The sequence below is a fragment of the Cyclopterus lumpus genome, chromosome 24, assembly GCF_009769545.1.
Source record: "Cyclopterus lumpus isolate fCycLum1 chromosome 24, fCycLum1.pri, whole genome shotgun sequence".
Taxonomy (NCBI): domain Eukaryota; kingdom Metazoa; phylum Chordata; class Actinopteri; order Perciformes; family Cyclopteridae; genus Cyclopterus; species Cyclopterus lumpus.
In genome coordinates this window covers 14,565,856-14,626,803 of record NC_046989.1, presented here as the reverse complement: position 1 = coordinate 14,626,803, position 60,948 = coordinate 14,565,856, and the positions used below count along the sequence as shown (strand labels likewise).

The window sequence follows — 60,948 nt, the reverse complement described above, 5'->3', positions numbered from 1 at the left end:
CAATACACTTAAAATATGCATGTGATATTCCAACAAGCATTAAAAAGCTATGACTAAGAAGATACTATAACATGTGCGTATGTTTATACCTTGTTATGCCTGTCAATCTTCACTGTGTACTTTACTGTAATATGTATTCCTGAAGACATAACATGTGATCGGATTGCACCATCCAAAACTCAAATAAAGAGATAAACACATGCCAAAGCACTGAAAAACAACATGGCACATGTTAAAGAAGGTAAAATTGCACGCCATCTTGCATTTTCATCACTTGATGTGACGCCTTTCTACACATCTCTGTGTGTGTGTTCAGGGACAAAGCATTCAGTGTTATTTCACCACACTTTTTATTTGAGTGGAAAGTTCCAGAACTGTGTCTTGATGAATTGCGTGGCCCGCTGATGGAAGTGCAAGATACAATGGTGTATTGCAGGTGAGTGAAGTCATTAATATTTCCTCTGTATCAATATCACTGGTGGAATGGTGTGTGCAAAAAAAAAACCTCTGTGTGTGTGTGTGTGTGTGTGTGTGTGCTTCAGATTGACAGGTGGATGATCTCAGTGAGTAGCGCACCCTGGGATCGACTGCATAATCAGGGAGACAAAGGAGCAGAGGAAGAGACTAAGAGAGGAAAAGAGGGAGAGAGAGAGAGAGAGAGAGATGGATGAGAGAAGCAGAGAAGTGCAGAATAGTAAAATTCCCAGAGGGAAGGGGATGTGTGCTCTCGTCTCTGTTTATTTCCCTGCATTCGTTTGAAATGGTTTGTGTGCGTTTGTGTGTGTATATGCATTTCTCAAGGCCCATGTATGTGTGTGTGTGTGTGTATGCTGGTATATGTAAACCATCAGCCTCTGAGTGTGTGTGTGTGTGTGAGTGTGCGTGTGTGTGTGTGTGTTTGGCAGGTGTTTGATGGTTTGCAGCAGTAAATGGGTTCATTGTGAGAACAGCAAAGGTTCCACATCAGGAGAGTTCCTGGTAATTATACAGGAGCAGTCAAGTAACCACACACACACACACACACACACACACACAGGTTCAACTCCCCCTTATATGCTTCTATGGGTGATGTTGCGGTGTGTTTCCTGTGTGTTGCGGTGTGTAATGTGGGTGTTTGTCTTGCCATAAAGCAGCAGGTCTGTGATCTCAGGTGCATGCGTGTACGCTGCGGTTGACATCCACGCTGGTTGTTACACAGTAAACAGGATTTCTCTGGCAGCGGATGACTTAAGAAAACAGCGTATGAGCTTATGGTCGACCAAAGGCTCAAAGCCGGAGGAGTCTGTTATAATTGACCAACTCCACTTTCAACTTTTCCAGCGTCTCTCTCAGTCCTCGCTGCTCGATTTGGGTATTGTTTCAACCGCACTTTTCCGGTTTCAGATCTGCCTCTGATGCGTTTGAGGATAACCAAAAGCATTAAAGGCTAAAAAGACAACACAGTGAGACAGTTGAGTTTGACAGAGGGGGGTGGGGGTGGAAATCGATATGTCTAAGGTTGGCCTGTGAGAGACAAAAGTGGAAATACTTGGTCAAATTAGAAACTGTTCAAAAGTTCTGTTAGTTGAACTATATCTGCTGGCTCTTTTTGACAGAAATATGTTGCATGTTCTGTTTATTGTTCTACCCGATTGGATTTGACAGTAGTGCAAAAGTGTGAAATACTCTAACTTTCATACATTCATACAATGCGTCTATCTGTTATTGTTGTGGCGGTCCACTGGGGCACCTTTTAAAGAACACCTGGGTGCTCCGACCACAGCACTGAAGATGTTGGCCCTAGCATGCAGTTTAAAGGAACAGTGCGACATTTTGGAAAGATCAATCCGATATCTGTACGATAAATATGTATAGCAATAGTTGGCTCTGTGCAAGGGTAACAACATCCACCAACCAGCACCTCTGAAGCCCAGTTATTGGCACGCAGTTTGATTAGTGCAAAAAACAATCTGTAAAAATGTCTATTTGCTGTTTTGGAGAAAACTTTTTGCAAGATCCCCTTTTTGTAGACTATGTGCTAAGCTAACCGGCCTCTAGCTGTGGGTTCATATCAAATACAAACACGAGAGGGCTATAGAAAGCTAAAAGCACACTTCCCAAAAGGTTGAAATATTCCTTTAGGACACGCCCCTGCAGCTTAATGGTTAAGGCGTGTATCATATCTCTCACATGGTTCAATTCCGTCCATATGGAAGGACAGCTACTTGGATTGTGATAGAGAGATAGTTTAGTAAGTTTCTGTGGATGCCTTTATACAATTATTGTGGTAGAATTTGTTGGAATAAATATCTATATTATTGCCTGCTGCATCATCAAGGAATTTAGCCTTTTGCATTGTCGCAATATACAAAATGAAAACAACTCTAAATGTCTCAATGTCATCAGACAAGGCCATACAAAACTGGTTCTTGCAGCAGGAATATGAAGATTGTGTTCAACCATAACCAAAAGAAGTCAGGAACACCAGTGTGTGCTCCTTTCCAGTTCACTGTGTGCATTTGCTTTACATTTTGCATGTTGCAGATGATCTCTGGCGCCAGTTTAGAAACAAGAATTCACACAAGAGAAGTTTAAACACAGCTGCTGATGTGAGCCATAAAGGACAAAACTACTTTTACAGCCACTGTTCGAGTCTAAAAAGAAAAATAAAGATACAAGTGTGATTCATCCTGCCAACAAAATAAATAAGATGGAAGATCACTTGGTTGTGTGTGATGCTGAGTGGTGTCCACTGCATCGTCTGTAGGCCACAAAAGCAACAACTGAACAGAATGTGTTGGCTGGGCGCCAAGGTTGTTGGTCTGGTGACCTTGCTTGAACTCTTGTAAGATTAGTTTGTTCATTAAGCCATTGTTCATTAACATACAATGGCTTGTGTTTCCCGTCACAAAAATGTGGAACAATAAACTGTTGAAGCTTGATTCAAAGCCTTAAACAGTCACAGTCACGTTGCGTTCTGCTTCAAATAAAGAGTTGGGTAAATTAGGACTTTATGGTTTTGCGTGTGGACGCCATAACCCCCAAGATAGAAAGACGACACACAAATCTCAAAGTACTCATGATCATAATTTATTTTGCATTGTTTCCATTTAATCACACGTGTTTATATTGTTGTCATGCAACAAAAAGAAGGAACATCAGTGACTTACATCACATGGAACTTTACAATAATGATGAATAAAAAAAAGGTCAAAGTGTTCTGCCGGGGAGCCTCCAGTTGTCTGTGAAGGCTGCAGACCGTCCGGTCAAACTGCCTATACTGACACTCACGGCCACACTACGGATAAGACACTTTGAATGAACACTTTAAACGTGCTACAACTGGGAATGTCTGTGTGGCATGAACACAGCTTCACCAACACTGGAGGGAACATCTGTGGAATCTTTTGATTCTTAAACATCTTCTTTTAACCGTATGGTCTCGGGCCTCCGCTTTATCTTGTTAATCCAATGAACATGTCATGCACATCGTCACTCACACACGCACATACAACATACATTTAAACAGCTCCGCTTTAAAAGATTACAGAGATTACACAGGAATTACACGATCAAAGTCATTGAACCTGTGTCGCCCCCCTTGCATGTGTATACTTCTTTCAAAGTGAGAGGTTTCCAACGTGTGTGTGTGTGTGTGTGTGTGTGTCCTCCCTTATCCTAGAGACCTGCAGGTTAATCTCCCCTCAGGCTGCACTGCCAACGCGGCGCACTCTGCTGGTCGGGACAGGAACAGCAAAAAGGGGGAAAACACTTTAATGATTGCAAATAATACAAGAGCAGAATAACTTGTTTTGAAAGTTTAACAACACGGAAGAGGAGCTTGGTCCTGCATGCGCTCGAGAAGCAAAGACATATAGATGATGAAACTGAAAGGTTGTTTCATTCTCAGCTGATCTTTTCTCACCCGGTTGCCCATGAAGCAGCTTGTTCGCAGCAGAGTTCATGGTTAAGACAAACCAGCAGCAGCACATGTCGAGTTGTGCCCACACCTGCAATAGAGGGAGAAAAAAGAGGGTTGCAAGTTGGATCAGAGCCCTTAAAGCCGTGGTTCAAGGGGGTCACAAGATAAATCTGAGTGGTCGGAAGATGATTAAGAGGAGGGAGCAGAAAAAAACATTATTATGCGACCCAGGATGATGTTTCTCATGCTTTCCTCATTGTTTTGATCTTGTGAATCACTTTTCCAGGCTTCTAAAAATCATTAAAATAACAAAACACTCTTTGGTGGACAAGAGATGTGCAATAAGTCAGGAAGTGCAGCAAGGAACCAGGTACAGCTTACAGTTTGATTCTTTAGCAAAGTTATTGATACATTCAGCAGGAAGTGAAGAAGAGAGATGGGCTGAATTAATATCCACATGCAATAAAGACAGACTTGTGGGCAGTCCTTGGTTTTGTTGAGGTGGCGTTTGGTATCCCACCAATATTCCCAATAACAGCCAGCCGGTGTGAGTCCAGAGATGCCCAAATAAAAATTAAACAATATTGTTTCTACAACAAGAAAGAAGCTGCAATGACTAAAAAAAATGAATCTAGCTGTGATCATTTCGTATTTTTGTTACCAAACTATTTTTTCTTCTTCTATATGACATAGTCTTCCAAACGTTGACATCAATTGAAACTACAGTGAGAATAAAAGCAAAAGGTCAATACTTTACTCTTGGCATTGAACTCATCACTAAAGCGATCACACATGCAATTTATTTTTATTCTATCAATTTAAACACTGACATATATTTCCATAAAATCTGAAATCCCACAGACTCAACTGAGATGCATCATCTATCTAAACAAACAGCCGAAATACAACCCAATGATAACCGATTCATTTATAAGTTATACAAGTTGTATTTTTTCACTGTCTGTTGCATCTCACGTATCTGTTGGATTGAAGGAAAACAAACATTGAGGAAGAGGAGGAGGAAAAGAAAATGATGAAAATATGAAAGTACATTTGGCTCTTTCCTGCCATCTGTGCATTACAAATAAACTGGATGGGAAATGGTCAAAAGACTTTTTAGCTTCCGTGTGATCTCCAGGAGCACTTCAAAAACTCTTGAAAAGAGAAGTTAATGAACATCGATCGACGCGCGCGTACACACACACACACACACACACACACACACACACACACACACACACACTAGGCAAACTGATCCAACAGCTGCTGAAGTTAAGTTTTGGAGATCAATTTTACAGCATCAGTTATGGCCGAGTGGTGGCTTTAATAGTCTATTTCAAATATTGTTAATCACTCAGCGCAGAAAAGCATTAATTGGTTGTTTGAACTGAGAATACAAATCTCAACAGACTGCGTAACTGCCACTCACTTAACTTGTAGTTGTTGGCTTTTCTTTGTTTGCACTTCTCTTCTCTTTTCTTTTGTTTTGCACTTCAATTAAAGAAAAACTATGTCTATATATATTTAATGTCGTGAATTTAAAACTTTGAACCGAAATATAACATTAAATGTTATAAGTCACAATAACAAGTGCACGTTTTTTTTTAAATTATTATTATCGCCGTGTACAGGCCTCTATGGATTATATGTATCCAATATGTTGGTTGAGTCACTGTCCGTTGACAGCAGATTGGCCTTTTCTTTCGTGCTCTCGCAGCAGCTGACACGTGTCTGCCCTGAGTTGAACTTCTGAATTGACTTCAGGAGTAATTACTGCAACAAAAGAACAACAAGTTACCCGCTAATTGACAACACAAACCGGCAATGATACCCGGTGGCTGCCTCTAGTGACAAGTAGCCGCAGAATCCGTGTTATTCATGCATTTCGTTTTCTCTCTCTCTCTCTAAAAAAAAAAGAGTATTTCCTGGAGATATGACGGCCCCTTGAAGTAGCCTAAACGTCCTGCGGCTCTGTAGGCTATGTGTGTGTGTGTGTGTGTGTGTGTGTGTGTGTGTGTGTGTGTGTGTGTGTGTGTGTGTGTGTGTGCGAGGGGGGGGGGGGGGGGGGGGGGGGGGGGGGGGGGGGGCAGGGGGGGTGTCCCCCCGGGGCGATAATAATTAATATGAGTGCATTTGACTTGGATGCATTTTATATACTTGTTTTAATCCCTGGGTAGGAAAATAAATGTCAGGGGGGAAAATAATAAAAGTAGGGGGGGCGGGGGGGGGGGGGGGGGGGGGGGGGGGGGGGGGGGGGGGGGGGGGGGGGGGGGGGGGGGGGGGGGGGGGGGGGGGGGGGGGGGGGGGGGGGGGGGGGGGGGGGGTCAATAGTAGGGAGGTCGTCTGTAAATCTGGACATACTGTCTCTCCCTGACTGTCCATTTAGCAGCGACCACCTGTTTCCTGCCTCCTCTGCTCTCCTCACCTCACGCACTGCATGGGGAGAAATTAATTTGCTGCAAATCTTGAAGGCTTAAACGAGGCAGTGACGCCCCGGCCCCTCCCCGCCGCAAACCGACAAGTAAATCCCCACAATTAGCAGATCCATATTAGCATATTAACCTGTGCTTCCTTCCGAGGCGCATCCTGTATGTAGGTCAGACACCATTTCCTTAATTGCTTTTCGCTGTTGATGGAGGACAAACATCTTCTGAGCCGTTTGTTATGGTTGCTCTTCATTATGCAAGTCGTTATTTTGGCTGGAAAGGTGCAGACCTACACACACACACACACACACACACACACACACACACACACACACACACACGCACACACAGATAGGCTATGGGCCGAGTTAACCGACGCTCATGGACATATGAGGCCGGTGTCTGACCGGAGCTGATTAAAACCAAAACAGACTCATAAACAAGGCCAACACATGTGCATATAGACTGGAAGCAGACCGTATTGTGAGTTTAAGCTTTTCTTCTAACTGCTCTTACTTGAGACAACATAATTAATGACATATACAAGTGCACACTGTTCATATAAAGCATGTTTACGAGGCATGGAAACAAAACGGTGTAATCCATATCGCTCATTATAACTCAGCATGGGTCCTACACCCACTAAAAGAATCATCACTTACTATAAGTGTTACAATCTGACACAATATACCTAAATAATTGCCTTAAAGCAGTGAGGGGATTACTGTTTACTCTGGTAGCAATAAGCTAAATAACTGCAGGCTATGTAGTGATCTGTTATAAATCAATTGTGGCCCGCTAATAAACCATTTAAACCAATCAGGACTGATAGTAAATCCACCAGAGGGGTGACATCTCGCATCACATGGGAAATGTTTGGTTTTTTTTACATTATGAACTTTGTGTTTCATGGGAAACTGGTTGATTTTAAACATAATATGTTGGATCGGAGGTTCTTTCTTCAAGGCAAAAAACCTTGAGCTGAAAATAAATGCCTTCATGTAATATTATGTGCAATCAAACGTAACAAAAGCTTGAGGAACAGACTATTTTGTTTCCGGAACTAAATGGAACTGGCGACCGAGTTTTAATTTGAATAGGTTTTCTCCTTGATCTCGCCACACTGACGTGACTGTGTAGACATTTCTTTCTTTCTGAAAATATCTCTCGAATTACAATAATAAAGGTCACGATTGCAATAAACAAGATAGCCTATATCTAAAGTGCCACATGACCCCCCATTCGCTCAAATCCTAATCCTTCCGCCTCTCCACGCGGTCTTATTTTCTCCCACTTGCTCAAGAAATATGCCCCCCCGCCCACCCTGCCCCATCCAGGAACCTTGGGGCTGATCTAAATTCTCGCCTCTGGGCTGTACCGTGCGGGGTTCCGGGCCTTTCCCTGCCTCGTCAGGCGGCAGATGGACTGGCTACTGTCCGGAGATCAGTGCGCATCTGGCGCGGCGCTCCAAGCCCCCGGTAAGAGCGGGGCCCTCGTCAGCGTTAAGCCTTATTAGGACCGTCTACCGTGCAACTGGTGCCTCGGGTTGGCGGCTCCGGTGGTTGCACTGCCTGCCTGCACCCTTATAAATGTATAGAGATCTATCTAGATATATATATATCACGGAAAATAGCCAGCTGATTAATAACTAAGTGTGTCAATCTGTGATTTTGGGGTAAACTTTTTTGTAGGAACCTCATTTGAATGGCTTTTAGGAAGCCAATTAGACTTCCAGGCTTCACCTTCTCATTTTGATGAATCGGCTATAGCTCTCTCTCTCTCTCTCTCTTTCTCTCTCTCTCTCTCAGTCTTTTGATTCAACCTACCAGGATGATGATGGTGGTGATGAAGATGGTGGTGATGTGAGAGGAAAGAGGCAAACCACTCCTGGTGTCATTGAGTTTATGCTCTCGATATATCATTTGTGTACGTTTGTCTTGATATGTTTGCCCACAATAAGAAATGAATATCAGAAAAAATAATCCTGATCATATGATCACATTTCGAATCACTTAAGGTGTCTTTAATTGAAACCAAAAGCTCTCTCTTGCGCTCTCCATCTCTCTTTGCCCGGTGGCCTTCTCATTCATCCCTCCTCCTTTCCTTTCCTTTCCTTTTCCTCCCCCTCACCCACCCTCTCTCTCTCTCTCTCTCTCTCTCTCTCTCTCTCTCTCTCTCTCTCTCTCGCTCTCACTTTCGTTTGTTAATACCTGGCATGCGACAGCCGGCCTTCACCGGTCTCGTCGTGCAGAGGTTTCACGTCAAGCCCCGAGGCGAAACAATCGGTAACGGTTAATTAAAATATAAAAGGCCTTGAGAACTTTTAAGGGAGGCTGTTTAAGGCGCCCCTGCACCTCCTGTGTCTCCGCCCGGGCCGTTTGTGTTTGCTCTGAAGACTTTCTGTCTGATGCGAGAGGCTAAATAGTCGTGCTCAAGAAGAAAGAGGAAATCTTTGGGAATATTCCAGTTTGCTTGGGAGGATTTATTAGCTCTCACGTGACCTGTGATGAGGTGGAACATGTATATGAGAAAGAAATCAATAATAACTACTATCAAAAGAACACTTCTAATATATTACAAACAACACAAACAGAGGGGTTATTGAAACGTGTGCCGTTATTATGTGTCATTATTGTAACCGATTCGGACGCATGCAGTAACAGATGGGAGGGGAAATAGTTGCTTAATTAAATTGCCGAGTCAAGGCGTCCCGGCGTCACAGTCTGCACTTTAATAATATCAGGGAGTCGCTTTGGTTTCAGTTACAGGAAAACAACATTCAAAACGAGACTGATTAGGGCTTATCCCCCCCCCCCCCCCCCCCCCCCCCCCCCTCTCTCTGTCTCTCTGTGTTGGCTGGTTTGTTTTGAATGGCAGGAATACTTCTCTCTCTTCCTTAAGTTTCATCTCCTCCCCTCTCCTTTAGTTCCCTTTGCCTCTCTTCAGGCTGTGACCACAAGCTTTTGGGCTTCTGCTTTTACGTTTTGTATCTATGTTGCTTTCCCGGGTGGCCTAAGGGCAAGGCAGCAATAGGCTGCTGTCTGTGAATTCATTCTAATAATATGTGCTGCATGGATTTGTACACCTGTTACTATTCGATGCGCTATTATCATCATTATCATCTACAAAATAATTAACCTCGTTGTGTTGAAGAGGATGGTTCACCTGATTGTATCTTTTAATTGCCCCTAAAGTCGATATAGGCTTTCAAATAAATAGACTATAATACACCAACAAGTAAATGACTCCATCATCTTCCTCTACAACACTACCCCGTTCAGCTGGGTAGGACCACCCCGAGGGCGCGTGCTCAGGTGAGTTACAGCATGAGGAGGAAGGCGGAGAGAGAGAGAAAGAGAGAGAAAAAGAGAGAGAGAGAGAGAGATGGGTCACGAGGATGACCGACTGACCGAGATATAGTCCAAATTCCGATCTGCCATGTCCAAATATAATAATAATAGCAATAATGACCACGGCACTACAAATAGCAATACAAGTAATAACAATAATAAATGCAGTAGCACGTCGTCCATTCTTCCACGCACGCGCCTGTGGTCACACATACACTTACAATGCTGATTTGAAAAAGACAAGGTCTCGTGCTTCGGTCTGTTCTTCACAAAGGCAACACTCGTAGTAACCCCCTCCCCCATCATAAAAAGAAGAAATAAATAATCAAAAGCTGTTTTCCATGCATTAGTAAAAAAGAAAAAATGAGCAGCGTTGTTGATTTAATTGAGCACGTATGCACATACTAAATAATCAGTTTCAGTTATAATAATAAATAACTGTTTTATTTTTATTAACGCTATGTTAATTAATAAATTCCCGGAAATAAAATATTGTATCGATTCCGTTGTGGTTACATCGAGTGAATCTCTCCTGAAAAGAAATGTGTACATATGTTAATGTTTCATTTTGAAATCCGTATAAACCACGGTATAAAAAATGACTAAAAACAGTGATAATGAAAGATTCATCTGAGGCATGCAGAAAGCATCGAAAACATCCCGTTCCCAAATGAAATTCCTTATTCAAGCTGACTGAAGCAATCACGAGATTGCTTCAAGAATCAAACGAAAATCCAGTTTTATCCCAGTGATAATTGTCAGAATTAGCTTTATAATATGTCAAAGCAAACTTACATTTCTGTTGAAAATCCGTACTTATTTTTTTTGTGAAAACGACATAGCCAGAGTGAATAGAAAATAATTATTAAAAAAAAAGAAAAAGAAAAGAAAAACACCACGAAACCGACAAGAAGACCTTGTGAAAATACAAACGGGTCAAAAAGGAAAATGTCCACAAAAAGCGTAGAAAATGTTGAAAGAAGCACTTGGTTCCTTATTAAGGCGAAGATACAATATTTATTCCTTGTCTCCTGGGATGCTCCGCTCCGTCTATTGTCCTCCCATTCCTCAGTGCTGATGCTTAATTTTCAGAACTTCTATATTACCAAGGGACCTACGACATCAGCCGAGAAATACCCTGCAAGTACAAAATCCGTGAGCCAGCCCCGTCCGTGCAGAGGGGAGACGCTCCCGTTCCGCCAGCTTTCTGCCGTTACCGAGCGCGCGCTAGGGGGGACTTTTCCATTTCTCTCGCTTTTTTAAGGATTTTAAGGCATTTTTTTTATTATTATTCGATCGGGCCAAGAGAGCGGAGTAAAAAAAAAAAAAAAAGGAAAAAAAAGAAAAGAACGGGTTACTTTGGAGAAAGCACAATGTCATCGACCTTCCCCGGACTTGTCCACGACGCAGAGGTAGGCTGATTTATTTCAACATCCTTTAATTTATGAAATTATAGTAGAAGCAGAATAAACATACTGTTTGGGGTTTTTTAACGGAGTTAAGGGGGCATTTCGAGACCGCGTCTGCTCTCGAGAAGTCTCTTGCTGGGATGTACTGTATCGCACGGATTATAATTTAAAAAAAAGAATATGCATGGTGGGAGAAATGAGTGGGGCATCTCACTGCAGCTGCACCCCAAAAACGGGTTTTTATTATTATTATTGTTATTATTAGTGTGTGGAACAACGCAAACGAGACTCGTGTGTGTGTGTGTGTGTGTGTGTGTGTGCCGGTAACCGTGTGATTAGAACATTTCAGGGCGGAACACTCCGCTGTGTCTCACTCTGCTTACCTCCCATCCAGAATGAGCGAGAGAGCTGGGACAGTACATTTACCAGCAGCTCGGTAATAATAATAATATATAACAGCACGCCTTTTAAAAAACGCTGCAAGGAGAGTGACAGGCATGCCAAAGGGAGGGAGGGAGACCAAAAAAATACCGAGGGCTCCTGTTGCCGTGCGTTGGTTCCCCTCCCGGGCGTGTGGAAATGACATCTCCTTCAGGTGGTTTAAAGTGGGAAGAAGAAGAAGAAGAAGAAAAAACGCGCTTTGAGTGCGCGAGCTGTGTTTTTTTGAGTGTGTTTGGGAGGCAGAGAGAGGACAATCCGGCTGATGCTAAATGACACGGCTCATATATTTCCCCGTCTCTTTATTATCTTGTAGATACGTCACGACGGATCAAACAGCTACCGGCTCATGCAACTCGGCTGCCTGGAGTCCGTGGCCAACTCCTCGGTCGCGTACTCCTCCTCCTCCCCGCTCAGCTACCCGGCGCCGGCCGGGACGGAGTTCGCCTCGCCCTACTTCTCGGCCAACCACCAGTACACGCCCCTCCACCACCAGTCCTTCCACTACGAGTTCCAGCACTCGCACCCGGCGGTGGCCCCGGAGGCCTACGGGCTCAACTCGCTGCACTCGGGCCAGTACTACCAGCAGATTCACCACGGAGAGCCCGGCGACTTCCTCAACCTGCACAATGCGCGCTCGGCCCTCAAGTCCTCGTGCCTGGACGAGCAGCAGCGGCGCGAGCTGGGCTGCCTCGACGCCTACCGGCGCCATGACCTGTCGCTGATGACGTCACACGGCTCCCAGGCCTATGGCGTCGGTATGCACCACGCGGACCAGAGGCTGCTGCCCGCCGCCGGCCTGGGTCTCCCTTCGTCCGGGTCGGACGACCTGCAGGTACTGGCGGTCCTCCATCACTCTTCCCCCGTTTATTGAGTGTCCCATCGCCTCAAGTCCGGAGATCCAACATCTTATTGCACCCCCTTTATTTTCTTTCACCCCTGGCTTATTTTTGTTCTGGTTTATTAAGATATAATATGATAATAACAGACCAGTATAGCTGCCAGACCCAGTATCCCTGCCCCACTGCCCTACTATTGACCCCCCCCCCCCCCCTTCTTCCCCCTATTGTACCAGCAACACAGCATTTTCAAAATATTGAACAGAAAGACAGCACCAGATGTCTGTCTGCCTGCCTGTCTGCTTCATCTGTCTGTTGTCTATGACACCGACCGGGCTGCACCACACTTGGCCTGTAGGTTATCCCACGCAGCCACTCAGCCTGTATGACTTTGGAGTAAATAATATTGATATCATCTTGAGATGATTTTGTTGCCAAACCAAACGTGACTGTACAACAGGCTGAGTAAATGTCAAGTCCACCCGGCGCCGTGGCCCTGAAAGGCAGGCCTGTTTCTAAAGGTTAATTGACTGGCAGTCTATACAATCCTATTGTGAAGTCCGCCTTTTATTTTCCCAGAAACACACGTGACCCATATTTTACATAATTCTTTTCGATGTAAAGAAATGGTCGAGATGAAAACGGATTTCGCACGGCTCTTGTGTGTGTGTGTGTGTGTGTGTGTGTGTGTGTGTGTGTGTGTGTGTGTGTGTGTGTGTGTGTGTGCGCGTGTGTGTGTGTGTGTGTGTGTGCGTGTGTGTGTGTGTGGAGAGAGTGTGTGTGTGTCCGGCTGTCTGTTGAGGCAAAGAAAAGCCGCTGGTTGCTCTATTCTCCGGTAAAGGGCGGATTAACGGATCGGGGTTCGGGGCACAATGCCCAGCTCGAGCACCATAAAGCACCGTAGTTTATCCAATTACCGACTTAACGTCAATCAACTTTGTTACTTATGCAGCGATATCTGAGCTGCTTAACACACGTCTCTAGTTAAACACAATTTAAACACAGCGACGCATAATATCAGTCGCGTTAAGTGTTTACCAACCCGCTCCACTTCAGGTCGATAAAGAGTCGCTTTTATCGACACTTCTAGTCGTTACGCTGCACTCTGAACGGGTCCTAATGTTTACACTATATGTCTAAATAGCATCGATAATATTAACCACGACTATATCAATGTAATGCAGGTTTTTTATTGTAATATATTACAGTAATTCCGTTTTCTTTTAATTCATTTCTTTTACTTGGTTTAAAGGGTGTGGCAGCAGCCTATAGCCTGAGGTTAAGGATGTGTATTAAATACAAAATAGGCGACGTGAATTGTTCCTAAATATTGCAGTAGTTTAGGAAATTAAATTTGTAATTGTATGATTGTTATTTATTTTTTCATAATCTATATCATCGTGGAGTTGTTAATACAATTTTTGCATGAAATGTATTAATTTGGATTCGGTAATAACAAATACTACCCTACCCATTGTTGTTGCAATACAGTAGTGTAAAACTAATAGTAATTGTATTTGAGTAATTGAGTTATTTAATTTCTTTATTTTATTTAATATTATTTTTGTTTTATTTTATCCTATTTTATTTGTCAAACCTAAAGGCTCATAGTTGATCATTGTTATGGCACATATTTATCTTAAGCTGCTGGCACTTGAAAAGAGCACAGGTTTGACCCTTTTATTGAGAAAAAGAAAGAAGCGGCTCGTGAACCGGAGCTTGCACGCGGCGGATGTATGAACGGAACAGATGCGCCCATGGTCTCGTGCAGCCCGGTCGCATCTTTGAGCGCGTTAAAGAGATTTTCATGCTGAACAAAAGCAGCTGCCACACCTTTCTCCCGTCACTAAGCTAATTCATGCAAGACCTCTGCGTTTTGTATATTGATTTTATAATCACTTTAGCTTCGGCACAGAAGAAAAGAAACGGAGCAGGAGCTGGTTAAGAAAGAACTACAACACGCTCCTTTCTGCGGGTTTATTTTAATCGGGGGTTGCGCGTGGGCCAGGCCTCGAGGCTCGCACGGGGGATTAAGTGTTTTTTCTGAATAAAAAGCGCGTGTTCTCCTTTCTTGATGACATTGTAGATAGCACGCGAGTCTGATCTGGAACCAAAATGGCGGCGGTAACAGGTTTCCATCCATGTAGGTGCCCATATCGGCTGCGTGTGCGCTTGCGTGTGTGCGCGCGATCCACAACAGGTTGGTTGGTGGCTGCAACCAAAACTCTGGCCACTTGTGCTCATTTCTCAGTCTGGACGAGTTGCGCTGTCCTCGCTTATAGCCTGGAGCCTTTCAAATTAAGCTCGTTTCTGGGTGAGCCGTGATCTGCATCCTTTATTTTAATGTGCCCTCAATTTTACTCAAAGCCTGCTAAGTGACGTACACTTTCTAACAAAAAGGCTTCCACCACTAGAATGGTGTTCAAAGGGGCCACTGTTTAGAGGCTACAAGTGGACTGTTTAACTTCTCATTGCAAACACGTGACGGTGACCTATATTATGAAGACCCCCAAAAGAGTCCGCGAGATGCACCTCAGGGGTCAAATAAGATCATATGGGGTGTACTAAATGAGTTTTAAAAATGTACACAGACATACTTTTGCCTCAAGGCCTATACAATCATTTAAGTTAAACCGTATTGGGTAATGAATCATGAAAACAATAAGTCAAAATTACTGTTTTAAGTGGAGTTAAAACATATAAGGGACCACTGATCTGCAGGATGTACCGGATATTGCCTAAAAAAAGAAGCACGGATGCTTCAGACCAACTGACATAACATGTACATTTAAGTGTTTGTTTTGCATTGCATTATTATGGTATTTTTCATTTCTAAGTGTCCAGAGAATGTTTCGTTTTCTGTGTAATGGTAAATGCCCATGAAGCACCACAGCTCCCAGAGAGAGAGAGACCAAAGCAACACAAGAAAGAAGCGTCTTTCCCTGACAGCCGGTAAACTGCGCTGCAGCGGTGTAGACATCCAGGTGAAGCGCGTTCACCTGCCTGCTGGTGCTAATGAGCGCGTGTCTCCGCAGGGCTCCGTGGAAGCGCAGTGTGGGCTCGTGCTGAACGGCCAAGGGGGCGTCATCCGGAGAGGTAAGGCCGCATTCATCCTCTCTCTCTCTCTCTCTGTGTGTGTGTGTGTGTGTGTGTGTGTGTGTACTGTTGCACCGGAGCCCGTGAACACTCGCGGCTCGACACGACACGACAGCGAGCAGACAGACAAACAGGCGGAACAGTGCTCTCTTGTCTGCTGTCAACATGTTACAGCGGCAGCGGCCCCGTCTTGTCGCCTATTTAAACACTAACACACTGTACACGCGCACGAGACGGGGCTCCCCCATTTCCACTATGAAATGGACTGTCACTCAACACCTATACCGGGTCTTTTTCTTTTTCTTTTACCAGTCACACTAAACACTTTGCGAGTTTCCTTCTTTCCACGAAATTAAAATGTCAATAAAGTCACAAATTAATATGGCACCGATTTGATGGTGCACAGACCTTCCAGGTGTATATTTGAAATGTTATAGTTTACAACAGACACCGCGTGTTTGAAGTCAACCCTGTGGGCTACATACATTTTAACATTTGTTTTCATTAAATAAACACCCCGGTTTACTATAATATTCATGCTTATTTTAAGATCATAAATTCATCCTAATTCCCCAACATTGCTATCCTGATTCTTATCTCTCGCCTGTAATAACCCTATATAGCAAAGACTGATTTAAGGAAAATATATGCACTATTTTTATTTTTTAGAACCGGCTATAAATGCATAATATTGCAGACTGTTAAAAAATGGCTCTTAATTAAACAAACTAATCACAAATTAAAGTATAGGTCTGTAATGCCATATATTGTCAATAAATAAATTAATCCGATTCAGTTTGATGTGCTCGCATAAAACCTCGTTATTTTTTTAGAGAATGACTTTGAACTATCTATAATCCAATATTCACGAAGCTGCTCAGTATTACCACGCATTGTAATGCTTCCAGGCAAATTATATTTCCTTTTATTTGTGTGTCTTGTGTTTATCTGTGGGATGTAATGAATGACAGGATTAATTCTATCTCTCTCTCTCTGGTGCAGTGACTTTGTTCTTTGTATGTACCTGTATGTTTAATCAGAGGCAGTCGCATGAATGATAATAACACACACATATATATATATATATATATATATATATATATATATATATATATATATATATATATATATATATAATGTTATTGAATGTTCATGGGTCAAACGTGGAAGTGGACTCTCGGCCTACATACACACACATATGATCAGCCACTTATCTCATGAAGTCTGGGTTTTATACACGCTGTATATCTGCTTCATAGGCTCCATCAAAGGATGTTTATTTATTTATTTATGTTTACTAGTTTTCCATACAGACAGGAAGGCTGTGTCTCGGGTTTAATTTTTCATCAGCTCTGCCTGGTGTTGGGGCTTTTCTCTCGGATTGACTCGGGAATCCCTTCGCTATCACTTTCGGTTAATGGTGCGCCGTCTTTGGCCCTGAGCTCAGCCGCCGCAACCATCACAACCAATAATCTTTGCTTTACCTCCCGCTCCCGTATCGATAGCTTCTCTCGCCTCGGGCGGACGCTTTGATATGCTAATGCCGAGCGGGGCCCCGGATTCAGCCGAGATCATATTAATGTTGTTCTTTCTGACTGCGGCTTTGGCGGCATGAATATTCACATAACCTTTTTTCAAAAAGAAAATCACTCAAGAAAAACGCGGATCCTACTTAGGAGGAGTCGTCTGTGTTTTTAATCACCCTGCGATCCCTTTTCCAGTTCATCTCCAAACAGCATGCTTTCCCAGATCAAGCCTGATCTGTCAGACGCGCGCCCCCGCCACCCGTAGCCCCGTGCGCGCGCGCGCGGCCCCGCTCTCTTCTGTCAAGACATTGGCGGGCTTTTATTTGAGCTATAAACATTGTTGTTGAAATATGAGCAGAATGACATTTGGCCCGTGTCTCTTTTTCTTTTAATTTCCGTGGCAAACTCGTAAAAGGCGCTTGATTCCGCGTGTGATCCCGCCCGCCGCTCGCGCCGCCGCCCGAGGCTACTCTCCGTTGCTTAAATACCGTTATCGCCTCTGGGCCCGCGCGCTCCACTGACTGCACTACCGGCAATAGCTCTTTTCGATTGCCCTTGGCAACATAAAATACAAACTACTTTGAATCAAAACATTTTTAGGGGAATTAATATGATGTGAACCCGCGGCTTTTCAGAGACGCGCGCGCGCGCCCCTGTCAGAGCGCGTGAGTCTGACAGACAGGTCCGCGGTGTTTGTGTCACATGCAGACGCAGACGAGCCGGACTTCACACACACACACACACACACGCACGCGCGCGCACACACGCACAACACACAGGAGTTCCTTAACCAATATAGCATCAATGGATTCCCTCGACCTGCATTCATCCATTTGTGACAGCCCGAGTGAAATACAAGTCCCATACTGCCTCGTACAAAGTGCTGCCCGCCGGAGTAGCCCCGGCTTTTGTTTCCACACCATTATGCTGTGGGCACGAGTCGCTGTCCAGGTGCTGAAAATGAAAGGTGGGAAGCCGCTGTCCATGGTGCTCAAGCTGCAGGTCTAAGTGCCTTCCTGCGGCCAGATGGATGGAAATCATAGGGAACTAGCACATTTCTGCTGACTTTGAATAATGGATTCGGAGAGCAACAAATATATATATATATATAGGCTACAGTGGCTCATGTATTTAAGGCTTATGGTCGGTGGCCACAAATTGTCCACATTGCCCTGAAAAGATTGGCAATTGCAGGGGGAAATCTTCGCCTGCAGCGTTGTTCTACTCGGCCTAAATGGCATCCTTTTCTTCATTCCATCATATCCAGCACAACCTCATAACAAAGCGACACACCCTGCTGTTAGATTTGATAATGAGCCAGATGAATAATAGAATATAGCCTACAGTACATCAGACAGAAACCTTGCGTTTCAGCTGCTTGGGACGTTAGTTCAAGTGAAAGTTTCGTAATAACAGGCCTGCTCAGAGCAGTCAATATATTCCAGGAGGATGCAGCAACACTGATTCAGATGCAATTAATAATGTGAAGGAGCCCTCACTATCACACATCCAGGGGAACACAATGAAATCAGCTTGGTGGAAGGTGATTATGGAAATGTTCATGGAAGATTACAGCAGACTTTTCTTCCATACAGACAAATATTGAGCTGGGATATAAATGTATGTACATAGTGAAACATGTCATATTTAACTAGTGCAAAGGAGGCTGCTGAGCGAAACTCGTTGATCCCACTGGTGATTGGAGATACTTGATCCTATATGTATTTTTCTGAGTGTGTATTTACAATCTATTCTAGTTGAATTTTTGTTTTAAATGATAATATTTGAACATATATTATGTTAGCTGCACTGTGAAACAATATGTACTAGCCAGACTTTCAGGGAACACTATCTTACATTATAATTGTAATAGTTTCAGATAAACAACATTATTATTTGCTCTTTCGGTTAAAAAAATGATCCTACGTCTTAAAATACATACTCCATTACTAATCTGTTGGATTATATGAAAAATCTAGTGTCACAAAGCTGGAGGTTGTTTTCTAAGCTCATGACCTTGTGACAGTCCTAAATGATTTGTATGTTATTAAACATGTAGAAAGTAGTCCGTTCCAGTATGTGGAGCATTTCTCCTGCACAGACCTTGTGACAGTCCTAACCTGTCCATTTACTGTGAATAGTAAATACACTGGCTGCACTGACACATCACACTAATTATACTTTTATGCATTGGTTCCCTGTCGGATGTATTTTCTATGAGTCGAGGCTTTTCAAGGTCTAAATATATTTTCATTGGACACATTTGGTATAGACCTGAAAGGATCCACACTACAAATAAAGTAAAGGTCTTTTGCAGCTCTCGTAAAAAAGGAACTTGCAGAATTCATTACAAAGTTAAAGGAGGCCCAATAATGTTTCAGTGCTTTTGGCTTCGCACTGTGCTTCTTGTTTGGCTCTTGGATGTCACCAGGCTGATTATTATCATTATTGTTAGTGCAGGTAAATATTCATTATCTTTAATGAACTTGAGGATATCCTTGTTTTGTTGACACTTTACTAATCAGTATCTAATCAAATTGGAAAATTAATGTTCCACTGTAAATCTTTAGAGTGTAACCGTTGTGTATTGTACATGTTGAGATAGTTATAAGTGCGCTGAGAGAAGTTTGGGTTAATGTCCGGTGACACTCGCATATTGTTATTATTATATTGCTATTGTTATCATTATTACTAAATAAGCACAGAAGGAGTTTGTGGCATAATGCAATGGAATATTACTAAATATCCAATGATAAACCTGCCTGGACAATTTCCCTGAAATATGTAAGCTTGTGTTGACATAGGGGCTTTCCCTAAATACCACAAACGTTTGTTGTATTATAATCAGTGCACTGATAAAACAAACAAGTATCAGTACACTGTAAAAAAAAAAAGGGGGGGGGGGCCATAATTAGACCCACACAGAAGTACAATAGACACAAAGTGCAGGCGTTTACCAAACTAAAATAGCAAAAGGTTTGAAATGTGCTGGATGTCTCCACAGTTCTTTGTTTCATGGCTCCATTGTTGTGCTGCATTGTTTCTGCGTCATGTTGGTTTGTGTGTTGACACACAGCATCATTAGAGAAATACTTTGCCAATTATGCAGTCACTCCTATATGATTTGAAACACAGTCTGTCTGTTGAAATGACACACAGCTCCATGTGTGCCAATCACCAAAGCAAACTGTGACCGGGAACGAGTTATTTACTGTTGAAACACTTTGCTTAAAGAATATTTGGTTAAAAATGCAGGTGCAGGGATGTTTCTCTTGTTTCAAGAGAAGGTGACATTTGGGGATTTGCGTTTTGTATAGGACTGCGACGGAGATCAGAATACACTTCATCTTGTGTTTGTGTGCAGGGGGGACGTGTGTGGTGAATCCCACCGACCTGTTCTGCTCGGTACCGGGCCGCCTGTCGCTGCTCAGCTCCACCTCCAAGTACAAAGTCACCATCGCCGAGGTGAAAAGAAGACTGTCCCCACCAGAGTGCCTCAACGCCTCCCTACTGGGCGGCATCCTGCGCAGGTCAGTACACACACACACACACACACACACACACACACACACACACACACACACACACACACACACACACACACACACATACACACACCACACACAGGGTGCTGGTGCAGGACAAGGGTTCTTTCATGGACAGTGCACTGATTTGTTGACTTACTCTTTTGGTTGGTTTGGTACCGCTGACATGGTGAATGTTTAAATTTCCTCTCATTGTATTGGCTCATTGTAGAACCAATGCATTTTGTTATTGCAGAGAACCTTAGTTGCTGACAGCTTTGATTATATTATATTATAGTAACTCCATTATTAGTGTTCTCAGTTTCCCAGAAATACATCCACTGATTATTTTGCCCTGATTGTTTTTTGGCGAAAACAATATTTGAGCCATATAGGTCACAAAACCTCAGAGTAATGTAGTCCATCTTGCAGCTGGCGGGTTGTATACAAAGTGTGTACACAACACAACACCTAGCCTCATGAATCAACAACTCGGACTGCGGAGATGTTCTTTTGTTATTAGATTAACAAAAAAACGTTTGTTATTTTGTCCACCCCCTGTATATCCCGTAAAACAAATTCAAATGGAAGTGAAGAGTGTGACGGAGATGGATTTTGAACGTGAGAACACGGTTTTCTAAAGCGTAAATCTGGCTGGTGAACATTGAGCGCGCTGCCTGAGTCTTTGTAGCCTTCAGATGAAACAGAGGATATACAGCAGCGCCCACAAAGACTATTGTAGGCGAGCGAGGGCCGGGGCTGCACGCGCCGCGATGCCCAGGGAGCCAGAGGGAGGCGAGACCCGGGCCAAAGCATGCCAGGATCAGAGGAACCAGAGGAAAGCAAGAGTTGCCAGCGCTGTATTATTGATGAGGCGCAGAGAAAGAGAAGGGAGGAAGAGGAGAGAGAATATGGCCAGTCCTAGAAGATAAGGCATCAACAAAGTCCCAAAAAAACAAAAGAACATGTGCAAATAGAGGTGTTGATCCTCATCTGGAGTAGAATAAATCATATGTGGATATTATTCTCACAGATGAGAACATGAAGTGTGACTCCACATGTGTGTATCGAAGCCAAAATCTTGGCTCAATGTTCAGATGTTTATCTGAATCTGCGCAGGAAACTTTTTTTTTTACAGATTGATGGAAAACCCTCAGTAATTTCAATCAAAAACATCCCAAAAGATTTTGGGATGTTAAATTGGACAGAAAGTAAGCACATGTGTTTTTAAATGTTCACATTAAAAGAAAAATGAAATGACAGGGACCATTGTTCCTCTGCTTTCCAGAAGAGAAAGAGACAAATGCTCAAACAATGACAGACGAAACTCAAGGGGACATGCAACCATATCCATGCGTCAAGAAAGCGTATTTAATATATTACGAGTTGACATGTTTTAATTTTATACCCTTTGATTTTATGCTTAATTTCATGCCTTTGTCAAATCAAAGCAAATCTATATTCTTCCATCCGTACTTTTAAGACTTAATTAAACACGTTCTTTTGTAGAATAAGGAGGCCAGATTGTTTTATTTGTATTTTGATTACATTTAAAAAAGATATATATATATATATATATATATCGGGTGATGAATGATGACATTTTCTGTCTTGTAAAATCCCATCGGGTGATGATGTGGAATATGTGACGTGAACATTTCTTTAACTTTTCCACAGAGCGAAGTCTAAGAACGGAGGCCGGTGTCTTCGTGAGAAATTAGACCGTCTAGGCCTCAACCTGCCGGCAGGACGGAGGAAAGCTGCCAACGTCACACTGCTCACCTCCCTGGTGGAAGGTAAGGGGCCGTTGTCCAAAAGTACATTCCACCATATTTAGATTATATCTTCAGATCTATGCCAGTTTGCATATTTAATCCTCGGAGCGCTCGTTTCATCATGTCTGTTTCCCCTTCGTGCTCAGGTGAGGCGCTCCACCTGGCGAGGGACTTTGGCTACACCTGCGAGACAGAGTTCCCCAGTAAGGCGGTGGGGGAACATCTGGCGAGGCAGCACAGTGAGCCGAAAGAAACCAGTGGGCGCAAGAAAATGGTCCTGGCTACCAAGTGAGACTGCATTCATACGCACACGGATACAAGTGCTTACATTGTGTCAACTCTCTGCAAGACGCAATATGTTTTAGTGGGAAATTCTCTTTTTAAAAGGTCAAATCAATACGGGAGTCACTAAAAAGTCAAGAAAAAGGGGTCGTCTAAGAACCAATCTTCCTCAGATATTAATTTCACTTCCCTCCTTCTTTTCCCATTTACAGCCACTTTATAGTCACGCTACTAACCATCGGTCTTGAGGGGAAACGGTGATAAAAAACGAGAAAACTCGTGAAAATGTCATAAATAAAGGTTTGAGAGAAGGTTTGGTTTGAGAGAAGGAGAGTATATGACAAAATAAGGTGTTGCCATGAGTAAATAATAAAAATAAATAAAAATAAAGCATCTACTTTACTGTATTTCAATTTCAAGATATTGAAATCACAATTGTACGGTATAACTAGCCCTACTGCACATTGAGTACTGGATATGCTGAGGTGGGGAAAGGCTCCTACTCTTTTCCAGCTAAGTTGGATCCTATTTTTCCGCTGAAATCATCCCAGTGCTGAATAAAAAAAACCAAAAGATAGCTGAAAACAAATGTTGACTCCACGCTTGCAGAATCTTTGGTATCATGTTGTGTATCAAGTGTTTGGATTTGGAGTCTCGCTGCTGCATGTAGTGTTCCTTCAATTGTTTCCTGGGAGGGGATTTATGTGCGGGTTGATCCAAAATGAGGGTGGGTGCAACAAAAAAAAAGAAAAACGGTGACGGTTGTGTTGGAGACAGATGGTGATCCCTCATTGCCTCCCTCCGTCTGTCCATCAGGCAAATCTGTAAGGAGTTCCAGGACTTATTGAGCCAAGACCGCTCTCCTCTGGGCTCCTCCAGACCGACCCCCATCCTGGACATGGACATCCAGAGACACCTCACACACTTCAGGTAACACACACAAAGCACGTTTATTTTGAGGTAATGAAGCCGACACTGAGTGCAAACCGTTTCTAACTGAGGTCGGCTTGCCTTCCGTTTTTGGCTCTGACCTCTTTGCCATTTTGGAAAACATGCAGCTGTGCAGTTTGTTATTTGGCACAAATTACAGAGGAGGAGGGGAACGGCGGCTTGTTAGCCGAAATGCCACATCTATGGCGTCAGCCATCGCAGAATATGCAGAGTTTTATCAGACCTCCAAAGGGAGATGTGGTGTAGAGCGCTGGGCAGGAAAGTAAGACGTTGTAGAAATACAGTTATGACAGATTGAAGAGGATCCTTCTGGCAGCTGAGAGGGGGCCTGACATTTAGCTCAGCAAGAACCTGCCTGAGGATCTGACAAGGCGGGCGAACCAGTATCATGCTGGAAAACCAATTTAAGGGCTATTTATCTTTTTATTTTCTGTCCTCATAAATCCTCTATTGTTATTCAGCAGTGGTGCTTTCAAATGTTGTGCTGTCTTTCATTCATGGCACGTGTCTTTTGTTTGCGTTCACTTTGTTTATAATACATATAGAACTGAAGAAGAAAATAGGTTTGTTAGGGTGGATTTTAAATGTTGTTTTAGGAAATAGAAATTAAAATATCGTTTGATTGTGATCGCGTTAAATACCCACAGTGGACACACAAACAGCTACTGTATGTTTTATTGCCATGTATGATATCATCATTAAGGCTGCAACTAAGGAATATTATATGGAGAAATATCCATTACAACATCTAAAAGCCCAAGGAGAGGTCTACAAATGTTTTGTTTTGTCCCATGAACACCTACAATATGCAGCTCACTATCACTTTGAATCAGGGTTGCAAAATTCCGGGAATATTCAAAGTTGGAAACTTTCCACGGGAATTAACGGGAATAAACGGGAATATACAGGAATTAACGGGAATTAACGGGAATTTGGGGGTAATTTAACTGGATTTACCTTGTCATAAGCAGACATGCATGCAAACATTTATAATACAACTTTTAAAAATGTTATTCTTTAATCGAACAACAAAAACATGAACGTTGAATAAAAAAAAGTGTATTCCCTATGATCACCACCCCCCAACCAAATTTTTTTTTTGTGTGTTTTTCCCTGAATCCTTTCAGGTCTAAATGCTTTCTTCCTCATCAACGTCCTCCTCACTGCTGTAAAAAGTTAGTCTACTGTATACAAATAAACTTGGTATTAAAATGAACATGGCTTCAGTTTACCAAGTAATCAATATGCTAGGTAATGACAGTGTTGGGAAAGTTCACTTTCTACATGAACTAGTTCAGTTCATAGTTCACACATTTTAAAATGAACCAGTTTATAGTTCATAATTCAACATTTTGAACTAAGTTCACAGCTCCAAAAAATGAACTAGTTCAGTTATTTTTTTCAATATGTTGCGAGCTATAATTTAAATCTCTATCTGTCTGCAATACCGCTCTTGGCCTCTACACAACTCGGCGCTCTCACACTTGCCAGGCATAGGGCTGAAACGTTCAGATGCAACACTGATGACAAAGACGTTCAAAAACAACAGAAGGTTTTATGTTTACGTTTGTTTCTGGCAGACAATGTTCCCAACCAGCTGCATTCAGGGTCCAGCTGAGCTAGGCGTGCAGAGTCTTGTTCTCAACTACATTTAAGTTCCCTGTTATATGCTTTTGCAAAAAAGCAAAATTCCAAAAATTCCCGAGACAAAATTCCCGTGGAAACTTTCCGAAAACTTTCCGCCCCTTTGCGACCCTACTTTGAACACAGAAAAGCAGCAAATACAACCGAGAAGGGACAACGAGGGAATATTCAGCTTCTTTTCTTAAAGGAAATAATTCAATGAAATATTGATAATGGAAATAGTTGTCAGTTGTTTTCCTGTTAATCAGTTAATCAATGCATCAAAGTGACTGACAGTACTCTGAGTAGAGTGTGCTTGTAGCATTCAGTGTCTCCCTGTCCATTGGAATAGAACCAGGGTGTAAACTGGAGTAGAAGCTCCATAATGCAGAGGAAAGTGAACAAGTTGAGGAGGGACACAGAAAGCTGCTCTACTTCAGTGAACCAGCACGCCTTAAAACCCAAATGACGTAGTCCTTCTTTTGAATGAAACATAGGTGTGTCATTATTCTGACGTTTGCTTCGGCCTCCCCTCCCCGACAGTCTGATCACTCACGGATTCGGCACGCCGGCGGTCTGCGCAGCCCTCAGCACCTTCCAGACGGTGCTGAGTGAGATGCTCAACTACCTGGACAAAACCTCGAGCGGAAAAACCAGCGGACCCACCGACCAACAGATCAACAGCAGCTCAGAAAAGACGCAGCTCCGGAAAACAGCCGAGCCCCAGAGCAAAGACGGGAAAATAGAAAAGACTGAGTAGCCCACTCCCACCCGGTCCCCGTGCCTTGGAGCGCTGCATTTAGGAGAGTGTGTGTTTGTGTGTGTGTGTGTGTGTGTGTGTGTGTGTGTGTGTGTGTAGACTCTCAGAAAGGATTGTTAACTCCCACGCATTACTCTTTTTTGGGACAATTCATATTTATTGTTATTTATTTATCTTATGTTGGAATTTAACTCTAACCTGAAACGTCCCAAACAAGACGTACTGATTTTTGAGTGAACACATCCTGTTTAGGTGTGTGTGCGTGTGTGCGCGTGTGTGTGAATGTCTACGTATGTGTCATGACAAGGAGAAGCCTCGCCATGGAGACGGCTGTGACTCATCCAAGACTTTTATTTGTTTATTTATTCATTCTGAAAACAGGAAGTAAACATGGACACACTGACATCACAGTTTTCCAGGACAGGTGTGGTATCTGCCGATACAACGTAACACACATGACACACACATCACACACACACACACACACACACACACACACACACACACACACACACACACACACACACACACTCACACACACACATTCTAAGTGCTTTGGGCAATTTGATCTCAATCCAGATAGTTCAGGTATATGAAACACCGTTGTCCTCTGAAGGTTCATTGCATCTGTTTAGTCAGAAATTATAAAGAGTATTCTCCGTCATCGCCACCCAAAGTTCTAGTTTTGTTTAAATTCTCAGTCGTCTGAATTCAATTTATTTCAGTTTCCAAACAATCTTCAATTGATCAAATAAAAAAAACGACCCTGACCCAAGTCATTATATAGTCACGCACACACACACACACACACACACACACACACACACACACACACACACACACACAGACCCACACACACACATGTTCCTGTGAGAGCACAGGAACCCCCCCAAGCAGACATATTTTAATATTTACACCGTACAATCAGTCAAAATAGCAACCAGTGTGTTTACCATGTGGGCAACAGAGAAAAAGACACTGTTTCTGGATGAGAGACTGACACCACTGCCTGGGCTGTGGTCTGTGAATGTGTGAGTGTGTGTGTGAAAGAGAGAGAGAGAGAGAGAGAGAGAGAGAGAGAGAGAGCGAGAGAGAGAGAGAGAGAGAGAGAGAGAGAGAGAGAGAGAAGGTCCACCTCAGCCATTTTGTAAAAGGTGACTTTGCGGTTGCCGTCGTTACTCATCCCTGTGCATGTCTATCTTTGTACACTCCCCAGATCGCAGGTTTAGCCGACACAAGCTCTCTGAGTTGCCCATGAACATTTGTAAAGATATATATAAATATTTAAATTACTTTTCTTGTAGGCTTTCAACTATATATATGTTAAATCCCTACCTTCTAAAATGCTGTTGTTCAATAAAGACAGTTGCTACGTGTTCTACTATTTACTCTGGTTTTATGGTGTGCTACACACACACACACACACACACACACACACACACACACAACACAACACTCAATGTGTAAACATACAGGAGGTGGCACAAGAGCGAGCAGAGAATAAAAAGAGGCAGTACAGATCAAAGCTAGCGAGTGCGAATTATCCATATGATTTCACAGTGTTCAAATTATAAAAAGTCAGAGTTCCTCTCTAATGTTGTGAGAAAAAAAGACGACACATGCAGAATAGTTCAAACGTCTCCTTTGTGTGCGCGCCGGCATCTGTGTGTTTTCTTCCAGTTTGAGCGACTTCTGTCAGGTTTTTCTGCTTCTAGAAAAAAGAAGAAAAAAAGAAAAGAAAGTGTAATGATAAAACAGAGAGAGCAGCAGCAGCTGCCTGCTGGCGTCTCCATCCGGGCTCTGTGGGTTCTGTTTACTCTTTATTATTCTCGTCATTTAAAAAGAGGTCACGTTCACTGCATAACACCACAATACATAATCAGACAGGATGCATTTACGGTGATGCCTGCGCCGGTTTGTCAGCCTGAATCAATGCAAGTGGAGCCCCGGGTGGAGAAGTAATAGCTGCAGAGACGAGGGTGCAAAGGGAAAAGGGAGGAGGTGGCATGGGCGCAGAATGCCAATGCATTCACAGTCTTGCTGTTATTGTCGGGGCTGGTTTTTGACAGATGGTGTTATCTCACACACACACACACACACACACACACACACACACACACAAACACACACATTCAGTCAATGTTTTACGACGCCGGGACAAAGCTGCACCATTGATAATGCATTTCCCAATTGGCAAAAAAGAATGCATGATGGCAAAATGGAAAATAACAGGTTTGCATTATTGCGCAAGAGCAACCCTGTGCTGAGTGCAACCACCTGCAGTGGTTTTTAAAAAAAAAATAATCCTATAAAATAGTGCTTCAATTAATGTAATTAAATAACAAAAGAAACGTAAGGGATCAAAGCAAATCTGCAACGGTTAAAACTTGACTTTCCAACTCGGTGTTTCTTCATCACATTCAGGTTCTCTTAGGAGAAGAGCTGTTCCTCATTGGAGCATCTTCATCCAAAATCATCTCTTAAAACCAAAAGCGAAGACATGTATTTTGACATCTAACGCCTGCTGCTCCGAACCTAGGTGGCTTGAACAGCTTCAAGAAGCCACATTGAAGAAAATGGAGCCTGAGAGAGATTCACTCCTATCCTCACCACCGGGAATGTGTACGGTCTGGAACGACAGGAAATCCAACATTGACTTTTTTGGGGTTCAGTTTTAAAACTTTTGTCTGTCAGTTGCTAGGCTACTGAATGATATACATATAGGCAGATCCTATTTTGCATTTTTTTTTTCCTTCTAAAATGTTTTAATCACATTAAAGTCTCGGCTGCTGAGAAAAGAACTTCAATCGCTGGCTCATGTGGAAGAATCAGCCTCATATATAATCAAGCTCATGAAGATGTAACAGTGTGATGTGTGTGTGAAGCAAAGCAGCTCTCCAAATTGGCTCTTTGATGGTTGCTGCATCTCACTGGAGGGTACGAGCAACAACAAATAAACATAAACATACATACTGTCTACACACACACACACACACACACACACACACACACACACACACACACACACACACACACACAGAGGGGCTACACACATGCAAACATACCCCTCAGAGAAAGTAACTTAATCGCACTATTGTTTATCATTACTGGATGATAATCTAATCCCTGGGAAAGGCGTCCTTGAATCAGAATAATAAGCAGCTTGATCAAAACCAGCTGGAAAATGAAATCGATACATTGCCTGTGCCCGAGTTTCTGTAAATTGACAAATGGACAAGAATGAATCATAAGTTTGACATCAGCCATGCATAATGTGACGGGGCGGCCGATGCATTATTCACACCGGCTATTGATTGTATTACAATGCGGCGCCCTGTTATCAGCACATTAAGAGTGTAATGTTTCCCATTTGCGATGGATCTAATTAAAGCACGATTTTGATGGTTTTGTTTTGTTTTTCAAAACAGTACACACAATTAGCACACCCACAAACCCAATTAGCAAAACACCTCAGATCCCTTGCAAAATGAAACACTCTTGTAAAAACTATACACTAATTTATCAAAACCATATTTTGTTACCATATGAAACACACACGTTGCATATGACTTCATTTGGTTTGGACCAGTTACACACTGCTGTCGAAGACCTAAAACACTTTTAGCCATTCTACTTGTGAAGTACACACAGAAAGTGCAAAACATCGCCCACATTTGCAACACTATAAGCGCAATGTCTGATCACACTTTTTGCAAAACAGAGTGATTTGCAAAACACTAAACACACTCAAACAGTATACATTAGACACCACATAAGACCAAAGCTGCAGACTGATGAAAATATACTTTTATTTTCTCTATATACTCAAATTAGTCAACATGGAGATTCAAAACAAAACCATGTCCCAGTGTTCATGCATCACCCTCCTTGGTTGAAGATAGAACTCACCTGCTGCATTTCATTGTGCTTATAAACCTGATTGGTGTGTCTACAATTAAGCAATCTTGTGTTTGCGCACCTGACTGCTGTGTTTAATCAATTGGCACAGCGGTGAGGTCATTTGCCATTCAGTGCTTTGGAAAGGAAGTGACATCTTGATATACTTCTGTGTGTAATGGATAGAAGTGTGTTTAGTGTTTCACAAATCCCTGTGTGTATTGTTTTGTGAGGCAGACATTGTGCTTTATAGTGGTGCAAATCTGGGCCGAGTTTTGCTCCTGGACTGTACGGTTTGGATAATTGTGTAATACATTTGATTTTAGTGTATATTCAATCGTAAAAAAACTGCAAATAGGGTTTCAGTGCGGCGTAGATCTTCTCACGTGGAAGTAAACTTCAGCATCCAGAACACACTGGAAGTAGAACATGTACATCTTCCACCCAGAGATGCATGCAACCAAGTCTGCCATTTGTATAGAAGTGAATTAAACAGTGTGAGGTCTCGGAGGGACTCGAACTCCTGCCGACTGAGCCCCACGGTCACGAATAGCAAACTCTGCCCACTTCTAAGCCCCCGTCTCTCCAGTCTCTCTCCTCTGAAGCTGTAACCCTCCTCCTCCTCCTCCCCTGCTTCTCTGCTAAAACCACTTCCTCCTCTGTCCTGATCCCGTTCAGTCCCAGGAACATTCAGGGCCTTTCTCTCCTCAGCTGCCGTCCGGACTGCCCCCGTCAACCCCACAGTAGTAGTCCTGCAGTAGCTCATGTGGATACATGAGCTACTGCAGGACTACAGCTACAGCTACGAGGAACGCCCTGTATTCTCCATTTAGTGAATATCAACTTGTGCTGCTTCCATCCATTAGATCCTGAGAAGGAATTGGATGTTGAAGCAACAGCTATATGTTAAGGCTGTATGAAGGAGTTTGGTTTAGGCATTAGTGTGAATACAAGTCTGGTCTCAGACTTTAATGGTGCCACGCTGCGGTTTTTGAATGCACATCTAAAACTTAGTCATTTTATATTCCCTTCCTCTTAAAACACCTAACAGTCTGCCACTGTTGAGACACTGATAAAAGCCTGTCTGTGGCGTTTCCCTCGGTCTATTGGAGGAAGTCTGTAAATGTTCACGAGTCAGCTCTTTTCACAGCAGGCCTTCTGACGAGGAGTTACTAATTACATTAACGATGGCTCTGTTCTCTTCAAGTCTGCCTGCTTGAAGAGCCAACATGCACAACAGCAGGACCCTGAAACGGAAGCAGCTAAATGTGAGCCAGCCATCTTTCATTTGATTATTTAGTCCTGGGGTTTTCCTGCTTTTTTAAATTATTAACTATTTGATAATTTGGGTTTTACTCAAATGTTCAGCATCAGTCTTCCATATGACCCATTAATCACATATAAAGGTTCAGGTCCAACTATTCCAAACTATGAAATCAACGCTGAACTCGTGTCTCCATGTTCTTGGCCTTCGTCTCTCTTTTTTCGTGGTGTTCTAGTGCGACCTAGTGGCCAACAGCCGAACTGCAGCTGCATAACTCCACACAGTGGAACGATCACCTTTTCGACTGGATAGGGTGAGAAAAGTGAATTCTGATGAACATATTGGAGGAATTAACATGCTGAAATGTTGTGGTAAAAGGCGCATTAATAAATGCAGATTTTCCATAAAACCATACCAAACCTTAAAATACACCACCAACCAAATGCTGCATATAAAATTTCAAACAATAAAAACAAACAGAAAATGTCCAAACATATAGACATTAAGGGAATTATACACAACCTGAATTCCTACAACAATTTGCATAAATCATGGCGAAAGAAGTTGTTTTAATATACTGAAGAAATCAGACTTACTTTTGAAATGAACCCTCCGTTGCTTCCTTTTCCAGGCATTGGAGACAGTAAGGAAACAAACTTAAACATAAGCCGACCAGCCATTCCCATTGTCTCTACACTGAAACGTTGCAGGGTTTTGTGAAGAGATCTTGTTAATAGTACCTACATTTTCATTCTAAAAATACACTGCAGTGCGAAGACAGAAAAGAGCAGTACTGAGGTTGAAGATGTGCACATCAAAATGTATTCAGAATTTATAAAAAATCTAATTCAGTGTGTCTTTGAGTCATTTTCTCATCATGGATTACTCTACTGTTTCCCAGCCTTGCATTCATGCATGTTATTCTCCACACTCATTTGTTCCTGGACAACGAACGCCTGAATTGTGATGCACTGAGTAAGTCGAATGGAAATGCATGAAAGTGAATGTATAGGCATTATGGCATTATGGCATAAGAGCGTCTTATCACACTTGACCCTGAGCAACAGGAAAGGCCTAAACAGAGGACATCAAGAATATAACCTCCCTCCTCCTGACGGAGTGGAAAGTGGAAATAAATAAAAAATGAATGTGTCTTTTTTTGTTGTTGTGATGGTGGCAAACAAAAGGCAGAGAGCAGATAGAGCCGTATTAGTGTGACATGTGTGTGTAATGTATGCTGATACATCGTGTGTCAAAGCCCTGCAGGACAACAACCACAACCACGCCTCCAGACTTCCAGACTGTCAGGACATCTGTCATCGCTGACAGTCATATGCCCTGCCATGTCTGTGTGTGTGTGTGTGTGTGTGTGTGTGTGTGTGTGACAGAGAGAAAGAGAAAAGGGATGGGTGGATCTTTGGCAGCGGGTCATTCCAGAGAACATGGGAACAGCCGTGCTTCTTAAACATTCATGTATCCTCAGTGGCAGTTTTTTTCTTCTCTTCTTCCTTCTTTTGCATCAAACATCAAAGAAGCTGAACCACGGCAGCCATGTCAGATAAAACAAGGAAAGACACAGATACAGACAATATGAGGCCATGGAAACATGTTTGAGACTCTGTCCAGACTTTCAAAACTTATTTTGCCACCTGAACTCAAGCTAGCGCAGATTTTTCATCATTCTCGAGAACTACAAAATCAAATATGTATTTCCTCACTGTTATTTTCTGGTCTAATAGTCCAGTTTGACCCAAGTGCACTAACACACACGCAAATGTGTATTCCCTTCTTAAGAAGTCTATTATTTTTACTGTAAATATCATAATAAACTTTGAATTTAATCCCCTTTCTTTCATTTAGAAATACTACATGAAATAAGAGGATTCTACTTTTTCAATCAACTTTGCTGAGGCCTTTTGAATTAGGAACAATAGGAAAAAATGACAATTATTTCACAGAACTGTTTTGATGGATGTGTGCATGTATGCTCTTATGACACTAGGGGGAGCAGTTTACACACACTTGGATAAAGTCTCACCGGGAAGAATGATGGGGCGGTTGTATGGGTGAACCATATTAAATAGGATATGAATATGATTTGTTGAAGTAAATTTGAACAGAGACACTAAAATCTGCGTTCTGTGTGTTTCCTGTTGTGTGAGACTGAGGAGAGGATACAAGTGTAAACGGTCAAAGGAATTTAGTCTTTAAAGATCCAAAATGGTACTTGTTAATGATGCACTTCATTAGGAATTAGGTCAATCACAGAGGCTGAATTATTACAACAAAAAAATGGGTATGACTCAAATTTGTCCAGCTTCGTTGCCATCGTCTCAGGCCGTTGTTTCTATTTGTGTAAATACATTGAGCGAGATACAAAAAAAAGGATTAAATTCAGGTTGAATGTGCATACTTTAAAGCTGATTCTGATTCTGACAATAATACAAATACATCTCATGAAGTAAACTCTCTGAGATATGATGAATGCAAGTGATGTCATATATAACTGGACGATTTCAATCTTGTATTGCCACAAAGATAGTGACAGTATCATTTCCAGTATCATCAAGAGAGCATATTTTGAAATAACAGTAGATTTGTTGTTAATATGTTCATAAATATCATAACATATTAATATTGCCATAACACAATATTCTGTCTACAAATCGCTCACATCTACAGTATATGATGCAATGTGATGTGATGACAAACCAGTGATTTGTTTTAATGCTGCACCCTCACATGTCACCCTCCATCACTGAGCATTGGGTATTGCTGTGGTGGTATCAATATATTGCACAGCTGGCCTGTATAACATAAACAGTGTGGGATGTTTTCGTCAACATAAAGATGATATACTGAAACCCCACCATCCTGTAATATTACTCCAACAATCCAACTTCCAGACTGTTTTGGTTTGTAATTCACCAAGTTGTTAGCATGTAGTGGTGGTGTGATGCAAGATAAGTGAACAATCTGCATGCATTACAGGCCGTATCATAACAAGCAAGCAAATACACACACAGATGACAAATCAAAGGGTAAAATATAAATAGAAGAGCAGAGGAAAAAAACAAGCACATACTTGTACAAAAGGCACAAGGGAGTCATTGCACGCTGTTCATCTCCAGTAAAGATAAACAGAATGAAATATATGAGGAGGATTGAAGCTGTTCTGAAGGCTTCTGAAGGCCCAATACATTATTATTGGTTTGGTTCATGGATAAACATTATTTAGCCCAACAAATACAACAACAAATATCTGACTTTGTGAGAATACTTGTCAAACCGTCGGAATCACAGTGAACTTACGTCCCCCTTCTCGAAATGTTTCCATTTTAGTGCACACTATAGCCTTCATGAAAGGCTGTTGCTCACTGGTTGTGCTTTTATTTTGGAAATTTCCGAGATGCACGATACATAAAACATATGTTCTTTGTATCTATTTGCTGCTGTCAGCCCGCCCTATAGCTCTCCTTAACAGGAGTAGAGTCTTCACAGGGGTTCCCCATTCACAAAGCCCGACTGCCTTCACAGAGGGCGGGGGGAGAGAGAGGGAGAGGGAGAGAGAGAGAGAGAGAGAGAGAGAGGGGGGGGAGGGGGGAGAGAGAGGGAGAGGGAGAGAGAGAGAGAGAGAGAGAGAGAGAGAGAGAGAGAGAGAGAGAGGGAGGGGGGGGAGAGAGAGAGAGAGAGAGTTGAGACATCCCTTCCTCACTTGGCTGCATTCGGTTTACCGACACCGGAGAAGCGACCATGCTGTGGAAACTAGTTGAGAATGTCAAGTATGAAGATATTTACGAGGTAACGTTGCCGTCCATGTGTTTGTGGTCGTCGGGACTTATTGGAGATGCTGCTTTTGGGGAATAATGAAGTGAAGTGGTGTTTTGCAGGAGGCTCGTTGGCCTGTTAATTATTCTGTGATGCGGTGACTGAATATGAATTGGAGGAGCATCCATCACAAGATATTTCACTCATTCACGCTCGAGTGTTTTTAAGTGTTTAAGCGTTATTTTTCATGTAGTGTTTTTGGCTGTGGTGCAGGTCCCACTCGCGCTTTTGGATCATGGGGGGGGGGGGGGGGGGGGGGGGGGCATGACAGTGGATGGAGACGATTTTTGTATTTGACCTTTTTCAGAATTTGTACATATGGGATATTGCTTAAATATGGCACTACATCATTTGTGCAAATTTATGTTCAAAAGTAACATGACACTTTAATTTAAAAAAAAAAAGTATATATATTAGCTCCATACAGAACTCTATGGTGATATTCATAAAAAAAGACCAGTGATGCAGCAAATTATGAATCCAAAAGTAGTCGAAATATTTATGAATGGCTTCTTTAAGATGTGAAAATACAGCAAAGAAAGAAAAAAATAATAAGTGAGAAATGCTGTGTGATAGGAGGTTAATGATGTGTCAGAAGTATGTAAATATTTTGGCTTTGATCCCAGAACAATCTTTTTTTTAATATATATATATATATAAAACGAGCGAGGGGCAGGGGAGAAATTCCGCCGCGCGCGGGGGCGACGCGGTGCTCCGGCTCGCGCTGAAAAGGGGCTCGAGCACAAAGCAAACGAAGAAAGGGCAGCTCGCGAGGCCCCTCGGCTCAGCCGGGTGGGAAACTCTTGTCTCGTGCCGCACATGGCTTTTCTCCCACGGCGCGAGAGGGAGGGGAGGCAATAATGTTGTTAAACAAGTCATCCAAGAGGGCGAAGAGGGGCCGCCGGAGCCTGAGATACAAAGTTTAATCGCTTCTTTTGACTCGTGACACCGTGCACGCGAGCCCCCGTCGCTCCCATGTGGTGTCTCGGGTGTGTTTTTCAGCAGGCCAATAAAAGGCAGCTGCAACACTTCACGCGCCACCGTTTACTCGGTGTGTAATCTTCAGTGTGTGACTGTTATTGGCAGCCTGACGTTTAGCTTAAGTATTTGGTGACAGCCCCAATGTGTTCCATCTCCGTGTCCGTGCGTAAATGTAAACTGGGTTCGACTTTGATGGGAGCCTTCTCCACGTCGTCGTGTGTTTGGTAACAGACCCGTTGACCCCGGTGGTATAAGAGTCACACGACGAGCTTTACAGGAACCCTTGTTTATATTATTATTATGATCCACCATCTTGACTTATGTTTTTTTATAACGTCAAAGTTTGCGCAGAAAACGGTTTTACGCACGAGTGTCTCCAAGGGCAAGGATGAGTGTCTTCCTTGCATCAGATCTGCCTTTACAAAGGCCTCTAAAGTGCTTCTTTTTTGGGAGGGGGGGTGACGGGGAATTCCTCACTGGTCACCCTGTTCTCTTTCTCCTGTGTGAGAGAGAGAGAGAGAGAGGAGAGAGAGAGAGAGAGAGAGAGGAGAGAGAGAGAGAGAGAGAGAGAGAGAGAGAGAGTCCTCTTTCCATCTCCTGCTGTTCGCGCGTCGTTTCGGCTCTCCACGGAATTTAAACGTCACTCACGGTTGCGCGAGAGGCTTCACGCTCCATGTGCCGCCAGTCCCCTGCCTCGCGCACATTAATATTCCTGTAAGTCTCAGTCATGAATAACAATTACACCGTATACCGGGGGTAGAGGCGGGCTCTCGGTGCTCACACTCAGAGCGGCGGCAGCTCCGGGCGGAAGAAGGTTCATCATGGAGCTGTAGACCAGGACCGCGCCTGCAGATACGAACGCGCTGCTTTTACCCGGAATCAGTTTGTCTATCTCGTGCCAACACTACCTTCACTATAGTGCTGAGACCAACAGAGGGTTTACAGATGTTAGTTCACTCCTACTCCACTGCGGTGAGTTTCCTTTCCTCACAATGCATTTCAGATTTAATTTGCGTAAATGGTTAAAAAAGAAGAAGAAAAAAAAACATTTCGATGAGGTTTTCGTTGTGGGACATTTTAAATCAGGTTATAACCTTTTTCCTCCAGGCTCTTCTAAGGCATTGGATCTCCTGAACTAAACAAGCAGTTATGCTACTGTGGCTACATCTCCAGGGACACTAATAAATGCACCGTGGTCCTATAGGCCTCCGTGTGGTTTAATTTCGTTAAAATGTGGTTCCAATAGCAAGGAGTTGATTTGTTCTGTTCTTCTCCGCACCCTCTTCAAGGACCGGCATGACGGTGTCTCGAGCCACAGCTCGCGCCTGTCCCAGCTGGGCTCGGTATCACATGCGGGACCCTACTCCAGCGCGCCGCCGCTGTCTCATGCGCCATCCTCGGACTTCCAGCCTCCGTACTTTCCGCCACCGTACCAGCCGCTCGCTCACTACCAGAGCCAGGACCCGTACTCCCACGTCAGCGACCCGTACTCCCTGAACTCGCTGCACCAGAGCCAGCAGAGCGCATGGGGGGCGCGTCAGCGGCAAGACGCCGCCGGGGAGCGGATGGATAGCTCGGCTTTGCTGGCGCAACCTCGAGCCTCGCTGCCTCAGCTGTCCGGGCTGGACCCCCGGCGGGACTACGGTGTGCGGCGGGATGTGCTGCTTCACTCCGTTCACCCGGGACTGGAGTCCGGGATGGGCGACGGACTGCTGCAGGGGCTGCACGGTATGGAGGACATTCAGGTGAGATGTACACCAGTTAATGTGCATTTAGCACATGTTCCAGCTCCAATAAGTATGTGTTGTTGTTTATTTGTTTTTTTTGTTTTTTTTAATTAAACACTAAACTGCGAGTCAGGGGCACCGGGGGTCTGTTGGACACAATAGGGGAATATGGCACTGCAATTATATTTATATGTATTGTATATTATCTCAATAGCATATTTTAAAAGCGATTACATGTCATTTTAAATGTAACAATTTACAGTCAAGCACGTTTTATGTTTAACTAAAATAAATGTATGTAGTCCAGGTATATAAAACTCTGCATGTTAGTTATGAAATACCGCATAACGACGTTAAAATAAACGAATTAATAAAATGACAAATTGCAGTGTAAGAAACAGATTGGTAATTGTTGACAGTAGTCGTCTTCATTGTCCTCTTGCCTTTTTAGAGATAAGGTCAGTGAACTCAGAGCAGCTCCCTCAGGGCGGGACTCTCACAGCTGTAGCCTGAATACAAATGGCCCACAGCTAAAGAAACTGTCTTCAGAGAGCTCACACATCTTCTTTGATGAGAGGATGCTGATATGTGGAATAATTCACAAATTGCTGCATCTAGAGCTCAAATGTTGCTTCTAAGAATTCAAGTGTTTTCCTTCACTGACATAATGGTGAATACATTTTTAAACAGCAAAGTCTGGAGAAGCTGCACTGCAATATTTGACCAACTTGGATATGGAGAAAAAAAATAGCATTTGTGTAAAAGTGTACAACATATTAAAAAAACATCATTAGGATCCACTCTATTTTATTATTATTATTATTATTATTATTATTATTATTATTACATACGTGCTAATGTTATTGTTGTGATTTAATTAATAAAATGTGAAGCCTGTCATTTTTGTTTTTTCTTGCCATGTACACAAATATACAAAGACTTGGTGAAATAGAGCTTAGTCAGCTGTGTAGGATTTCATATTCCCCTCGGTTCCCCTCGGGCACAACCATCACGAATTGTTAGCCATTTAACCTCCACGTTATATTCTCATTTCTGGCTTTCCTTATTTGTGTCATGCATTTATTAACCCCATATAAATTTTGTTTATCAAGCTCTATTTTTTTCTCATTCTTTCTCTTTTTTTTACGAGCGTGCAGCAGCGATGACAACAGCAGGGTCTTTTCAAAGAGAGATTTATTGAGGTTCATGAATGGGGCTTTTCATTTGTGAGAGCTTCTTAGCCTACATATGAGTCACGACTTTATGGACCCTCCGGCTTTTCCAGACCTGGGGAATTTTGTCAAAAAATCAAATAAAGCTCCTTATGGGTCGTTATTATTATTACTGTATGGATCAGCTTATATGAGACAGACTATAATGATTTGTATTATTTATCTTGCTTCTAACAGACCATTGACGACACCAACGGAACGAGCATCCTGGATCAATCAGTAATTAAGAAAGGTAACGCGCACACAGACACACACACACACACACACACACACACACACACACACACACACACGCACACACAGCACTGCCATCTAATTGTGTCTCTTCACGTGCACGCTCCTATTTTTACTCCTTGTTCTATAACGACTTTTCTAAATTATGATTATATTGAGGTGTAAAAAAAAATAAAAAATACGCATGCCTTGGATCTAAACTGGACCCTACACGCGACATATATCTCCATATCTCCATATCTTCATATCTCCGGCCCATTGTTTTCCGGGCGTCCAGGATAAGGAGCTGGAGGCCGGGTTAACGATCCCGGTATATTGACTAGGAGAGGCAGCGTGTCGCTGACAGGCGGCCATGCTGCCGCCCTGATGATGTGCGGTGATTTAGTTACGGATGTTGAGTGACTGAGCTCCCCGCAGGGCATTTAAGCCGCTGATGTAATAAATGGCACCGCTCACGGAGATCTCGTGAGCTCGTTTAGAGCTAATCTGCGGTATTATCCCCCGCGGAGCCATCAAAAAAAAACTCACACTGGCCCCTACGCAGACATGCACGAGACTGCCTGGCTTCTTCTTCTTCTTCTTCTTCTTTTTTTCTTTTCTTTTTTTTCTTCCTTTACGCCATTAGCGCGAGCATTAACACGCAGGGATGAAGCAGCATCCAGTGCTGCTGGTGGGAGTTAACCCGGCCGTGGAGAAAAGACGGGGAGGTGGTTAATGCGATTTGAGCACGCGAGCCAATCAACAATCGATAATATTGTAACGAGAATGTCGCGCGACATTAAATAACAGCAAATGCCCAGCGCGTGGGCGCTTCATTAGGCCAGGGCCGCCCTCAGAGCGCGGGTGGTGTCACCACGCCGAACAAAGTTTGACAGAGGAGATTTTAAACTCTAGTGGGTACACATCCTTGTATGTATATATATATATATATATATATATATATATATATATATATATATATGTGTGTGTGTGTGTGTGTGTGTGTGTGTGTGTGTGTGTGTTTATTTAAATGGGGAAAAAACCGTGTTACGTAAGAGCAGCACTGACATCGCCTCTGACCTTTCTCTTTCAGTTCCCATGCCACACAAGAACATGGGCTCTCTGATGCTCGGCAAGGACGGGCTGATGGGGGGGATCACCGTGAACATAAACGAGGTGTTCTGCTCGGTACCGGGCCGCCTGTCGCTGCTCAGCTCCACCTCCAAGTACAAAGTGACCGTAGGGGAGGTGCAGAGGAGACTGTCCCCGCCCGAGTGCCTCAACGCCTCCTTGCTGGGGGGCGTGTTGAGAAGGTATACTACTTCATCCTCGGAGCATGCTGACGCAGGAATTACTGTCTGCATGGAGAACAGCCCTGGGATCTATTAATTAAATCCTGAGCTGTATGAAAAGGCCTCGGTGTCTGTGCCATTTACCTCATATAGATTATACTTAACATTAACACCTCTGGAGACGAACTGGAGCACAGGTTGACGCCTGAACTTCAAACTGGGAAGCGAATATTGGCATTTTATTTATTTTTTAAAACTCTGTTAGAGGATTTTTGTAATATAATAAACAATACAAAAAAATCTAAATGTATATGCTTACTTTTTTAAATAGGCAATGTACTGTACATTCATTAGTTTTCTTTTTTTTCCCACAGAGCAAAGTCCAAAAACGGTGGTAAATGTCTGAGAGAAAAACTGGAGAAGATTGGACTCAATTTACCTGCTGGAAGACGCAAAGCAGCCAATGTCACATTACTAACATCTCTTGTAGAAGGTGATTGATGTGCTGTTTTTTGATGTGCTCCATGAATACTGAGACTGCAGAAATATACCCTTTACCCTGAAATTCAATTCAATTTCAATTCAGTTCATTTTATATAGCTCAATATCACAAATTACGAATTTGCCTCAGAGGGCTTTACAATCTGTACACATACGACATCCCTGTCCCGGGACCTCACATCGACACATTGGGGAAAATTGTGGCTCTAAAAACCAAACATGTTATCTGCTAAATATAGCAACAAGTTCAGCATCACTATCTTTATGCACAGCTAACATACTGCAAAGGTCACACCCTTACAGGCTTAACAAATGACAACACCACTGTAATCATAAAGTGTCAATATAGTCAATATTGAAGAGTGGAGAGAGGAGGACTGGGGTTATTAGATTACATTGAATGGTTAATTAATTGATTAAAGGTTGCAGGTTAGGCCGAGCAGGTTGTATGCCAACACTATTTTCAATATAGGCTTTGTACACGTAGTCCATTATAATATTCCTCGTAAATGTGGTCATTTGAATTAAGACAACCAGTGAATATATATTTGGATCATTTATTTCTACATTTTTAAAATAGTTCAAATACCAGGATTTGCTCATCTACTCAGAAAGGCATGGAGCTCTTAAAAAAAGCATGCTAACGTATCAGACATTTTAACACTTTTGGGATTAGTTTTTTTTACTATGTTTTAAATGTGGGCGTGGCCTCAGAAGCGTAATAAAAACCAAACATTTTATTTAGTAATGACGAACACACCTACACTCATTTTCACAATAAAAAAAAAAGGGATACCTTGTCTTTTGACGACAGCGGAGGGAAATGAGTGCGTAAAGGGCTATGCCTAGGAAATATGTGGTCAAAGCACATTAATTAGTTCTTTATAAACATAATAATAAAAAAACAATAAAAAAAAAACAGGTGTAGGTTTTTGTGAAGTGGGATTATTGTTGGTCTCCGACATTTCCATCTCGTGTAACCCCTCCTCCCGTCCCCCAGGTGAAGCGGTCCACCTGGCCCGGGATTTCGGTTACATCTGCGAGACGGAGTTTCCCACCAAAGCCGTGAGCGAGTACCTGAACCGGCAGCACGCGGACCCCAACGAGCTGCACACGCGGAAAAACATGCTGCTGGCGACAAAGTGAGTGTGATGGACCGTTTGATTGGATTCTGCTCCCTGAACATCTTCATGGTGTCTGTCATATATATAATTCTTGTCTGCAGTGTATAGCATACACTGAGATACCGGTGGTAATAATATTATACCATATGAGAAGCTCTAGTTTAATTATTGAAATGAGCAATATAGATAGAGATGTTTAACCAGAGCACATGCATCGAGGAGAATACAAACTTAGGGCCTTGATACAATTAGTGCATGGTAACAAAACACACCTGTATACAAAAACATGCAGTCTAGGTCAAGATGTTTCCAATCCAGACCCAATGCAGCAGTTGTTCTATTTAAATGACCCAAAGAGGACCATTAGTCTCAGTATCTAGGTTAAGAAATGGTTTAGTTCCAGGGTGCCATGTGGAAACATCTTGTCATTGTTTAATTACATAACTGCCACACACACACACACACACACACACACACACACACAGGGTGAAATGGGACATTCTTCTTCTGTAAGTATAGTTACATTTCTGATAAATGAAATGATTGTGAAATTAAATCCTCTCACTCTCTCCGGGGCCTTTGTGGCTCCTCTTTAAAGATCCCCGAGGGGGCAAACCTCTCCTCTATATCCTCTGCTCTTTACTCTCTAGCACACACAGTGAACATGGCATTGACATTTAAAAAGGAGAGTGAGATTTTCTTAACGAAACACATGGATATAACCTGTAATGAAAATAGCTGATTGCAAGAATTGGCCCACTAAAAAAGGAGGGCAGTTAAATTAAATTCAACCGTTTAAGGAAAGAGCGGAAATCCGCATTAACAGAATCGCGTAGTGACTAAACAAAAGTGTCGAGGCATTCATTTTCACCACCTGAATAACCTTTAGCTACAGAATACATGAACCTTATTTGACACTGGACACTTTAATGTGGCCTATTTCAGCTCACAGTCCTTATTAAATACCAACTCTGAGGTTGCTAGTGTATGTCTGACCTCTGCTTCCGCTCTTAGAAGCGATCCATTTTACCGGTTCTCCTCGTAAAGTTACTTATATTAATCCATTTTTATGGCTGTTAAACTGTGGAATTGAATCCAGGATCTTCTGATTACTTTTAGCAAGCGAGCAACATAGATTCTTCTTTAAAAGCCAGGAAAGGTGATGTGGATTTATAAATGTGGATTGAATTACTTTGGATCTTTTTCTATTTTTACTATATGAGCCACAAAAAAAAAAGAAAAGAAGAAGCCATTTGCCAATTAATGTGCGGTCCTGTTCCATGTCCATTTATTCCCCTGAATGAGTTTTCTTGATGAAAAGGTTAGAAGCATAACAAAGATCCCTTCAGGAAGCTTGTATTTTTAGCTTGCATAAACAGTGCTGTCTGCTGCGGCCTGCACTGCATAAACCGTGTGTGTGTGTGTGTGTGTGTGTGTGTGCATCCCAATGTACTCAGTATGTACGGTGTGTTCGGTGGATGTTTGATGCTCAGATTCAAACCTGTTCCAATACTGTGTGTCGGTGCTGCCTCTTAGAAATTCATTATTTAGCAGTGAAGTGTTTCAAGTCGTCAGAAAACAACAGCGAGAGCCTTGAGTGTAGCCCGCGGTGGCGGCTTCTCCTCTCTACTCCCCTAACCCCAGCTGGGCTCGGCCTGCACAGCCTGTCACTCATTTGCTGGAGCTCTGCCCTTAGGCCGCGCACAGGGTGTGTGTGTGTGTGTGTGTGTGTGTGTGTGTGTGCATGTGGGCGTGCAAGTACAAATTTGAGAGAGAGGTCTCTTGAATACGAAATGTGGGGCCTAAAACCAGAGGAGGATTTGTTGAAATGTAACAAGGAGAGCAAGGTGAAGACGTGGTTTGCTTTCACCGTTTCATTTTTTTGGCTTGTGAAGAATGAAGAATCCATTCGATGACCTCTCGTCTCAAATTACAGATATGAACAGTATACTGATTGGCTCTTAAAGCCGAGGCCTCAAACCACACAACTTTCCTGCTCTAGAAGTATAGTTCCTCTTCAGTTTTCAGAAATCAGTGGCTCGTGCTTTTGTACAATGTTATGTGCGGTTGGCTTTTAGTATTTCTGGGAGCATTTTAAGTATTGTGGGGAGGTATTTTTTGGCATTCTTGAAGATAATTTGTCCAACATGAACGGTATGATGATATATTGGGTTTGGTGTTTACGGTTGAGAGGGTGTCCAGTGGAGTCAGAAGCAGAAACACTTATCCGAAGCATCAACAATAAAACATGTTTAATGTCAGGCCTTCAGAGCGTTGCACATTTTCAAGGAAAAATATATTAACTTTCTCACAGAAGACATGTTTTAGGGAAGTAGAAACTCTCGAATGAGACAACTGATTTCAGAAAAAAAAAGTTTACAATTGAATAAACAAACAAACAAATTGAGAGTACGTCAAAATAAGTGAGTTATTAAAGTGTCAAGTGTACATTGAAAGTTGTGCAGGGGTATGTAAATGTGTGTGATGTCAGTGGGGGTCCTGGGCATTGCATCAAGGTCATGATTATTCCTCTGACTGTTCTCCAAACACATTTTTGGAATTCACATGAAATCAATAAAAAAAAAAAGGGGGAAAGAAAGTTTGCTACACTGCGTTGCCAAAAGTAGCATCTTAAATCGTCATAATTACACAGCGCTGTTGCATCAAGCGTTTGCTTCAGCGTGCCCTCCCAGTAAACAGGGCGGTGCTGTCTTCAGGAGCCGCTAAGCAATCTGAAAAAATTGTATCAGTCTGGGTTTCCGTGATGGCCCCAATGCCGTTTCATACTCCTTTTTACTTATTCATTTTTTCCGCTGGGTGAATTTCTGCTGTGGATTTTTCTTCCACTAAACTACTGCAACCATCATTTTACACGTGCTGTGCATTCAGCTCTTTTTGGTTCAACGCGACACACTTTCTAATCCTAACACACTGTAAAAATAACTGACACCACAATTGTTTTTCTTTATCTCCTCTTAAGAGTTTTTTTTCCCAGGACATGAAGTAAAAAATAAATAATAAAAAAAAGAGACACCAAATGCAGCGTTAGGTGAATGTGCTTCTTTTTCCTCAGTGCACTTAAAGCATTAAAGAAGTGTGAGCTTGTATTTGTACAATTTTCTTTAGATTGTATTTAGTTTGATGTATTATTGAAGGACCATCTGAACTAATGCTTTAAAATATTACTCCCTGTCTTCCTTTGTTTAACCACAGACCACCACCTCAGTAAGATGTTGCCGGTGGTTGATTTGTTTTTATTTCATGAGTTATTAATAAAGGCCGAGGTTGCACATACTGCGTGTGGACTGGGTCTGTATTGATAGGCATTTTTAGTACTAATTGAATATTGGTCACGTATTGTACTCTGATATTCTGCATTATTTGTGTGCAGTAAAGCTGCAAGCTATTCAGGGTATTTGCTATCTTCGTAGTCAAAATTCTTTGTCGACCTTTTTGCTGATGACACTTAAAACCAGGAGAAAAGATGTTTGTCATGTTTGGAAAACTCTCAAATGAAAACTGCCACCGAATCTCAACCGTCAGCGGAGGTATTACTATTTTTTGGGGAAACCCTCAGACGAGGCAGAGTTCCCTCCTGACGTCTTGTGTCTTCTCCCCTGCAGACAGCTGTGTAAGGAGTTCACAGACCTGCTGGCCCAGGATAGGACTCCCCTGGGCAACTCCAGGCCCAGCCCCATCCTGGAGCCCGGCATCCAGAGCTGCCTCTCCCACTTCTCCTTCATCACGCACGGCTTCGGCTCGCCCGCCATCTGCGCCGCGCTCACCACCCTCCAGAACTACCTCAACGAGGCTCTCAAAGGACTCGACAAGATGTTTCTCAACAATCCTCCCAACAACCGACACGGGGACGGCGGCAACAAGGCCGACAAAGAGGAGAAGCAGCGGAAATAAAGCTGGGGAGGCGACGACGGAGAGAGAGAGCCAAACACGCGGACAGAGGCGTCAACACCGTTACTTCTAGCTTTACACCACTGCCATTGACCTGCCACACACAGGGCTGAGGTGGAGGAGGAGGTGGAGGAGGAGGAGGAGGCTTGGTTGAGAGGAGGAAAAGGCAGAGGAAGACACCTGTGGGCCAGTGTCAGAGAGCACAGAGGGATGTTTCATCTGTGTTACGTTCTTTTCATTCCCCTGAGGACATGATGGTTACTGTGTTACATCCATTTCGCTCCCCCTGCCTGCATCCTGTGAGACTGAGATGCCGTGAGCAGCCAACAAACAACATTGTGTGTGTGTGTGTGTGTGTGTGTGTGTGTGTGTGTGTGTGTGTGTGCCTGAGTTTATGTGTGTGTATGTGTGTATGTTTGTCCTCACACAAAAAACATTGTGGGTATGAAGATTGGCTGATGAGCATTCTATCTGTGAAACAGGTTTGTCTGGTGACTTAACAAGGAGGGAGGGTGTTAATTTATGTGTGTAAATATTTATTTATATTAATTTAAATGGATGGTTGTGTAAATAGGTGCACCAGCTATTTTGGAGTAGGCCTATTTATTTGTGATTCAACCTTTTGTGAGCCGGCGGGGGGGGGGGGGGGGGGGGGGGGGGGGCAGTGTTTTTCTGTTCTTATAGAGCTGTTGTCATGGTGCTGATGATGGGTAGACATGCTTCTAATTGTCCAGTGATTTCATTTCTATCACATTGATAATAAACCTTGTGTTTTATTATGTGAGGTGTGCAGCCTGCGCCTTTTCTCCACGGGAGTCTCGGTTCGAGGGTCGGACTAAAACATGCTGTTTATTGGCTGATCTGGGGGATTAAAAAGAAAATGCAACTTTCTGAATGAGCGTTGAACCCCAACACTGACCGCTTCTTTTGGTTGTGATATTCAGTGTCGCGGTTCAAATTCACAGGACAGGCATTGTCATTCTGATTTAAATGAAATGTGAGTTAGCTTTTCAACAACCACTTTCTGTTCATCACAACATAAATGTCTTACTGGTTAAGGTAACAGTGTGTAAAAAATATAAATATAGGTGACCTTTGGTGACTTGAAAGGCGCCTCCAAATAAAATGTATTATTATTATTATATAAATACCCCCCCCCCCCCCCCCCCCCCCCCCCCCCCCCCCCCCCCCCCCCCCCTCCGCCATTAAGATCTGATAAATGGGCCAACAGCAGTATTAAGGAAAACCATTACATTTAATTTCACTCTTACATTTTAACTAAGAAAATGTGTATTTCCTATATACATTATTAAAAGCAACTCAACAAACCCATACACCTGAAGTAGATAATAACCCCTTACTAATAAGCCCCCAATATTCCAGAAAGAAGGAATGTATGTGGACGCATGCAATAATGGTGATATTCAATCTTTGATTAAAATGTAAATAAATCATTTAACCCAACCACCAAAACTGCAAATACATAATTGGAGTCACATTGGAACAACTTAATAGAGCTAATTCAGAGTCATTAATGCTATTTGAAAAGGCTTGTTTACTTTAATAATGTAAAAGTAAGAGACTAAAACTGCTCTTATGTTATTCATTGAGTATTCTCCATGTTTCAAGACAATTGTTTTAGTTCTAATACTTCCCAATTGTAGTTTGTAAGGTAAAAATGGCTAAATGGTCCTTTAAATTGGCCTATATTTTGTTATTGATGACATGGAGATTAAAGATCTAGCCTAATGAAATTGTTAACGAATTTATGGTAAAGTCCAAGATTAAAATTCAAAGTAATATGAATAAAAGTAAGAATTTTTTATATTTTGCTTTGTAAGGTGTAAAATATCAGTAGTCTGGAGTCTATATATTGCAAAGCCTCTGAAAGGAACACACGCGCGCGCACACACACACACACACACACACACACACACACACACACACACACCATGATGGATACTGCCTTATTCCAGGGAGATAATTGGCTGTATTTTCCGGCCAGCGAGGCCCTCGTTTCAGAGAGGCTTCTCTCTCATCGCGCGCGCGCACGGGGGAATAGAATTGTGCCTCGCGGGCCCGCTTCTGCGGTGGGGAGCTACCGACGGTGTGCTAATGACGGGAGAGCGCGAGGGACATACAGAGAGAGAAAAAGTAGAGAGAGAGAGAGAGACGGAGAAAGAAAGCTAATGAGAAAAAGAGAGACCGAGAGGAAGAAAAAAGCGAGCTCGAGAGGAGGAGGAGAGAAGAGAGAGAGAGAGAGGAAGAGTGTCCCGCGGGCTCATGTGACCCGTGGAGTGGAACGCCGCGTGACGCAGGTGCAGAGTTCAGCACCCGCATGTCCGCGAGCGATTCTCGCTCAACAAAGACAGGAAGCTGCTGAGCATCAGTGGTTACAACCACGACAGGTTGAACTGGAACTATAAACAAACAAGGCGGAGAAAAGGGAACCAAACGGCCAACGCGGAGGAGAAACATGACGTCAACTAATGAGCGCGAGAGGACGAGTGACGCGGTCGACTTCAAACGTTTACATGCTTTATGTGTGTTGACTCAATTAAATGAGTCAAGGAATTATACCAAAAAAAAACACATGTTAAAGACACGAATATACAATGCTCTTAATATTGAGCTAATACACAGCCATAAGCCTGTATCCGACACTAACTATCAGCGTCATTGAGCTGCAGTGAAAAGCTTTTATTTTGTATGAATTAATAAATGAACTCAGAATGAAGAAATCACCAGTGGGCTAAGGGAGGTGATTCATAAATGTAACAATTCTAGTGGCGCACTGATTCAGTTAAGACACATTATGGATGGTGTGTGTGTGTGTGTGTGTGTGTGTGTGTGTGTGTGGAAGATTCTTACCAGCTAAAAACGTCCAGAACTAAATAGCTACAATCACATTAAAGCTCAATAAATTGATTAATTAATCAACTTTTTAGTGTCAGATTTAAAAAGAAAATGCAATTAATCAATGGCAAAAATCACCCCCCTACTGACCTAATAATACCTAGCGGTGATGGATGTTTTTGAACAATTTCCTCCTGTGGGACAATAATGATCTTATGTGAACAGAACTGAATTAATAGGCCGCACGGTGTCTCTTTGGACTGTTCACTTATTTGTGAACATTTGTTTTCCCTTAGAACCCCCCAAAAAAACAAAAATCAGTTGTGCAGGTTTCGTTCCCTTTGCCAACAAAGTTAGTTTTGTGTATTGAGCGTCGGGACTCTTGAACATGTTTCATTGTGACTCAGTACAACGACACGTTGTTGACAAATGAGTCTTGCAAGAATAAATATCATACATTACAGTAATACTATAATCAACACTTAACTTTCGATGGAAGGCTAATGAGAAGTTTAGCATGTTTCTTTTCAAAAAGTAAAATATATTGCAAGTAAGGCATGGAATATGCAGAGGAAAACCCTTTGTTATTGAAAATATCTAACGTATATTCTATATTGACTTAAGGATTATGTCATTATGTATCACTGATTTGTGTAGTGCACGTAACAGTTAAAATGCAGGGCTTTTAAAACCTTGTGAATATGCTGAATCTACAACAACACATACGGTAACTGGAAAGCATTTGCTGGAGGATTTTAACCCTTTCTAAACATCCATCCATCCATCCATTTTCAATACCGCTTAATCCTCATTAGGGTCGCGGGGGTGCTGGAGCCTATCCCAGCTGACTTAGGGCGAAGGCAGGGGACACCCTGGACAGGCCGCCAGTCCATCGAGGGCACATGTAGGGACATACAACCATTCACTCTCACATTCACACCTATGGGACATTTAGAGATCAATTAACCTGCAGCATGTCTTTGGACTGTGGGAGGAAGCCGGAGAGCCCGGAGAGAACCCACGCTGCCACGGGGAGCCTTTCTAAACATGATTTGTCTTATTTGCAACATTCAAACAAGATACTTAGTCATAAAAAGGTATCCTACAACCACAAGTCAAGCTGGTGGTACATTGGACTCGCTCATAATAATAATACCCTATTTTGAGGTAACTTGTGCTTTATAGATTACGGTTTTCAGAATGTCAGAATAGTTGTTAACAAAGGACCGTACATGTTTACAAAACTTAAGCATTGAGCAGTTGCATTCTCAAGGTTTTGTGCCGTGTTTTCCCCCCCTGAAGAAACACAAATATGAAAACTTAAAAACTTTGGAGCGTTGTCAATGCGTTGCAAAGGTTCCAGAAATCAATGCAAGCGACAGGCAGTTTAAAACCTTATCTAAAACAACGGAAAAACAAAAAATGTGTAACACTGGTCAGGAATGCTTCGTCTGCTCACCTGCACGCCATCCTGCAAACTTTCATTTGAACAAATAATAAGTCAATATGAGCACGGAAAGTTCAACTGATAATATCACATTTCAGGCAAACACAGGAGTCTCTTGAGCTTTCTGATGCAATTATCCCGGAGAGAAACCCAAAGTCTGGGTAAGCAGAACAGGTGAGGGTGGGTTAGCCGCCAGAGGATCCACTTCTATGGACCGTAACAGGGAGCCATGATGGAATACCTTTGGATTATTACAGGTGTGTCTTTTAAAGTGGCATGACGTTATTTCCTCCTTTTTTGGGTTTACATAACTCGTGCAAAATCCTGCGTTGCTCTGCAATCACCAGCGTTTTTGTGGGGTGAAACGCATCACTTCCTGTGCACCAGGGGGAAGATAGACCAGTGTTCATTCAGGGGGCTGGATATGATATGAACTACTCGTGTTTGATGAATCGGGCGATAATGGGAAGCGCATTTTATTTTTTATGAAAAAGCGTCACAGGCTGTTACTTTAATGAGAGTGCTAGTGGAAGGTAATCCAGTGATGAACATGGACTGAGCTTATGAACACATTGGTAATATTCGATATATACACGGTATGGGAGCAGCGCTGACAGTCGTTTATGCAGTTATGTCTGCCGCTCCGTCAGTCAGTCTGTCCTCTTGCCAGGAAGCAAGAGAGCAGGCCCCCATCAGCAAAGCCCCTGAGCGTTCTGTCACGCAATGGGCTGTAAAAATGCTTATCCAACACACACACACACGCGCACGCACGCACAGACACACACACACACACACACACACACACACACAGGTTATCCAGCATGCAGACAGCAGAGTGTAATTCCAGCTCGGGGCACTGTGCTCCAGGCAAGGCAGGCGCGTGCTGGATATTTCATTATTCATTAATTTACTGTTTAACAAATCCTGTCATTACTGAGCCTGAGCCGAGTTCACACACACACACACACACACACACACACACACACACGAGCATACACACACACACACACACACACACACACACACACAAAACACACACTCACAGCAGTGGGTGTCAGGCGTGGCAAATCGGCCTGTTTGATCCCGGCCTTCTCAACAAACGGGGCGAGAGCCATGAATAATAAGAAACGCGGAGCCTCGCCGGAACGAGGTAGCGTGACACTGTCTCACAAAAAAGCCCTTTAGCATGGAGCAAAGCTCCGCCAGGGCCTCACCGAGGGCCCAGGGTTCATTATATGAAAAGACAAAACAAACAGTTGGCACATCCGTGATCGATGTGAAAGGCAAAGCTCCCACACACACACACACACACACACACAAAAGGCGAGAGGGAATCAGTCATGTTTGACAAAAGACGCCGCACTGTTTCCCCTCTGCACATGGAGGAGTCTAGCATGGCTGCTGGTTACTATTTTCACTCCCTAGTCCACTAATGGGATCAGGATTAAAGCTGTGAATATGTGTTTTTGGCTCATCCATCCCCTGGTGTTTGGCTCAAATCCCGACAAAAACAAAAGGGGTAAGTACTTGAGTTTCCCATAAAACAGTTGAATATATACACAGTGATGAACTCAGACAAGAGAATAATGACTTTTGCTTTCCCTTTTCAGTCTAGTTCACTTAATTAATTAACAGAGGAAGCCTCGAGGCTACAACAAATTCATTATTTCACGGGAAGAAAAACATGTATCAGAAATATTCTAATGATATATTTGCGTTTTACAAATACATTTGATTCTAAATCACAGCACGTCAGACTGCATGCTTTGTGGCTGGAGAATGTGGAGAAAGGTGACCCGTGACCTGCAGTAAGGCAAATGGTTAAAGCCCCCCCCCCCCCCCCTCACGTCCCGGCGCTGAGTGCGACAGAGAAAGAATAATGCTGGCGTTCCGTGGAGAAACGACTTTATTTCTCGATCCGCTGCCCTCAAGTAGCCACAGACTTTTGATGTCATTAACATGTGACATATGTAGAGCTGACTGGGAGTGGCTGGAGGCCCGTGTCTCCGCCTGTGTTCTTGTGTCCACAGGGCCAGGCAGGCTGACTCTGGGCTCTGTCAGCAGTCGAGCAGCCACTGTCTGCTGCCGTTGAAAGTGAACACGTTTTTTTTTTTTTTATCAGTATGCATGACGGACATTGTGCATGAATGTGTGTTTGCTGGAAGCTAAGGGCAGGAGGAGGAGGCGTATGAGGGGGGGAGGGGGAGGGGGGGATCTGGCTGGTTGTTCTATCAGTAGGGGGGGTTGGATCCATGGATATGTAGGCAGGGACACGGGCAGTCCGGGTCCCTTAAGGTTGTATTGAAGACACTGAGTTGAAGTGACACAGCTGCTGCTGCTGCTGCTGCTGAGGCGAGGCCGCCTCTCCAGACGGGTCAAGGTTACACAGAGGAGAAAACACTTCAGCCACATACGCTCGCTTACACACTGAGACACCCGCATACAATCTCAGGAATACAAAGCAATGCTCTCTTCGCCACCAAGGTCAAAAACGTCCAGTTACGTCATTCCTACTATGAGGAGATCTTCATGTGTTCATACGCTGCATCTTAACAGGTTATAGTCTGCCTTCTTAAGATGTCAAAAGTGTGCACATGATGTAAATGATGCCATGTCAACGAGTCAGTGTTGACTGATGCTTCCTGATGCCTCACTGTTATCGTGCGGCCTCTTATTTGGCTTTTGCATCTGCTCAGATTCGTTTGGCATTTTGGAAAAAAACGTTTATTCGCATTCTTGCCCGGAGCTACTTGAGTAGATCCATACCACACTTATATCTGTCCGTTAAATATGAAGCTACAGACAGGAGAGGGTGAGCTTAACATAGACTGGAAACCACACCTTTACCGTAATGAATATGCCACGACCTCAAGTTTGAGTCTTCATCACACCTCTTACCTGCCTACAGCGAGCAGACTCTAAAGCACTCTCTATGTATCTATTAAAAAGTGATCTTGATTAACTGTCAGTTATTGACACCGTCAATTTTGAATCTGAAAAATGTATCTGATATTCGCTTGTAGTCATATCAGTAGATCAGCAAAATGCTCACATGTAGGGGAGTTTTCACTGCAACCAAAAACACTATCGTAGATTTAAAGGAAGTCACATTGAAAGCTGGGACGAAACCTGTATACAAGTTGTCCTTTGCTAACACCCAAGTTGTAGGAAATCCTCCTTCCTGCACAGTCCCAAGAGGGCGGGACTTAGCCTCAACCACTCAGGTCACATCTGAAATGATAAGGGGCCTTGATCAGGCTTTTTAAATCTCTTCCTTTGTTTGCTGCAGCATTTTGGTACCATGTCATACTCCTTAACTTCTTTGTAGACTACTAAACTGATGCATTATTATATTAAGTGATGGATATTTGGTATCGTATGGCTGTTTGATTATTAAAGGTATTACGGTACTTTTCTTTACTGATTCCCATTAAACTATTAAACGGCTCTTTTCTCTGATCTTCATGCTTTAATTGGTGCGCCAGTGCAGAGGCTTCTCAAACAACCCACCTACCACAAACTCAAGTTTCTACACATCGTCATTTTGTGACCTAACATCTTTCTAAAACTAACTCAAAACTTTTTTATACATTATGGTATTGTGATGTAGTGCTTGTTAGAGTTGACCTCGAAATTCAACTCCTCTTAGACTCTACCACGGGTATGAAATCAGCAGGAAAGAAAACAGGGATATGAGGGAACACCGCTAGAAGTTCAATCTCAATCCAAAGAGACAAATCAATACAGGTATCAGCTATATGGAGAAAGAGGGAGTGAGAAATGATTAGTGGAATGCTGGAGGTCTTAAGATTACTATATGTACACCACCACTACTGAACTCGGCTTGTGTCTGCGTGCATTATTAACTCACCAGTCTACTCACCCCCCAACACACACACACACACACACATATATATATAAATATATATATACGCGGTCCTTTGAGAGTCAGTTGTTATTACCAGTGTTTATTGTTGGAGGCGCGCTTGGGTCAGACCACTTACAGACACACACAGACCTCTGAACAGGAGGAGGTCACAGTCGGAGGTCAAACATGAGACAAAAGCATCAATTGCAGACGTAAATTTCAAGTCAGCTGCAATTAATTGATTGACCCGGTTGACTTGCATTAAATCATTATTTGATTTACATTAATTAGCAACATTTTCACAGAGCTCCTCAATTGTTGTTTTTAGATAGCAGTAACTGAGTGAGTGTACATTCGGTTGTGTTTTTTGACCACATGTGAACCGGCTCTTAATAAAAACATTCTACTTTAGTGTTTTTAGACTTCTAATACTCAATGCCAGTAGCACTTACAGTTATTCTGACTTTTGTGGAAAAAAACTTTGAGTGTTACCTTTCAAAAGAGACCCACAGCATGCATGTCCTCCAAATATGTCAAGAGCAGCTTTCAATTTACTTTAGGTTTCCCTTGGATAAATGTTTTAGGCACATTTTACAGAAGTGGGAAGAGGTTAAATAAATATAAGAACTTCATCAATTGTCGTAAAAGAGCATGCTAAACATAACTTTGTCACTATAGCGTCAAGTTTGTTTACTGCCAATCCCGTGAATCTGAAGTATGTAAATCAAGGCATTAGAGGCTTCTTAGTTTGCTCAGCTGGTTTTAATGGATCACGTGTGTCTCCTTTACATGCATAACATCAACTCCTGTATAACCCCCAGTATATGCGCAAGCGCATTAGACTACCGTATATGACATGATAGACTACCGTATGTGACATCTCCCCCCTCTTTGGAGTGTTATGCCAATAACATCAAAGGAACACTTTAACTGAAAATGGCTATTCAAACAGCACATAGCATAAACCAAGATTAACTTAAATGGAGACATTTCAACATACACGTGTCTCATTCCAATAAACAAATAAACATTACCAACATCAATGCCAGTACAACGTTTCTTTCCACTTCTATCCCCCCTTCCCAAAGGCCATATGATCTGCACTTATCTACAGGTCAAGCCTGTCGACTTGCTTGCACACCCGTCCAGATCTGGTCACAGTCTGACCGGGTAGAGGGGTTGTGGGTGTAGCCACACTCTGACTGACAGGAGCAGACTCTAACACGGTGGCTCCGTCAGAGTGTGTGTCTGTCCCTGTGATCTCCCCGTGCGCTGCTGGGATGAGCTGGGGAATCGGCACTGGTTGCTCTGCTCCATGCTGCGTCCTTGATGACGAAGGATCTCGGGGTGGCGCTCTCGCTTAAGATCACCGCTGGCAAAGTCCATGACTTTTTATGGTCCAACTTGGAGAATACAACATCTCCTGGTTGCAGGGCAGGTAACGGCGGTTGAAGTAGTGAACATGTTTAGCCTTTTCCATCCCTCTCTTTCACAGCTGTCCAGATAAAGTACGATAGATGAAGTGTTCTCTTCTACACACATCAATACAAGTTTAATAACTGAAATCTCAACATCGACTTACTAGGAGCTGAGATGGTATCTGCTGACCATGTGGTGCATGCTGGTGAATTGATGCTGGAACACCTGACGGGGTGTGAGTCTCTTTGCAGCATCGAGTTCAAGCATCCCTCTGAGGATGTCCCCAAAGAGAAGCCTGTCATTCAATTCTGAAACTTTATCAGCAGTCTTTTTACTCCTTATGACCTGGATCTGTAAAATGAAGAACCAATAACAGCGGTGAGGAATATCTTACCTGGTATCTTACCTGGTATCCTTTGACTGAATCCCAGTCTAGTGGCTTGTGGTCAGTGATTAGCTTGAACTGCTCCAGTCCATTGAGGTATCTGTCGAACTTCTCGCATGCCGACACCAGCCAAACCTTCCTGGGCGTAGCTTTTAGATCACGGTCGCACTGCAAGTCAATAACTTCCATTTGCAACACTTACTTACGACACTCTCCACATCGGCTGAGAAGGGGTCTGCAAACAGCTGGAAAGTGCCACAGCGTGCCTTGAAGTCAGCAAGACGCTGATCAAACTCCTGCAGTAGGTTTCCAACAGCAGAGGCATATTCATCACCACTGAAGTCTGCGCCCTCTTCCACAAGAGATCTAGGAATGCAACGTCCATAACCCATCTTGGATCATCAAGTTCAGAAACATCCATTGTGCCATCTTCCATGAATTTCTTCACTTCTGCTCTGAACTCAAAACATCTCTTCAGGACACTACCCCCACTGAGCCAGCGCACCTCAGTAAAATAAAGTACATCACCATATGTTGACTCAATTTCTATTAAATAGGCCCTGAACTGGCGGTGCTGTAAACTCTTGGACCTGATGTAATTGAGACATTTCAGGACAACAGACACGACAGGTTCATATTTCAAGCATTTAGTGTGCAGTGCCTGTTGGTGTATAATGCAGAGCAGAAAAACTGCTGGACCGGCATTTTCCTCCTCTAATTTTCTTTGTACCATTTTTCTTTGAATGTGTTACAGGAACCACTGTAATGACTGTAACACATGCTCTTTCCTTTACTTGTAAATTAAGTCCATGCGTCTATCCTTCTGGACAAAATACTCTGTGACGTTGTTGCAAAAGTCCTCCTGATCTTCTTTTAGTTTTAAAAGTGTAGAAGAAGAGCAACAGCAGAACCAGCGTAAACCTGTGGGCTCTTGCACGCCCCCTACCTTGAGACAGAGGTACTGTTTGCTTCCCCTCTAATCAGCAAGACTAATAAATAAGTTCTACACATACGTGAAATACACAACCTATTCTATGGAAAGAAAGGACGTATAATACAAGTTTCTGACAAACAATGGGAAAGCAAAAGGCACGCGGTCAATCCAGTTTGTGAGGGATTTTATTTGATCATTATTAGCATATTTCCGGAGTCGCAAATCATCAGATTTCCTACAAGCAGGAATATTCTGATGCAGAGTGGCCAACATGCTATGGTATATCAATAATGGTATGAATGATGCTGTGGTTGGATCAGGTGTGTCTTTCTACAGTGTGTAGCCCCGGTGTAAAAGTATATAAACAAGTTAGTTCCCAATAAAGTTTGATGAAATTAATTCAGTAAGGCAATTATACTGAAAGTTATTTTGAAAACACTTTTTACTGATACAACAAACACTTCTGAACAACAATGGGGTAAACAAAAAAAACACAGATTCTGCCATTAGTTTAACCTATTTAGTGAGATTGGTTACAGTCTAGGTATTAGTACCTGTGGTAATTGGTATTAAAAAAAGAGCTAAAAACACAGGAGAGACACCAAGGAATAAGAGAAAAAAAGATACGGATGGTACGTAATAAGGATCTAAGAAGGTCTAGTAAATTGAGGAAATTAGTAGCAGTAACTTATGACACAAACACACTTTTCTCTATTTAGTTTTGGATAAATAGCCTGAATGTTATTGTTTGTTCTTTACTATGTTAACTGAAATCACATAGCAGTTAATTGCTAACCTTGTGTGAGTAAAGATGCCAACTGCTTAGCTAAATGCGGCTAATTAGGTATGTTGGTAGCATCGGTAAGCAGCAGTTTCTAGAAGTGTCTAGTGGATAAATAACAGAGTCCTTGGACCCGCCGCTGGATTCAAGGTCAGAAAGGCCCCAAGGTGACGGGGATCAAGCAGTGTGTGGGTCCTCTGAGGAAGACACCTGTTGGACAGTTCAGATGCTTTCAGGATTTCATCTTCGTTGCTGTCTGGTTTGTTTTTTCGGCCCATGAACTGTTTCTCTTGGACTGAAGTTGTGGTTTCTGTTCTTTTGCTTGTTTTGATAAAGACTCTCTGGGCCACACTGCATCAAGGTAATTCAGTTAATTATTGTTTAAAGGTAATTAGTTGGTATTTTTACGGAATGTTGTTCCACTTGTCTTGGTTGCTTGGACCCCTGTATACCTGCTTGCACATCTAGTTATATAATAATTTCATTGTGTACTAATTTTGTTCTGGAAATCACATCTAGTCAAAAGGAAAACCATCCTAATGTGATTATATCTGCAAAAATGTAAATGCACTGCAAACACAACAGGTGTGATCAAAGATAAAATGAGGGATGATGATGATGTGTTTTGGAAGAGGAAGATGAAGGAGATAACAGACACACCGTATTATCTGTTTGTTACAGGTATAATAGAAATTCTGCTTTAGCTTACAGAGACTGTGTGAGACAGTGAGGCGCGGGGCGGGGCGGGGGGCGGGGCGGGGGGCGGGGGGTGGGAGAGAAATGTCCTCAGGGCAATAGAGGTCTCTGTTCAGTGTCTGAACAAAATGCCTCGTCTGAGTGAGCAAGGCCATGAACCAACCTCCACCCCTTCAGCATCCAGCCCGACTTAATAACTCTTCCAACACGTCTGTTTATGACGTCTATATTGCAGTTTGTTTGAATACATATTTAATGTAGAATACTAGCAACCACTCTGTTGAGAAGGTTTTATTATGATCATGAATATAATATTACTTTTGTTTTTATTTCGCAAAAGAGAAACAAAAACAGGAAAAAAAGAAAATTTGAAAATAATCTTTTTAAGAATCCAAGGGGGAAATCAATTTCTACGATTACAACTTGCACCTCAAAGACTCTTGGAATGTTAAAATGGATGTTAACTGCAATAAGGGGTTAAAACCCTCACTACACCTTTTTTTGGGGAAACACTCTGTGTTGTCTAAAAACATGTGACAAATCATTATGTTCAATCACAAACAAATAGGGAAAACGTTAAGATCGAATCTAGAATTTGGAATAAAGTTTGAAACGAATAGTTAGGGTTAGATTGATAGATTCCAATCTTTGTCTGCCAAATATGAAGCTTGAGTCAGTAACAGCTTAGCAAGGAGGCAAGGAATCAATGCTATTTGCAAAGCTCATAATCATAAAAGATTTTAGTGCTTTTAGGGATGTCACGATACCAGAAATGTATTTGTATGTACCAATCACAGTACAAATTCTACAATCAAAACTAATTTGATACCATAGCATAAAACATAAATGAAACAACATACACTGCTTTATTCCGATTGCATACAGGTTTTTTCGTATGGAGGTTAACAAAAAGATCATCTATTTTATATTGCTGTGAAAGCATCTTATTAAAAAAATTGTTTATTAAAAGTTAGTGCCAAAAACAACATTTTACAGGATTACATTTTAACACATCATGATAGTGTTAAGGTTTGCCGAAAACACATTTTTACTGATTAGAGTCCACCGTAGAGGCACCATAGTATAAATAAATGGCACCTCCTGTTAACGTTGGACTGTGCCGTAGCTAACCGCTAATGTGAACTAGCTCTGGTCTTGCAGAGTTTAACAGGGATGTGTTGTTAACGACTCGGGGAAAAGAAGAGGGTGTATCCCCTGGATGTGTCGATAGTGAGGCGTCCCAAAAACCTTTACTATCATCTCGATCCCTGACGTACCCGATGTTACCTGTAGAAGAACAAGTGCCATCACTTGCTACCAAAGTAGCAGTTGTCATTACATCAACAATGAGCGGATCTGTCTGGACCAATCAATCGTCCGATCAAGAACAGCGACACACTCCAAACGGGCACTAGTAGTAAAAAAAAAAAAGAAAACTGCTACAAATAAATGAATGTATGGGAAACACTGGGAACGTACATTCTGGATGGAAATCTGTGCAGATGCTTCAGTCCCAAAAATATAATTTGAAGCAATTGCATGCCTGTGAGTGAGTGTGTATGAGAAAGGGACAAGGAGACAAAGGGGACACTGGTGTGGCCGATGGGCTGCTTAGTTTGGACGTCAGCAGCAGAGCTTTTCTTGATGCTGAACCAAGAGGACAGGAGGAGGCCCGACCATGACGCTCATCACATGTGAAACCCCCATCTGTACTGGTGTCTCCCCACCAGTCAACTAGCCAACACACACACACACACACACACACACTCACACCAACACGCATGGCTCTAATCTCTTCTGACAGTGCTCACATTCAGTTAGGTCCCACAGTGCTTGTGCATGTCACTGACCATAAACAAAGCATACACTCCTCTACAGGAGACACACCATAGGACACAGGGCGTGGATACCCGAGAAATACCATAGGACAGGGGTGTGGGGAGTGTGTGTTTCAAAAAGTGTGTGTGATGCCTTCGATGGGTGCATATATGAGAAGCTTCTAGGGAAGGAGAACAGATGCCTGCAGGTCATGTCATATCTCGGACATTAGAGCAAAGTGTAGGGCTTTATGATTTCTGCGATGCGGAAAACATAGAGGGAATCGCGGCATTTGTTTCTAAAAAAAGAATCAGCTGTAAAATGTGGAAAATCGTGGATTTTGCCAAAATGTGTACGCATTTTATGGAAAGTTTTCCCTACAATTCTGATTGTTCATTCACAGCACCTAAACCGAATGAACAGAAACACATATATGTCGTTATGTTTTGGTTTACTTTGTGGCCACTGAGCGATTATAGTTCACAGGCCCGGATTAAAAAAAAAAAAAGTTTTGGGAACTTCCCATCAAAAGCCCCAGATCAGAGACAAACTGCCGTTTGCTCGGCGCTTGTGCTTAAGGATGCGAGAGGCTCATCATGAACTAAATATTTGACCTGTTGCTGAGATACAGCCAATAAGAGTGCACGACTTGTGTTAAGGGAAGCTTTGTTGAGGGCGTCGCCTGTTAGTCTTCTTTCTGTGTTTTTTTTTACCGTATTTAATCACTTTCTGAAAAAATTAATGAATAAAACACAGAATTCAGAAAAATGTAAACGAAAAACACGGAATTCAGGAAGAAAAAAGCAAATGGAGAGTATACTGGGTGCTGGACAATTCCTCACTTTAATCTGCATTTCTGTTTTCTTTTCGTTGTTC

At 42.6% G+C, this 60,948-nt stretch overlaps 2 protein-coding genes across 5 annotated transcripts; both read left to right on the top strand.

The window, feature by feature from the left end:
• Window positions 1–11,050: 11,050 nt before the first annotated feature.
• tfap2d (transcription factor AP-2 delta (activating enhancer binding protein 2 delta)) lies at window positions 11,051–25,900 on the top strand. Its single transcript, XM_034527918.1, has 8 exons — window positions 11,051–11,089; window positions 11,841–12,359; window positions 15,399–15,459; window positions 20,350–20,515; window positions 22,187–22,305; window positions 22,431–22,572; window positions 23,383–23,496; window positions 25,684–25,900. Exons 1-8 carry the CDS (start codon window positions 11,051–11,053, stop codon window positions 25,898–25,900), a joined length of 1,377 nt encoding a protein of 458 aa, XP_034383809.1.
• An 8,886-nt stretch (window positions 25,901–34,786) lies between these two features.
• Window positions 34,787–45,902, top strand: tfap2b (transcription factor AP-2 beta). Of its 4 annotated transcripts, none has more exons than XM_034527655.1 (8): window positions 34,809–34,862; window positions 37,160–37,615; window positions 39,007–39,061; window positions 39,392–39,423; window positions 40,153–40,355; window positions 40,709–40,827; window positions 41,836–41,977; window positions 45,583–45,902. In XM_034527655.1, the coding sequence occupies exons 1-8, from the start codon at window positions 34,815–34,817 to the stop codon at window positions 45,869–45,871; spliced, it is 1,344 nt and encodes a 447-aa protein (XP_034383546.1). In that variant the 5' UTR covers window positions 34,809–34,814; the 3' UTR covers window positions 45,872–45,902. The 4 variants fall into 4 exon arrangements, with proteins under 4 accessions (XP_034383549.1, XP_034383546.1, XP_034383548.1 ...); XM_034527657.1 differs by lacking the exon at window positions 34,809–34,862 and adding an exon at window positions 36,808–36,842; XM_034527658.1 differs by lacking the exon at window positions 39,392–39,423 and having other exon boundaries at window positions 34,787–34,862; window positions 40,136–40,355.
• The last annotated feature ends 15,046 nt before the right edge of the window (window positions 45,903–60,948 follow it).

Coding starts and splice junctions, on each gene's coding strand:
- tfap2d (XM_034527918.1), top strand. CDS start 11,051: ATGTCATCGACCTTCCCCGGACTTGTCCACGACGCAGAG. Junction 20,516..22,186: donor CTGGGCGGCATCCTGCGCAG/GTCAGTACACAC, acceptor ACTTTTCCACAG/AGCGAAGTCTAAGAACGGAG. Junction 23,497..25,683: donor AGACACCTCACACACTTCAG/GTAACACACACA, acceptor CCTCCCCGACAG/TCTGATCACTCACGGATTCG.
- tfap2b (XM_034527655.1), top strand. CDS start 34,815: ATGCTGTGGAAACTAGTTGAGAATGTCAAGTATGAAGATATTTACGAG. Junction 39,062..39,391: donor TCAATCAGTAATTAAGAAAG/GTAACGCGCACA, acceptor TGACTAGGAGAG/GCAGCGTGTCGCTGACAGGC. Junction 41,978..45,582: donor AACATGCTGCTGGCGACAAA/GTGAGTGTGATG, acceptor TCTCCCCTGCAG/ACAGCTGTGTAAGGAGTTCA.